The sequence below is a fragment of the Humulus lupulus genome, chromosome X (genome assembly GCF_963169125.1).
Source record: "Humulus lupulus chromosome X, drHumLupu1.1, whole genome shotgun sequence".
Classification (NCBI taxonomy): domain Eukaryota; kingdom Viridiplantae; phylum Streptophyta; class Magnoliopsida; order Rosales; family Cannabaceae; genus Humulus; species Humulus lupulus.
The window spans coordinates 53,049,084-53,121,172 of NC_084802.1; the positions used below are offsets into that span (position 1 = coordinate 53,049,084).

General features: G+C 39.2%; 3 protein-coding genes across 3 annotated transcripts; all 3 read right to left on the minus strand.

Annotated features, from left to right (window-relative positions):
• Positions 1–2,746: 2,746 nt before the first annotated feature.
• Positions 2,747–3,961, minus strand: LOC133805305 (uncharacterized). Its single transcript, XM_062243444.1, has 2 exons — positions 3,310–3,961; positions 2,747–2,992 (listed from the first exon to the last, which is right to left on the minus strand). The coding sequence occupies exons 1-2, from the start codon at positions 3,959–3,961 to the stop codon at positions 2,958–2,960; spliced, it is 687 nt and encodes a 228-aa protein (XP_062099428.1). The 3' UTR covers positions 2,747–2,957.
• A 4,642-nt stretch (positions 3,962–8,603) lies between these two features.
• Positions 8,604–18,619, minus strand: LOC133805306 (MICOS complex subunit MIC10). Its single transcript, XM_062243445.1, has 3 exons — positions 18,259–18,619; positions 9,420–9,562; positions 8,604–8,939 (listed from the first exon to the last, which is right to left on the minus strand). The coding sequence occupies exons 1-3, from the start codon at positions 18,389–18,391 to the stop codon at positions 8,925–8,927; spliced, it is 291 nt and encodes a 96-aa protein (XP_062099429.1). The 5' UTR covers positions 18,392–18,619; the 3' UTR covers positions 8,604–8,924.
• A 6,051-nt stretch (positions 18,620–24,670) lies between these two features.
• LOC133805824 (uncharacterized) lies at positions 24,671–25,102 on the minus strand. The gene has a single exon (XM_062243976.1). It carries the CDS (start codon positions 25,100–25,102, stop codon positions 24,671–24,673), a length of 432 nt encoding a protein of 143 aa, XP_062099960.1.
• Positions 25,103–72,089: the final 46,987 nt, after the last annotated feature.

Here is a 72,089-nt window from a genome sequence, read left to right on the forward strand (position 1 = left end):
GCACAATGATGTTTCATAACTCAAATTTATTAAATTAGTGGTTATAAATTTATACCCAAGCGCTGGGATTGTTATATGAGTTGAATGGTGATCGTTGGAGCTTGAAACGAGCCTCCACTCACTCTGAATGGCGATGGCCGAGACCCCACGACGGAGCTTCGGCGACAACCCACCACTCAACAGTGGCGGTTGAGAAAACAAACTACTAGGCTTCAAAGCCCAAGTCACAAGGAATGTCGTGGTGGTAGTGGTTTAGTTCGGAATGGCCTAGAATGGTCGGAAAATGCCCAGAAAGCTTCTGAATCTCCATGGAATCTGGCAAACACCCACGGTGGTTTTTGGGCCCGATCCTCAAGTGAATTTTTCTCCCCATGGTGTGCTGAGTACGATGGTGGTGGTGGATCGGCTCAGAGAGGCTTGAGGTGGCCGTATTTTTCTTGGAAAGCTCATGGTGGCGGTGACTTCAAGCGATCCGTTGACTGGGCTAGGCGACGCATAAGGGTGGCTGCTCGTAGGGGTGGGGGTTTCGGCGACCTGCGGAGCTGCCTGTGCAGCGCATGTCGTCAGCGGAGCAAGGGGCGGCGGCCATCAAGCCTGGCAGAGAGAAAATGCGAGGGAGAGAGAGAGCTAAGGGGAGGGAGAAAAGAGAGAGGAGTGAGAAAGAGGGAATCTGATTTTTTTTGGGGGGGAGGGGGGCCGAAAGTTCTGGGCTTTTAAAAAAACCCTACATTTCTTTATTTACTCATTTATCTAATTATTTACTCATTTAGTTTTTAATTATTTTATCAATTAATCACTTAATTTCTAAAAAGAAATCCTTTCAAATGTATACTTTTAATCACTTAATTTCCTATTACAATTTAAATCATATTTTCGTCTAATTAAAATGACTAAGACTATTTATTTCATTAATTTCCCCCAACTATTATAAATTTAACTTTATAATATAATTATGTCATAATTTCTTTTACTCTCAAAATTTAAAAAATATGAAATAATTAATCTGAAATTTGTAATCTACACCTAAAAGCATACCCAAAATAAAATTCAAGACAGTTAATATACATAATTTAAAAATAACATTTAAATATAAAATAAATATAAATAATTTTTTTTAATACTCTTTTAGGAAACTCAAGGTGTGCCCTTAAAATTCTTCACTAACTTGTGTACACGGAAGAATTTTTAAACCAAACCAAACCATAAATAAACGGTTTGGTGCGGTTTGGTTTAGTTTTAACCATATAACTAAATTATTAAATTTTAAAAAATTTTTTATTATAAAATAATTGTATTTAAATAATAATAATTTTAGCTTTACGCCATAAAAGTCTACAAGAAGCTTATTGTCTTTATTGTTGTAAGTTTAAGTATTTTGAATCATTTTATAGAAGTGAGAAAAAGAAATGTTTACTTTCTAAACAATGTGGGACTTTACATTTCTTTTTTTTTTTAGTTTTAAAAACTTGTGCATGTATTAAATACTACCAAAAACATATCATAAACAATTAAATTGTTTGGCTTGGATGGTTTGGTAGACTTTATATTAACTTAAGTGTAGGGGTTCAAACCTTTGAACCATCATTTCTAAAAATTATTTTTTTAGAAAAAATCATGGTCCAGTCCGATTTAATTTATTTTAAAAAATTAGAAACCGTGACCAACCCATTAAAGTTTAGCAATCCGGTTAAACTGAACCATCGAAAAATAGTTTCATTGGTTACGGTTTTTGGCGGTTTGGTGCGGTGCGGTTTGGTTCCAAACCGCTTTTTGCGGTTTACATGAACACCCATAGCTTTTAGGGTTTGCATCTAGGTGAGTGCACTAAAAAATTATCATAAAAAGGCGTTTTTGTAGTGGTGCATGTAGAGTCTCAGTAGCTAAAGGGATTATATCATCACCATCAACAGCCTGCAATGAAGAGTTAGAAGTAGAAACAGTAGGTTCAGTAGGCAAATAGTTAGCTACTGGTGTGTGAGATATTAGTGGAGAAGACAAAACTAACTGCTTGAAAGGATCAGATTCCAAATTGGAAGCATTTAATTTTTGAAAAGGAAAAATATGCTCATGAAAGATCACATTCGTAGAGACAAAAAATTGTTTAGAATTAAGGTCATATAAACGATACCCTTTAATATCTTGAGGATAACCCATGAACACACAAGTACGAGCTCTTGATTCAAACTTTGTTCTGTGAGCTGTCAAAGTAGATGCAAAAATCAAGCATCCAAAAGTTCGAAAATGCTCATACTCAGGTAATTTATCATACAATAGTTCATATGGTGTCTTGTGTTTTAGGTTAGGTGTAGGAATCCTATTAGTAATATAAGCAGCAGTGATGATACAATCTGTCCAAAAAATGATTGGAAGATTGGCTTGAAAATAGAGAGTACGTGCTACATTTAATAAATGTTGGTGCTTTCTCTTTGCAATAGCATTTTTCTAAGTGTTTCTACACAAGTAAATTGATGTAGAATACCTTTTTGAGAGAAAAGCTCTTTAAAAACCAATTCCGGTGCATTATCAGATCTAAAACACTTGAAAACGCAATTAAATTGTGTCTGAATAAGATTTAAAAATTGAGGAATAATAGTCAAAACGTCAGATTTTTGTTTTAGGAGATAAATCCAAGTGAACCTAGAACATCATCAACCAAATTGAGAAAATATCTAAAATTAGAATGAGATGGAATATGATAAGGGCCCCAAAGATCAAAAATACGATCAGCAAAGTGGTTATTATTTGAAAAAAGCAATTTCTTTTGTTTGGCCATAGGACAGATATAACATGGAGACGTCTTATGTAAGAGAGAAGTGTTACAGTGTAAATTTATTTTGAGAAAATTCAAATACTTAGTGGATAAATGTCCTAATCGTGAGTGCCAAGTTTCTGCTGAAGCAGCAAGAACATGAGAGTGACAAGATGCAGTGTCCAGTAGGTACGATCCATTCTTGGAGCTACCGCTGCCAATCATCTTCTTGTTGGCATTGTTCTGGATGTAAAAATAGTTAGAATGGAAATTAATTGAGATTCCAAGTGCTGTTAAAGAGCTATCCGAGATGATGTTGTATTTAAAAGAAGGAACATATAGAACATCTCTAAGTATTAAAGATTGTGTGACAGCAATTGAACCACTGTGATGTACCAGTAAAGTGTCATGATTTGGCAATATAAGTTTAGTTGGCATAGGACAGTGGAATTGGAATAATTTGACATTGGAGCATATATGTCTTGTTGCTCCAGAGTCTAATATCCATGACTCAACTAGACTAGGAGTGGAATTAGTAAATAAGATAATACTTGTGTTACCTGTGGAAGAACTAGGATCCGAAGTAGGCATACCAGATTGTTGATTAGCCAAAAGATTGAGCAGCTGCTGATATTGAGTGTTTGTCAACTGAGGAAGAAGTGTGTTGTTGTCATTTTCTTGTTTTGGAGTATCAACATTGGTCTGGAATTGATTTGCAGCAGCTTCTTTGGGTTGTTTTGGTTTGTTGTATCCGGGTGGATAACCATGGAGTTTATAGCATTTCTCAATTGTATGTCCAAGGACAGTACAATGAGTACAAAATGGCCTATTTTTGCGAGGAGGATAAGTCTTGGATGAGGTAGAATCTAATCTTTGAGAAGAGGATTTGTCTCCTTGAAGGGAAAAGGCCATTGGCGGTGTAGGATAAGCAGCAGTGGAAAGACCTCTCTGATTTTCTTCTTGAGTCACAAGATGAAAAACTATACTGAGTTCTACTAAGGGGTCCATAAGCAATATGTTGCCACGTACTTGTGAGTAGGTATCTTTGAGCCCCATAAGAAATGACATGATATATTCCATGTAATAGTGTTCTTGGAGCTTTTTTAACCCCTCCACATGTACAGTCGTTGCAGGTACATGTTGATCTATAATTGGAAAGTTCTTCCCAAATTGTCTTGAGCCGTGTATAGTACATGCTGACAGTTTGAACATCTTGCCTGAGATTCATCAATTCTTTCCTCAGATTGAAGATATGGGGTCCATTTTTTTGATGAATCTGACCCTAAGGTCATTCCAAATCTCTGCAGCTGACTCATCATACAACTTGCTTGCAGAGATTTCTTTAGAAACAGAGTTAAGGATCCAAGATATAACAATATTATTGTTACAGATCCAAGCATTGTACAAAATTGAGTCTGAAGAAGAGGGTTTAGAAATCGAACCATCAAGGAATCCCAGTTTGTTCTTTACTGAGATTGAAAGTTTCATAGCCCTGCTCCGAGAGGCATAGTTGTCTTGGCCAGTTAAAGGCTGAGAGACTAAAACGTTACCTAGGTTATCAGCATGATGAAGGTAATAGGGGTCAGACGGGTCTTCAATATGGGTTCTTGAATGTAAAGACTGAGAAATGTTATTGTTCTGAGATTTCAGATTGTTAGAGATGACTGGAACTTGAGAGTCAGCTTGTGGAGATGAATCATTGTCATTGTCTTGAGATGCCGCCGGAGTTCTTGAACCAGTAGACATGGCAAGAATATTGGCACTCGGACAGAATAGTAGCAAAAAAACAAATGGAAAATAGAAGAATAAGGAAAAAGAATAAGAACAAAATGTTCAAGAAAAAGAGTAGATGAACGAAAATTGCAGAAGCAAACGGAACAGAATGCGCTGCTTCGCCGGAGAAGAAGACACGGCTGAGCTGGTGGTTGATCGGAGGATCGATGGAAAGCTTAACTTTCCTGCTCTGGTACCATAATGCGAAAGAGAAAGTGAAAAAGAAATTATATTGAGAATGAAAGATGTGTGTATACAATGGAGGAGAACTTACAATATATACCTGATTAATTACCCAAGGCACTAAGCTAAGAGAATGATTAAGTCAACTAACTAACTAAACAAACAAATATTGCAAAAGGAAATAAAGATACAGAAATAAACTAAGAATCGTAATAAACCTAATAAAGTGTCATTTATTAATTTTTTGTGCTAAATTTAGCACTATTTTTACATCTTTCATTGGAGATGTTCTAAGGCCTTACAATTCTAACAAACTTGAATTCAAATCTACACCTTGCATTTTTCTGGGGTATATCATAAAACATAAAGGATACCTATGTCTAGATCAATCTCAGAATAGAACTTATATCACTAAACATGTCCTATTTTATGAGACTAGCTTTCCCTACTCTCCCCACACTCCAACAACTCTGTCTCATCAACGTCAACATAATTCCACAACCATTCTATTCACAAAACCGTCCACATAACTTCCATCAACACACACGGAGAACCATCTAACTTTTTCTTCAACTCCTAGCACTAACACTCCCTCCAACATTAATATACTAATACCAGAAAACTTGTCTTTCAATATGCAGGTTCCAACTATAGCTAGTACCTCACTATTATTTATATCTCAAGAGTCAAGACCCAGTAGATGTACCACCACAAACCAACACTCACCTGATGATGACCAGATCGAAGTGGGGCATATTCAAGCCAAAAACATACATGGCAAATGCCTCCTAAACAATCAAAATTCCCTCCACATACAAACAGGCAATTAAGATAACAACTGGACAGAAGCCATGTTACAAGAACTCAATGCTCTTCACAAAAATAAAACATGGGACCTAGTTATTTTACCACAAGGAGCTTCGCTCATAGGCTGCACATGGTTATTTCACCTTATGTAAAATCCATATGGGTCAGCTGAATGCTAGAAAGCCAGACTTACTCGTGGTTTTACTCAGACTCAAAGAATTGATTATTTTAAGACCTTCAGTCCAGTAGTCAAAACTGGAACTGTTCAAGCCAGTCTTACATTAGCCTTATCAAGAAGATGGTCCATCCGGCAACTAGACATTCAGAATGCTTTCCTCAATGAATAGCTTACAAAGGATGTTTTTATGCAGCAACCTCTCGGTTTTGTGGACTCCTTTCACCCATCCATCATATGTGTGCAAACTAAACAAAGCTTTTTATGAGTTAAAACATGCACCAAGGGCCTGGTTTCATAAACTTGATGCTGCTCCATTTAAATGGGGATTTACATGTTCTAAACTGAGGAAAGTAGGGGGAACAAATCAGACATTAGAGTAAGGTAGTGTTAGTGTTTAGAGAAACTAGGACAATGGCTTTGTTAAGGATAGTTTAGATACTAGTTAGTTATTACTGTTACTACCTACATGTCAGGTAAGTTAGTTATATTATTTACATGTTCTTGATTCTTGCTTCTTGTTTACTGTAACAAACTCTATCCTTTTGTATCGTTAAACTCTTCTATAAATAACGATCTGCTCTGAAATACAAGTGTATGCTGTGCTTTTTTTCACTACTGTTTCATTTTACACTTTTAGGCTTGGACGATGATTCTTCGCAAGTTACAAGAATTATGGGGAAGGAAGATCAAAGTTAGCATTCTTTATGATAGTTGAGCTATCCTATGGTGTGACAGAGAAAGAGGAAAGACATTACTTCAAAGCTTGGGGCAAAGTTCAGACTGATAGGTGTCACGGTGTAATTATCACCTTGGAGCATGAAAAATAGCTTCCGAAAAGAAAAGTCTTGTATTTCATGTTTTACTAATTTTACCAAATTGCTAAAAGAATAGCTAATTGGAAGAAGTATACCCGCCAGCATTAGTCCATATATTCATTGCTTTCATTTCATTCTCTCCATGATGGATTCTACTTTTGCAAAAAAAGACAATGATTTAGTATGATATTGGTTAAATTATATTAGTTAAATGTGTAGTTACTGCTGAGGTTTTTTTTTTGGTAACCAGTTACTATGATAATGTAAGTTTAACAGTATACACTAATTTATTCAAAACAGTTGCAATTAGGTAATCAGCTATCACAATTAAGTGGTCATGGACAAAACCTAGTAGTACTACAATTCTCCTCACAAAGAAGAGGTCCTAAGTTTGAATCCCCTTCCCCAATGTCAAAAAAACTACCACAATTAAAACGAAAAAAAATAAAGAATAACAGTTACTAAGTTGTATTTCTTATATTACAGATATTTTTCTTTTCCATCATCACTTTATAGTTTTTTTTTACCTGTATGTGTTATCTGAAATTAAAGATTGATTATAGTTTATTAGAAATATCAGAATAGTGGATGATATCATCTCTGCAATTCATTCATGGCAGCTACAATGTCAGATAAGTAACCACAATCGAAGATGATTGATAACAGCGTCGTGGTTGGAGTAAATCAAGCTGGAATTGTTGTGTTGTTGAAGAATAGGGATAGAGATTGGCATTGCTGCTGCGGGAAGACGGTGAAATTAAAATTTTGATCGTCACTTCTCTGGAAATCTACGAGTTTGTAAATTTTTTGAATCAATTTATGAAATGTCTGGCTATATAACATGTCAAGAAATCTTGTATAATATTATGACGAAATCTCATGTGTTTCAGAAAAATAACTAATTTCCTCCTCAATATAAAAATTTCTCTTTAGATAATATTGGTTTAGGGCATATGATTAGTCTTGTCTTTTGTTAAATGGGACAACTCCCGGCGCAACCAAAACATAGCAACTGAAAGTATATTGGAAAACTATATTTTGGTAAAATTTAATGAATTTGAGAATAAAATGATAATTTCCAATTCATTGTTTGCTTTTTGTTCTGACTATGATATCACAACTATCGAGTGATGGACACAACTCCTACCCAAAGACTCGAAAAATAGAGGCTCTTATTTTTTTCTCGTTTCCGCCTAAAACGTAAATTTCCATTTTTGCTCTACTACGCAATATCTATTATAGTAGTTTGTCAATATAATATCATTCTTATTCTGACTTCCATTATACATTATAATATCTATTAATGTTCCAGTAGTGCTTAAGAACCTTTTGGAGCATTTCATATGTTTGAATGCGAAGAATATCTTGGAAGAGTAATGATAAAAAATAAAAAATAAAAGAGGGTAGAATAGACCAAATGAATTGTGAAATACTGTGAATCAAAGGGAAGGACTGGAGGCAAAGTAACCCAGAGAGGCAATAATGTGATGACCCAGAATGATAAAGAACTAAAAAAAAAAAGATAATTTGAAACCAGAGTAAAAGATTGCCTTGTATTATACTTGAGATGTTTTACTCAAGCTGGCTACAAATGATGGCCAAGAAAGCTACTTATACTTGAGCATCGTGTACACGAGTAGCATGAGTAGCTAGAGAGTTGCCACTTATCTAAAATGTATATGGAAATATTATTCTATATAGTCTACAAAGGTCTATCTCTCTAAGATAACTAGAAAGTCTAGATACTATTAAACTAAAGTCCATCTTCTAGAAGGTTCCAAAGTCTTCAGGGGGAACTCTACCAAGATGATTCAACAGTGTTCTATAATCTTCTAGACTTCTAGAACTCTCTAAAGTTTTCTAACGAACTTCATGTTCTTAAAACCAAATTTGCACAAATTAAACAGAAAATTGACTGAGACTTGACACTAAGCTCTAAATAGGAGAAACAAGAGAGGTCCAATGGTGACTTCCCTTAATCAAATACAGTTCGCAGCAGAATTGCTCCCTTGTTATTGCTAGGTCCCCAACATTACACCCGTAAAATAATTTGGCAATAGAAAGGGATTAATAATAATGCAATAGAAGGTTAGGAATGTGGAAAACTCAAAGTGACTTGTCACGACCATTTTTTTTTAAATATCATTTCTTTCTCCCAGGAGTCAGTAACTGCAATGACAGCAGACAGAAAATGACAAACAATTATTCCTTTTTTTTCCCCTACTGCTCCTGTGATCTTACAGAGCAAAAAGGTGAATGAACTCTATCAAGTCCATGATAAATAAGGTCAACAATTCATCCATCAAAACAATTTTTCAAGTACATATTCAAAGCCATAGTAGGAGAAGAGCCAACATCAAAATTATGAAAATTTTATGTTTACCCAAGATTCAGTTTAACTTCAATGGCATGTACTCCATTAGTCTTGTCCTTCCTGAAGGAAATAAATAAACGATTACTAATACATCCACAGAGCAACAATAAAAAGACTCAAGTTAACACTATATTAACCAGTATGAGGGTAGTTATCACATTATACGATTGCTAATACATTAAATTACATTCGTTTCTTTTCTTATTTATCCTACTAACAATCTTATTTTACTAAAACTTTTAGCACAATAAGAGAAAAATAATTTGATTTGTTTCAAAAATTTGGGATAAGAACTGGCCCAAAAGAATCATATAATAACATCCAATCCCCAAGTTGGATGATTGAGCAAATTTTTGTTTATAATGAAACAATGGTTGAATGGCATCAAATAAAAATTCCCCAGGCAAACTATTGTTAAAACTAAAAGGGGTAAAAAACTATTGTTTTTAATTCAGGAACAAATAAAACTGTTCACTTAAAAAAATAAATGAATTGTTAATATTCAAATTTATAGTATATTCATTAAAACACTACTTGTACCTGAGAAGCTGGAGTCTCTGCAAACTTGGAAGCAGCCAACTTGGCAGGAGATCCACCAAATAATTGGGAACATTCATTGTATGCAGATCCTATGCCAATCCCAGCACCAAAAGCTACAGATGCCCAACGAGTTACAGGACTCCCTATAGGACAACACAGGACTCAAATTAATTTAAGAATACTAATATAAAATTTTAAAAGCATAAACTCAGTTACATGTAGAAATATATCTCATTATACTCCGGATACAAGATTCCAGGTCTCAGAGATGAACATTGAAAACAGCTAGATCTACATCAGTTTACTAATGAATGCAGGCCTTCCAACTTCAATCGTTAGAAGCCAGGTATGTGAAAGAACAAAATCCTGCTCTGAACAAGAATCAAGTACCAAAGTCACCAACGCAAACCTAAACAGTTAAGTTTATACAGCAATAAATAAGAGTTTACAACTCATACATCATAACTCTATGAATGCTCCAATAGATTTGGCTTTAGTTAGTTACGAAAGCTGCAGATACCAAATGTTAGAGCTACAAACAGGTCTACAATAATAAGATTTTTTAAATTGCATGAAGTGGAGAGGATCCGGATTCGCACAAAGGCGATATAGTTTCAATTCCATGGTAGAATTGGGATATTTAGATGGTAACTGATAATTTAGAGGAATAACTATGCATAGAGAAGTAGGAAGGAACATAATTACAATGACAATTACACATGTCCAATGAGCAATCACACAAGAAAAAGAACCTGAATAATTTGAAAGATATTAAAATCTGAATAAAAATGATTTTGTTGGAGGAAAATAAAATTCGACTATCGGCTACTGACGCATGTCGAATCTCCAAACGAGAGCTACATGGCGTGACTAAGAGAACATAGATATGTCCCGCTGTAGCGCAAGCAGCCACTATGCAGCTGCCTCCAAGAACGGCTCGGCTTCTAAGCCACACAAACGCCTCCATGTCACATTAGTCCATGGAGCTTGCAAAGATGCAAGCTTCTGCATAAGTGACGCGTAATTGATCGTTTCTTGACGCGCCCAATTTCAAACCCCCAATCATTTAGAACACTCCATCTACCAATGCCCCAATGCATTGGTAGGGGATCCTAGATACGATAGCAACCACGCGCCATTTGTCTTCCTTGAGATTGTACTCTTCTGCGGCCGTCATTCTTGGACCACTACCATCGACGTAGATCTTGCCCTAAATAGTTGCGATGACAAATTTCTTCCTTGAGATCTTCATTAGAGACCTCGCAGTGATCGTACCACTCTATGTATTGTAACAGAGAGTCGCACATGGGAGGGGAATCCTTGGTTACCTACAGTTGAAACGACATCGTCAGTGAGAATTGAGACTCTCCAAGGGCTTTCATTGTTGTTATCGTTTTGATTGCAGCGAAGATGGCAGTAGATGGTATGGCAGGGAAGGCCATGATGGCAGTAGAGATCGAAGAAGATAGGGGAGAGGAGGCAAGTCCAGCAGCGATAGATGAGGGAGAGATTGGGAATGGAAGAGGGTGGGAACTGAGAGAGGCAATCGAGGAGGATGTCTTCTGAGAGGGAAGAGATAATGGAAGAGGCGCAGTTGTTGCTATACGACGATAAGGATTTGGGGCCACGACTGACAACAAGGATTTGGGGCCACGACTGAAATGACAGTGGAGTTGTCGTTTGGGTTGGGGAAGCAGGTTTTCATTACCCATGAAAAGTGGCGAGAATTGAAGCTCTCTGACATCACATTGACTGGATTTCAGTTTGGGATGAGAGAGAAAAGGGTATTAAAGAGAGACTGAGGGAGAAATGGTCAATTTACTGGTCAAAGTTGGTCCTGGTTTAGTCATTGGTTACATATGTATCTGCGCCTTAACTGTCCAACCATGTGACACCACAATACAACATGAGAATTGTTTATTAAATAATGATTCTCTTGTTTAGCTAGGTTTATATTAATCTAAAACAACAACACTTCCAAACAATTAGCTGGAACACACCAAGATAACCTGAAATCTATCTGGAGCCTAAACCAAATCTGCAATGAGACTGAACAATGCAGAAAAATGTGATCCACTGATTCATTATCTCTATTACAAAGGTAACACTAACCCAGGGCACGGACATATAGGGTCTTCTTTTCTGCAACACCTCATAAACATTCACCCTACCACCCAAAACATGCCATAAAAACACCTTCACTTTGGGAGGTACAAGAACTTTCCACTGAGAGGAAGCCCACATGGGTTTTTCATCTTCCATGACAATTGAAAGAATATGAAAGGTTGATTTGCAGGAGAAGATCTCTGCACTATTCCCCTCCCAGTAGGCATTTATCCATCTTTGAAGTCTATTAGAAACTTTCCCAAATACGAGCTCCCAAAAACTTTCTTTGAATTATCTCCCAACAGCATCCCCAAATATTTCAAAAGCCAATGACCCACCACACACCCTATATTCTTTGCCTTCAAAAGCAGCCACACACCTCATCCAAATTCATCCCCAATAAATTACTCGTCATATTTATCTAAAAAACTGATGCATTTGAGTGACTCTAGTATAGCTTATTGGGCCTTCTATTTATAGAAAGCCCAATACTTGCTAAACCTAGAAGTTCGAAATACGAATGTATACATATATATATATATATATATGGGTACTCTTTTGCATTAATAATAGTTAGCTGATATCATTCTTTTAATTTGTCTCTGCAAGTTCCTCGAAAAAATCCCAAGTCTCTCGTAGAATGCCATAGTAAAACCATTCGGTCCCGAGGCCATATCTCAATCGCAACCAACAATCGCTTGCCTAATTTCATCTTCCTCAAAGGGTCTCTCACGCCATTCTGACATATATTGGGAGATCCCACTCCAGTCCAAACCATCAAATATCTCAAGAGAACTCTCTAGAACCATACAACATATATTTAAAATAGACCTATCTTCCTTTTCTTTTCTAAAGATAAATTTTTTTGACTTCCTTGCATTTAGCAAACTCTAAATAGCCTAGTGTTGCCATCACTCCTTGGCCCATTGGGACTTTGTTCTAGGTCTTGAAGCTTGTTCCTCTTCATTAACCATTTGATGCCAATCACCCTTCAACTTCTCTCTTTCTTTTTTTAAAAACTGGTACCAATTGCCTCCATACTCCAACCTATCCAACACCTAAATTCTTCTTCCCAAAGCTTGATTGATACACTTCTTACTCCCTATAACTTCTCTTCTCCACGGCCTCAAATGCTCCTTGACATTAGCCAACTTTTGCATAAATCTGAAACCATGTCAGCCGTGAACCCGCACCTCACACCACCATTTAGCAAAATCAGTCTTAAAAAGCTTTTGTTTCAGCCATATATTATCAAACTGAAAAGGAGCAGGCCCCCACTTGGTTTGTCTAGCAAATTGAAATTACTTTTCCCACCAGTTAGAAGAGAGAAATCTATCCAACCTACTACAAATGGCAACTTCTCTAAAATTAGACCAAGTAAATTGTCCTTTATTCAATCTAGGGACATGCAAAAAGAGTTCAACTATCAAAGAACTTCATACATCTAGTGCTTGTATGATTGTAAAACTTTTCTGTAGCATGTCAAACTAAATTGAAATCTTCCCCCAAACACTACTTATTTCCACATATACTACTTAACTCAGCCAACTCATCCGAAAACACATCTCTGCCATGATAGGTACTACATCCAATATACCCTACAAACTAAGTAACCCTTAGGGGTGTTTGGTATGCGGTTAGGTTTAGTGGGAATGAGAATGTCAAATGCAACCCATGCTTGATGAATTTATTTTCAATGGCTTGGGAGTTTGTGTTTCCAGGTGGGCTCTATTTTTTAGCTTGATTTGGTGATAATTTTGGACCCTTCAAACACTAGAATTTCATATTCCCTTAATCTAAACACCCCCTAACTCTACTCCCACCAAACCCAACCCCCAAACGCCCTCTTCCTCTTCTTGAATCCCAAGCTATCAATATAGCTCCTAAGCTTCCTACCAAGGGCAAAACACTCCATTCCTTAAATCTAGATTTCCATATGCTTCCCAAATCTTCCATCCATCTTCTCCATTTTCGTTTCTTGCACAACTAGAATATTAGGACTAATTTAACAGGTAACTTCCTTCACAACTCTTCTCTTTGAGGTTGAGCCACTACCTCTTATATTCCAAGCCAGAATCTTCATTATGCTTCTATCTTCTTTCCTCTATCACCTTTGCATTCTCCATAATTAATGTTTGATTGTAAATTACATAGCTCTCTAGAACCCTCCTCCTTAAAACTCTAGCTGGTCGCGTTGAGACATTCAACTATTCCACCTTTGTTAGATTGAATTTCTAATCCCATTTGAAACAATATGGTTTCAATCTCATCTCAATCCTCATCAATGACTTTCATATCTTGTGTCTCCTATGTGCACGATCTCAATACTACCATGCTCCTCTACCATACCTTTACTATCCCTATTACAATCTTCTTCAGCTTCCATAATAAATTGACCCAATTCTCTTTAAAATCTTCCTCTATATCTGAGGCATCAGTTGAAGTCAAATTCTCATCTGAATAACTGCTCTCTAATTGTAATTTAAACTATCCCATTTGGTGTTCTTCATCAACCTCTTCTTGCATAAAGAGGCCTTTCCCATCTTCAAAATCATCTTATAATCTTCAATTCAACGTCCCAAAACCAAATACCTTCCAGCTATTGGTTCTCTAATACACCTTAATTCCTTTCTCAGCTTTGCAACTAGTTTCCTCGTTTCATCACTTCTGGAAATTGCTCGTTTTTCTCCTTCATTCTCTGTCTTGTTGAATTTCGACTGAGAGAGAATGATACTTTAGGAAATTTCATTCTTTCATTTGGTGAAACCCTACTAGTCTTCCCACATATTCTCTAACGTGAGTTCACCCCTTCCTTATTAGCTCAACCCACCTTGCTTTTTTCCCCTAGATCAAGTCTACACTGTGGTTTCAACCTCTCACGAAAATGGGTCTTCCTTCTATGTAATATTGTGTAATATTGGCGGGCTATTACAAGGTTTAAAGAATTTTTGTTTTGAGACGGGGTTTCCTTCCAAGTCTAATCAGGCCAAAACTCTAAAAAACTTGCCCAATGATCCAAATAGCCACCACCCTCCACCCATATTCCCATTCCATCTGCTTTGCTAGTTGACGTTTATTGAAACTAAAAACCTGTGTTAATATTAAGTTAATATCAAAGGATCTATGAAGATACAAATGTATATTCCCCGTATCAATCGTAATATTAGGTTAATATCAAAGGATCTATGAAGATACAAATGTATATTCCCCGTATCAATCGTAGTCCCATCTCCACTGATGGACAAAAAGTAATGTTTGTCCAAGAGAGCAACCTCAATAGCGTCAGACATGCTATCACCTTGAGCACGTGTTCCATCTTTTTCCACAAAACCTTGAGAGTCCAATCAAACCCGTTCTCGTTTTGGCTAGTGTGCTAGTGTTGATGCCACATGTCCTCACCCCAATATCCCTTGAAGTAAAGTTCTCGTGTTTACACATTGTGGGTATTCTAGTATTGCCTCTGCCATCTCCAACCACTCCCCACCACCATCCTCACTGGATTTTTCGAGCAATTCGACTTCCCTTTACCCCTTTGGGGTGACTCCTCCGAGTATCACTCCACCCTAATCTAAACAATGATCTTTATTTCCTCAGACACAACTGTAAGCTCCTTATTTCCCTACAAATTATTCTTCCTCTACTTTCACACCTTTAGCTTTATTACCTTTGGAACCAATATGTTTCACAAACTCCATGAAATCTATAACTTCAACCATACGATTAAAAAACCTTGGCTATATAAAAGAGCCAATACAGGGGATCTTCACAAATTAAAAAATAAAGCCTCCTTCATCACCCCGAAATTTGAGTTTGGCATGATTCAGGAACTTTAAATCTATCGTGTCTCTATCAACATCGATCAATCCTTCGCAGAACAATCCTATCACTTTAAACACATGAATGTTCCACATGTTTAAAGGAATCCCTTCAACTTTGATCCATATAAAGCTACATTCCAGCTTCTTCTCCTCAAACAGACTTTGGAAACTCCAAGGAAGAATTTTGACCCTAGCTACAGCCAACAACTTGAGATGTCCTAGTTTTCCCATTTCCTCCTTTTCACTTAGACTGAAGCACCATAATATAGCTATGTCATCATACATAGGGCTGATTTCAAATCTTATCTTCATTGTTCTCTAGCCCACTTTGAATATCTTGCCAAAGAATCTGTCCATCTTCTCTTAATAAAACAAGTGCATTGTTCTAGTTTCTATTAGGTTTTTCACCTTTAATTAGATCTGGAAAAGAAATCCCTACCCTGAAGAAAAAAAAAAAAAAGACTTGTTCATCTAGGTAATTCCTTTCCTAATATCTATAGGATTTGAGCTCCTTGCTCAGTTCACCATGCTAGCTAGCCCAAGATTGATTCCATTCAAAACTTCGACTATCTGTGCATAAAATGTTGGTTTAGATTTCTCCTTAAGACTCCCACAATGTTATCTGAGCAATGTGCAAAGCTTTCCCAACCCACACAATTCTTATAGGCAAGCACAATGATGCTCCTTTTTGTCTTGTCGTACAACTTAGACATTTTTGAGAACACACCTCTCTTGCTTTGGAACACTTCTACAAATAAGCTCATAAAAGTATTTCTAAAATGTCTCTAGAAACTTGTCAATTCCCTAGGTTTGGTAAGTTTGATCATTGTCTGGAATGCCCAAAACGCAGCAGAAGCATCAACCGACATAAAGAGCTCATAACTAGACAACTTGGTCCTTTAAGAGATTATAACATAACCACTATCTTAACAATGGTTCAAAACAAACACTTTTTGTTCTATCCTAAAGCTCTAGTACCTTACTTGAACCATAGAAAGAGGAGTCTTGGCTATACTTCAGTCCATAATCAATGTAGCTATGAGTCTTTTCCTTACCATGATAGTGGAGTCGTGTTAGACGCTCTGTCCAATACCACAGCCAACAAGGCCACTGGACAACCATTCACTCACCAGCTAAAATTCAAAAAGAGGAGACAGGAGAGAGAAGAGAGCATATAGATAAAATTGAAGCTTTTCTAAGTGATAGTTTGTCAAACCGTCATGTTAATAGTACTTAAAATTTGGTACAAAATGAAACACATGGAAAAAAAATTAAGCCTAATGGTAAAGAGCTAAAGGAGAACAAGAACCTAGAGGAGTATTCTAAACAGAAAAACAAGCATGTCTAGTCCTACATAGTAAAAACAGAATAAACAAGAGCACATCCGTACTAAAATTGTTAAAAACTACTATTTCTGACCATTCATAGATTCTCAAAAGTTGCTTCAAGAATTTATTCTTCATTAGTGTGCAGAGCTTTTAAAATTGCAGGACAGCATAACTTAAGTAACTTGTTCAACTTTAATTATCACCAACCAAACTGAGATATATTATAAAGAAGTCCCGACTGTATGTAGCAGTACAAACAACAACAAAGCAAGACCACGTCACAAATGCATAATTCAAATAAAAATAACCAATAAAAGCTTCTAAAATCTGAGGCATTTTACACATTATTCAAATAGAACCAATTACATTTTCTAGCATCCAGGGCTTTTTATTCCCCCTGTTTATAAACTTTATAACATAGGAAAGCCACTTCAGCATCTTCTTTCAAGTTCTTACAAACGTGAAATAGATACTTCATTATTCAACAGGTCCTGTACTATACCGCAGTGACTTATTCAAGTTAGGTCCTGTATACTCTACAATTCTAGAACACATTCATGTTTAATTGATGGAAGATTTAGCATCCCTTAACTTATCCCACAGACAGTTATAAATATTTACATGACTTTTAATATACTTGGCATTTTGCACTTATTCAAGCGATTTTGGTAAACACATCTCACTAATTCCTATTGAGAAAGACATTTCAGTGAATTTTCCTATTGAGAAAGACATTTCAGTGAATATGAAGAGCAAATATATACATAGAGAGAGAGAGAGAGAGAGACGTGCATGTACCAAAATGATATTTATAGATCGCTTGGTATCAACACAAATAAATCAATAGAAACATATTCAGTATACGTAAAGTTTTAACTCCATAGAAAAAAAGTAACACAATGAAAATTCATCAAGATTCCAAGACAGGGACAGTAGCTGAAGACTGACGTTCGCAATCCTCAAGTGTATTCTCAACATCAAAAATAAGCAAAATGAAAATTCAAACGTCGTAATATTGCTTTAAACATCATGACCCATTAATTATTTAATGCTCTATAATGGAAACAAACGTGGATTGAAATTTGAAGATCATAGAATCTCTACTTCACTATTGTCCAGCCAAATTGTTGCAAGTGAAAATCAGCACATCTAATTTTTCTTTTAAACTTTTGTGACAGCACAAAAAAAAATCCTTAAGAAGATAACAGTGAAGTAGATGCTCGGAGAGCAATGGTCTTCATGGCCCCGATCAAATCAACTAATTCTCACTTGGTTAAAGAACACAAACAGTACTATTTAATAAATAACTCGGTATCCAAATGCAGAACCTAGCTTAATTCCCTTCAGAGGTCATGAATAAAATCCCCAACCTCAAAAGCAAGATAAAATTGAACTCCTCAATTATGTATGACGCTTAATCCGATTCTGAAACATGGATAAATTCTAATCCAGATTGCGATGGAGGCAGCCACAAAACATATGAAATAAGATTAAGAAATGAAAAATCCCAGCAAATTTTCTAGAGCCAAACAAAGGGATAACCATAAAAAAAAATGAATAAATAAAAAAGAGACAGATATAACTAACTGAAGAGAAGAAGACCGCCAAAGGCTCCACCCAAGGAAGAGTAGACGAAACGGCGAACAGTGAGATCCAAACAGGCATCCCATTTGGCGTTGACGTCGTATTGAGGTGGAATAGTGGTTTTGTTGTCCGCCATTGCACAACCAGAAAGCTCTCTCGAGTGTTTCTTTTTTAATTTATTATTATTTTTGGTATGAAGAACTGTATTTTGAGTTGTCCGTAGAAGACTAAAAAGATTTGCTTTTCCCCAAAGCTTTAGAATTGTCGTGTGTTTTGTGTTCTCCTCTGGAACTTACGTTGCAGACACTAGTTTGGGAAAGAGAACTACCGACTGCGGTGCGGACCCGATCTATCTTGACTCTAGGGCTTACTCTCTACTTGGGCTCCTCAGTTTTATATGAATTGGGCCTAGCCTTTTCCTGTCGTCATAGAAACATGCCCTTTAAGTACTTTAAAAAGAAAAAAATTTACATAAATAAGAAATTTGATGCCAAATATAATAAGTAATCTCAAATGTTACATTTAATAAGTCACTAAATTACTTTTTAGCAAGTAATATGATATATTGCACTTAAGTTATTAAGTTTTTCACAGCAAAAGTCACATTTTGCACTAATTCAGTGGGTCATTAGTCACTCCCGTTAAATCTAACAAATTATTTATTGACTTTTGTCACACTAAATTAGTGTAAAATGTGATTTTTCCAGCTAAAAAATATACTTAGTAGCTTAAGTCAATACTTAAGAGTACTTATTAACATGGGCGGAGCCAGCTCGCGCCCAAAAAAGGCATATACCCCTGAAATTGTTATCATAATTAAAAATATTGTCAAATATAATAAAATTATATATAATGCCCCCCTTTATTTAAAAGCCTGCAAGAAATAATAGAAAATTATTGGTGTAGTTTGAATAATTTGGCTAGATAATTATAAATAACCTAATGATCAACTACGAAAACATGATTTTTCATTAACAAAATTATTGGTATGCAAAAAGCTCATTGTTCACCACAAAAACACTATTTTCCATTCAAGAAAGTTAATCTAGTTTGGTCTTATGAGTATCTTAATTGGTTGACAATGAGATTATAATGAAATAATGAAAATTAGTCGTGGTATCTTATAATAGAATCAAAATTTAATAAAAGAATTTTTTTTTTAATATTATTTAAGCAATTGTTGTGATTCTGACTCGAATTCTAATTGATCCAGTCCAAGAAGCTCACAGTGTGACATTTTGAGGTGAAACTATATTGGAGAAAATTGGGACTGTAATGTTAGCAAAAAGATCTAACCAATAGGCTCGATCTCATTTAGAATGTACAATCACATATTGTAATACTCCCATTTTGTATTATTCATTTTGATTCATAATGAATTTTCTCTTCTCTGGTCATGGTTTTTTCCCGAAAGGGTTTCCACATAAAATTTGTGTGTTCTTTATTTTCTTATTCATTGCACATTCATTTTTTCTACATCTATGATATGTAAGTTTTATTAAAGAAAAAAAAATTATACCATGCCCCCTAAAGTAAAATCTTGGTTATGCCTCTGCTTACTTACTTTCGTTACTAAAAAACTACTTAGTAACTTAAGTGCATCCTTTCAAACTATTTATTGGCTTCCACTTCAAATTTTCTATATAAAACAAAATCAAAATATTCCTCAACTTACAAAAATAAGACTTTGCTTTACAAAAATACAGAGGTGTATGAGTGTATAGAATAGAATGGTGTAAAATCAATTCTTTTTTTTCTTGTCAACAAGTTTATTTTTATAAAAAAAAAAACATTTACAAAAATAATTATATGCCAATGTTTTGTAAATAACATTTACAGAACTAATTTTCAACTAAAAATATATTTTTATAACTCACATTTATAGAATAGTTTCTTAATTAAAAATATATTTTTACAACTAACATTTACGAAACTAAATAATATATTTTTGTAATTAACATTTACAGAATTAATTTGTTAACATAATTAAACATTTTTTATCCTAATGTTTTTGATAACATTGGATTACATAAAATATCTAGATGCTGATCTAGCAACGTGGAACTACGACAAGTTAATGCACTTGAGTGGCTAAGGTTTGCTCTCCTCGACAATTTGAATTCAACTATGCAAAGAACTCATTGTTTCTATGTTTGAGTTGGTTGAAAATGGAGGTCTAAAGTAGTGGCACCACAAGCTTCAACTAGCCTCCCATGGCGGCCAGTGATGAGTGAGACGACAGAACTTGGAGGTTCGGGTTTCGGTGGTCGGTGATCCTTTCTTGGCAATGCATGTCAACATGCAACGATGGTCTAGTAGGGATCAATCATGAAAATGGTTAAAGAAGAAGAAGAAGAAGATGTATTTTATATATATATATTTTTAGGAGAAGTACATTTTATTTTATTTTTATTTTTGGATGATGAGGTGTATTATGTAATTTTTCCTAAAAACAATAAAGTAATTTGTGGCGAAGCTCCCTAAGTAACTATATTTGTAGCACTTAAATGCTCAAGTAAAAAACATGGCGGCAAAACTCTTCATTGCAATTGATTTGGTGCAGTTGTAAGTACTTGGATGTTTAGTTTAACAAAAAACTTATATGGCGGCCACGTGGTCACACTTGATTGGCTCAAATCTTTTTAAATTTATAATATCAAATAAATTAAAAAATAAATCGTTTAAAAACTATAAAACTTAAAAAACTAAAAAATGAGTATAATTTTTTTTAATTAAATTAAATTTAAATTTAAATAAAATCCAAATATTAAATTAAAATTCATTTAAATTATTAAAAATTTCAAACCCACATTGAAACAAAATTAAAATAATTCATATATTATTTTAAGTTAAAGATTTTTGTAATTCAAAAAGTTTAATTTTTAATTTCTTAAATTATGTAAAACAAACTTAAAAGTCTAAATTTGTTGAAGAAAAACTCAAAAATCATGAACACTAGAGCCAAGCATGAATAAGTGGAGGCTAAGGACAACACTCAAAGGCACCTGAAGGTGACAGAGACCCGTCAATAAGGACAAGCTCGCGACTAGAGGAAGATGATTGGATGTGCACCACTAGCGGCAAGGACAAGTTTCCAACTGAGGAAAGATGATTGGATATGCACCACCAGCAATAGGGATGAGCTCACAATACGACTAGCGATGGACTCGTGAAATGGACAAACGATGAATTGGGCACTCTTGTGACGGCCAACGATGAATTGGGCAATGGGTTTGCAACGATGGCTAATGATGAGTGGGTGACTTGAGATGGGTGTACAGATTGTGTTTTCCTTATGATTTATGTGATCTAGATTATGAACAAAGAGCAAACAACTTGTCTACTTTGTTATTAAATAGTAAACTGTACGCCCTAAATATCCACGGGCTATTAGCGAGCTGAGAAAGGGCATAATTATATCAGCCACGTGGATGACACATCCCCGGAGCTGCTGTTACCAGGTCCTACCTCTCTAGCTCGAGGAAACCAAAGGCTTAATGAGAGTACTAAGGAGTCGGGTCAGAAGTATGGACACGACGGGCGGAGGGTACATCAAGCTCGAGGTACGAGCTTGAGTTGGCACCTCTGACCCCTTATAAAGTCAACCACGCAATGTAAACGTGCATATATCAGACATCACGTGTCTGATACATCCCTGAATTCTCGAACACGCAGCATAAACATGCGTGTTCAGGCACCCACGATTGGGTTGGGCCGTGCGGTCCATTATCCCCCTTACCTATTGATTAGACCACACTTCATTGTCAGGTTTTAGGAATTAATCATGAATGTCACAGAAGTGACATGATGGACAAGAAGGTCACGGGATGACCTCCCTTGCCAACCCACAGGTGCCCTCTCCCTATAAATATGGAGACCCTGGGAGTTGCAAGGGGTTGGATTCTATTTTGTAAAGAAATACCTTGTAAAGAATATCATAAAGATAGCAATAATATTGGCTGGTGGACTAGAAGGATTTTAACCTTTGAACCACCTAAAAAAGTATTCGTATCACCATTTTACTTTGAGATCATTCATCTATTACGGTTCATTATTTAGCACTAATCCCACTCTTTATTCTATTAATTATCTGTTGCCGAAGAACCGCGTCAATAGTTTGGTGCTTTCATTGAGAGCCTGTTAGATTGGTGTTATCGCAAATACCCAGCCATGGTAATCACTCGCTCAAGACATGGTAACGAGGCGGACCAACGTGATGGGCAGGAGGCCCATCATGCCGCCATTTTCGATGATCAGAACCCTGAGGTTCAGCAGCGGCCGGGCAAGCAGCCAATAGGCCAAGATGACACTGGAAGTTCGGCTCCCCAGCCATCCAATCCGAACCCAAATTTTTATACGATGGTGGAAATGGAAAATGCACAGCTGAGGAGTCAGCTGGCGAAAGCTAACCAGCAGATTCAAGAGGTTTTGGCCCGATTACCCCCTCTTACAACCGACGCTAACGTCTGAAAGAGGCAAGGCGAGACTCATAAGTCCTGCCGGGGTAATCGGTCCAGGCCCAGTCAGTCGGCCAGACCCCAGCATCAAATTCCACTCCCACGTAGCACCACCGGGAGACCACTTTTGAAGAACTACCTAGGGCCGAGCAACAGTACAGCCGATTGGTCCGGACCTCAACTCCCAGCTCACTTCCGTCCTCGAGCGCACCCAGGAGAGCTCGAGGGGATTCGCGAAGGAGATCCAGGGAGGGCTCACAGCGACAGCCCGCCCCGGCCAGCCGTCCTGCACCCCGCTCAGACCGCCGAGCACAAGACCCGGAGGATGGTAGAGCGGAGCGGCCGCGGCCTAACCTGATCCGCCCTGACGGGACTAGGATCGCATCTCCGGTCAAGCATCCTCCTTCACCGATAAGGTACCCGTCTCCTCCCCAGCCAGTCCGAGACATTCCGGCTCATGAGAGCAGTAGGAGAAATCCTCCTTCCGTCGGGCCTTCCCATCGTAGTCGGGCGCCCAAAGAAGTCTCGGATCCTCATCCCCAGAGGCGGGCTCCAAGCTTCTCAAATGGGAGCTATTGGACCGGAAGCCATCGAAGCGACCTCTCCGGTGGAGACCTGCGCCAACGCTCGAGCTCGGCACAAAGTCCTCAGGCCACCCCGAGGGGCGACCTCCAAGATCGTCTAAACTCTCAAAGGGGAGACCATGTGGGAAACGGCAGCTGCGCTCGCCAAAGGGAAGACCTGTCTGAAGTACGCGACAGCGGGAACATCCCATATAACCTATCTCAAGATAGGAGGGACAATAACCCGCCAAACGCGTACAATGGATCCAGAGTTGTTGAACAGCTCCGGAACAACCAAGGAAATCAGGACAAAACCCTTGAGCGTCTGGCTCAGATGGAGGAGCTGATGAAGAAGCTCCTATCAGAAAAAGAAAAAGATGAATATGATTCAGTGGACGAACTTGAGCTCTTCGCCCCCAGCATAGCAGCAACGGCGTATCCACCCGGTTTCCGTATGCCTCACTTGTCTAAGTTCAACAGAGACGGGGATTCGTCAGATCATCTAGGTATGTTCAATACCTTGATGATGGCCCACAACATTGGTCCCGAGTTGAGGTGTCTAATATTTCCTTCCACCTTATGGTCGGTGGGATTTGTCTCAATGAACACTTTGGTCATTTTATCCCCACTATGTGCACATATATGTTATATGGGTGTTTTCATGAAAAAAGAAAAAACAAAAGGTAACGATTGGGATGAAAAATGAAATGTTCTCGGTAAAGATAGGTAGATTACAAAGGTGCTTATGGTAGTATTGCATCTATTGAGCCTTTTGGGATAACCTTCTTAATCCTTAACTATTTAACCTGACATTGCATACTTAGACAAAGTAATGACATTCTTGCCTTAGATATGGAGGTCTTGCTGATAATATTTTTTTAGGTGCTCTGTGTTCCATGCTCTGGGCACCATGGTATCATCCAAACATGCTAGATTGTAGGTGTTAGGGGGCACCACCTGGGCAACTTGGTAGGGTCCCTCTCAGTTCACCCCTAGTACACCTGCCCCCGAGTCGTGAGTGTTTGGCAGGACTTTCCTTAACATGAGGTCTTCGACCCTGAATGTCCTCTCTCAGACCCTTGAGTTATAGTACCTTGCGGCCCACTGTTGGTTCGTTTCCAACCTCAGCTGTGCATTTTCTCTTCTCGCCTCCAACAGGTCCAAATTTTCAACAAACATTGCGTGGTTAGCCTAGTCATCGTATGCTTGTACACAGAAAGAGTTGAATTTCATTTCTATAGGAATAACAACCTAACACCCATAGGCTAAGGTGAAAGGTGTTTCTCTAGTAGTAGAACAGGGAGTGGTCCTATAGGCCCAAAGCACATTAGGCAGTTCTTCGACCCAGGCTCCCTTCAACTTCTCCAATTTTGTTTTCAGGTTATTTTTTAGGTTCTAGTTGATGGCCTCCACTTGTCCATTGGCTTGTGGGTGTACTAAAGTGGAAAAAGTCCTCCTGATCCCCATTTCTCTACAATATTCATCGAACAACCCTCTTTCAAATTGGGTTCCGTTGTCGGAGATTATCTTGTAGGTCACTCCATACTTGCAGACGATAAACTTGTTGACAAAGGTGGTGATTTTCTTAGCTGTTATATTGACTAGAGGCTCTACTTCAACCCATTTAGTAAAGTAAGCTAATGCTACAACCGCATACTTTGCTCCTCCTCTTCTTGTTGGTAACGCGCCAATCAAGTCGATTCCCCACATAGCAAAGGGCCATGGACTGGTCATGCTCACTAGCTCATTTGGTGATTGTCTAGGGTAGTTCGCATGCCGTTGGAACTTGTTGCATCTTCTTGCGAAGTCGCTCGCATCCTTTTCCATGGTAGGCCAATAATACCCCTGTCACATGGCTTTTTTTGTCGTGGATTGCCCTTAGCATGATTTCCACATTCTCCTTCGTGTATCTCTTGTAGGACCTTCGAAGCCTCCTCTTGGAGAAGCCTCTTTTATACAAGACTCCATCTAGCGGGGTGTATTGGGTGGCTTTGTAAACCAGCTTACGGGAATCCTTTTTGTCCAAAGGCAATGTTCCATCACTTAAGTACCTCGAGATGGGTGTGGAACATGAATCCCCGGGATCATTAACCATGTGAACTTCCCCCTCTGCTATACTTGGTCTAGACAGGTATTCCACGGGGATGGACTTAAGCATATCTTCATCTCGAGTGGAGGCGAGCTTTGCGAGAGCATCGACATTCGTGTTTTACTCTCTTGGGATTTTTTTTATGGTATGCTATTCCATCTGGTCCAAATACCCTTTCACCTTGGCCATGTATGCAGCCATCTTTGGGCCTCTTGCTTGATATTCACCTTTCACCTGAAATACCACTAATTGTGAGTCACTAAAGACATGCAAATGTATTACCTTCAGCTCCTTGGCTAGTCGCAGGCCAGTCAGGAGTGCTTCGTATTCTGCTTCATTGTTGGAAGCTTCAAATCTGAATCTTATTGTGCAATACATCTTATGCCCCCCAGGTCCTGTCATTACTATGTCAGCTCCTGCCTCCCCCCCCCCCCCCCCTTTGTTGGATGCTCCGTCTACATGGAGGCTACCTTCTTCAGGTTGCTTTTCTCCTCCATAAGTATGTTCATTTTCTTTTATTTCTCCCTCTTCATGAGGTCAGTAGGAAAACTCGACTATAAAGTCTGCAAGTACCTGCCCATTGATTGAGATTCTTAGGGTATAAGTGATGTCAAACTAACTTAATTCAATCGACCATTTTAGCAACCTTCTTGAAGTCTTTAGTTTATGCAAGACTTGATGCAAAGGGGTTTTGGTGAGCACTTCAATAGCATAAGCGTGAAAATAGGGCCTTAGCTTTCGCAAGGCCACTATCAAAGTGTATGTTAATTTTTCTATTTTTGGGTATTTGTTTTCTGCATCTACCAACCGCTTGCTGACATAGTGTACGAGTTCTTGGTGCATATTTTCCCCTTTGACTAGGGTGGCGCTAATGGCATGCTCTGACATTGCTAAGTATAGGTACAACCTTTCCCTTTTTTCTGGCTTAGCCAGAAGGGGCAGTTTTTTGAGGTGCTCTTTTAACTTAGTAAAGACTTCCTGAAAATCTTCATCCCAAGAGAAATTTGTGTTCCCTTTTAGGATGTTGAAGAAGGGGAGACACTTTTCGGTGGATCTGGAAATGAACTTGTTGAGTGCTGCTACTCTCCCTGTCAAGCATTGCACCTCTTTTTTGTTTCTTGATGGACTCATTTCCAATAAATGCTCTGATTTTATCAGGATTGACCTCGATACCCCGAGAATTTACCATAAAACCGAGGAACTTCCCCGACGAAACTCCAAAGGTGCACTTGAGCGGGTTCAATTTCATCCTAAATCTTTGGAGGGTGTCAAAAATTTCTCTGAGGTCATTTGTGAGCTCTTCTACCTTCTTTGTCTTTACCAACATATCATCTACATATACTTCCATATTTCTTCCTATCTGATTTGCAAACATTCTGTTTACCAACCTTTGATAAGTAACGCTCGCATTCTTTAACCCAAAATGCATTACCGTATAGCAATAGAGCCCCTTGTCTATTATAAATGAAGTATGCTCTTCATCGGATGGGTTTGTGGGTATTTGGTTGTACTCAGAATAGGCGTTCATGAAGCTAAGTAGTTGGTGCTCAGTCATGGCATCTACTAACTAATCTATCCTAGGAAGCGGGAAGTTGTCCTTGGGGCAGGATTTATTGAGGTTAGTAAAATCCACGCAAGTCCTCCACTTCCCTTTAGGCTTTGGAACTATAACTGGGTTGGATACCCATACTGGATAGAATGCTTCTTGGATAAATCCATTTGCCTTCAACTTGTCAACTTCTTCTTTCAAGGCAGTGTATCTCACCGGATCTAGCGCCCTCCTTTTCTGCCACACAGGTCTTGCCTTTGGGTCGATGTTCAAGTGATGGCACATGACTGATGAATCTATCCCCACCATGTCCTCGTGACTCCAGGCGAACACATCAAGGTTATCTTTCATAAATTCTACAAACTTTTCTTTCACGATATCCTGAAGGTTTCTCCCTACTTTCAACTTCCTCAACGGCTCATTCATAACTGTTGTAACGTCCCAAATTTTCTAATAAGGCTTAGGGCCTCGATTAGGGGGCTAGGATGGAAAATTATGGAATTATGTGACAATATGATATTTATGTGTATTATTATGTGATTATGTAAGTAATATTATAATATGACTTGTTATGCATGTTTAGGTGTATTAAATATGCATGTGGGCCCATTTCTGTTTAATTGGGCAATTTTCATAATTTGGCCCGTTAGGGGTATATTTGGCATATATGTGGTATGTTACTATATTGTTATGTTTGGGTTACTCGGCACGAGACGATCTTAGGGAGCAAGCTAGTGGGAAAGTCACAACGAGACCAAAACTTGACTTGGAGTGAGTCAAGGGGTATATTGGGTATTTAGCACATTACTGGGATAACGGGTAATGGGAATGATTATTTGATGATATATTGGGAGTTAGTGAGATCAGGAGGGAATTATGGGAATTTTGACTATTTTACCCTGGGGGTGATTTTGGGACCCCGAGCATTAGGATTTGCTTGAGGTTACTTAAGCTCGAAGTAAACTGTCAGAAATAAAAAGAACGTTCTCTCTCTCTCTCTCTCTCCCGTTCCCTTTTTGACACCGTTCACATTTTCGAAGGAAACTCGAGTTTTAGGACTCAGATTCAAGCAAGGATCGAGGCATAGAGATTCTAGGGAAGATTAGAAGCTTATTAGCTGGAGGATTTAGTTGGGAAATGACTCAATCAGAGGTAATATAAGTTTTAAGTTTTGAGTTTTCGAGTTTCTTAGCTTTGATTGGATTTTATGTTTTGATGAGTTTTTGGATGGTTTGAGATTTGGGTTTTGATGGTTTTAGATCATTGGGATGTTTGAGAACTTTGATTTTGGGATTTGGAGATGTTTTGATAGGTTTTTGGAATATTTTTAAATGAAGAAAACGAAGGTTTTGGCTGGGTTCGTGGTTGGGTCGCGACCCTGTTTTTGGGCGCCACAACCGAGGCTTGATGAAGGATGAGACCTATTGTTTGGGCATTTAGGGCCATGACGCAGGGTAGGCATGCCGCGGCACGAGGCACAGGTAGAGAGGGGGCTTGGCCTCTATCTGCAGGTGGGCCGCGACGCTTAAAGGCAGTTTTGGCCAAAGTGGGTTTTTAGTCGTCGGAACTTAACTCTAAGGGCTTGGGATCGATATTACTACCAAGTTTGGTAGGTTTCGACGTCCCGAAGGCTAGGACTTTGTCTGGAAGTATTTATTTACTCGGTTTTTATGGGATTTTATATTATGGTTGTGACTAGGTTGTCGCTAGGGGCTTGGAAACAGGATTGTACTTAGGGTTGTTTATTGGTAACCTGTGCTTGGACCAAAGGTAAAAATACTACAGCCAGTATGTGATACATATGGTTATGCCATGGCATGAATGTTGAATATGGAATTGATCAGAGCTTGAGTCTCTGTAATTGTGCATGATTATGATTATGCTTGTTATTATTGATTAAGCATGATGAATGCGTTATATCTGGATATTTGACATATGATATATGCCTATTTGCATTACCTCATTGAGGAAGGACTGACTTATTTGTTAAGAAACGACAATGGTGTTTAGTACGGGTCGTGGAGCTTTGACTTATCAGTCATGATCGGCAATAGTACTAAGCGCTGGTCGTATGGAATTGACTTATGAGTTAAGGGCAACATTAGCATATTGAACGCATGCCGAAATGATTAGATCTAATCAACAAGAGCATTAAATGCTTGACCGACCTATTGGTCAAAGAAAATTATAGCGCTTGGTTAGTCTAAGGCTAGTTACTCAGAGCCAGGGTTGAAAGGCTCAGGTGACTGGAACGTCACATGGCTTAGGGCGCAGGACCCCAGAGAGACTTATTAGTCATCTATTCAGGGTGCAAGACCCCAGAGAGACTTATTAGTCATCCATTCAGGGCGCAGGACCCCAGATTGACTTAACTGTAATCTATTCAGGGTGCAGGACCCCAGAGAGACTTATTAGTCATCTATTCAGGGCGCAGGACCCCAAAGAGACTTATTAGTCATCTATTTAGGGTGCAGGACCCCAGAGAGACTTATTAGTCATCTATTTAGGGTGCAGGGCCCCAGAGAGACTTATTATCATCTATTTAGGGCGCAGGACCACAGAGAGACTTAACAGTCATCTATTCAGAGTATGCAGGACCCCAGATTGACTTAATAGTCATCCATTCAGAGCTTAGGGCCTCAGGTTGACTTAATATTCATCCATTCAGGGTGCAGGACCCGACTTAACAGTCATCCACTCAGGGTACAGGACTTTATAATCATTTATTTTTACCTGTCTACATGCATGAATAGGGTTATTACTGTTAGGCATGCTTATTATGATTTGGTGACACATTATTATCTGCTTATGAGTATATGTTTGAGTTTTCTTGCTGAGCCTCGGCTCACAGGTGCTATGTGGTGCAGGTAAAGGTAAAAGAAAGCTGGACAATCCTTGAGTTGGAGAGCTTAGGTGATGATGTGTACATATGCGAGTGCTCGACCACCATGGCCGAGGGTTTAAAGAGGAACTTAGGTTAAACCCTATTTTGCCGCTTAGGTCGACTGGTTGTAACTCTTTTATTGTAATTTACCTTTAAAATGTATTTTGGGATCCCAATGTATACAGTAAATGTTTTAGTGAAACGTTGTATCTTTGACTAAAAATTTTAACCCTAAACCGTTCATCACACTTAGTTACACGATTATGGCCAAATGACTCGTTTTTCGAGTTTAGAACTATTTAAAATACATAGTGTAACGGTCCGTGGGTAGTAGGGTGTTACAACTTGGTATTAGAGCGAGCCAAGGTTAAGGGTTCCTGTAGACAAGCTGGGCATGTTCGCTAGTCACTAAAGACAAGCTTTAATCAGGGTATGGTAACTATTTATGTGGTTATGTGCTTAACTGCTTAAATAGAATGTAAATGCTTTACCTGCATACGTTATTAGGAAGCATGAGGTTTTGTTAGGGCTTAGCTCTTGAATATTGATATGATTATATGATTACATGCTCAGTGAATATATGAACGTGTTATTTGCATGTTGGAGTTGAGAGCATGGTATGTATGTTGGAAGAGCAGGGGTTATGATTGATGCATGAATGTTGTGGGCATGTATTTTGGAACTGCAGTGGTATACGAATGTGGTGTTTTGTGATTGTTTTCATTGGAGAAGGTTTTTGAATGTGCTCATCATGTTTAATGGGTCTATTTGTTGACTGTAGATTCAATCAGAGGTTATGTACCCAAGGCAGTTAATGAGACTTGGTGGTAGTTATACTGAGGCTGGGAATTACAGCCAGGGCCTGAATTCTTCACCTGCCCCTCAGAATTTGTAGCAAGTGTTTACATATATGCAATTACGATTGTAGAGGCAAGAGGAAAAGATCAGGTGTTTAAAATAGTGGCAGGTTTTGTCAGGGAACACCTCTTCCTTTGCTATGCTAAGAGTCACACCAGTATTGGCTTAGCCTATGGTTGAGAACAGGTGGGAATTTCTTTGTGGAAGATTTCAAGAATATTACCCTCCAGTTTTTGAGGGAGGCCTAGATCCATTAAGAGCTGAGCAATGGATGGGCGTGATCAGTTCCATCCCCGACAGTATGGGGGTGGTAGGTCACGATAGGGTGATCTGTGCTACATATGTATTGTAGGAAGATGCCTAGATGTGGTGAGAAGTGGTATCCCAGACACGAGAAACAGTTGCGATGAACTGGAAAGAATTTAGGCAGCTGTTTAATGAAAGATATTACTGTGATGTAGTCAAGACTGCTAAGACAAATGAGTTTCTGAACCTGGTTCAGGGAAATGAAACAGTAACAGTAACCTGGCTAAGTTTGCTTTTGATATGATACCCACAGATGTAGCTCGGAAAGAGCGATTTATCCAGGGATTAAATCCTAGGATAGTTGAGGGCATTAGAATCGCCCCAGTACATGAAATCTCTACCTACGCTCAGGTGGTAGGGAAGGCTTTTGTTGTTGAGAGCACGTGAAATGAGATTGAGAAGGAGAGTGCCGGAGAGCAGAGCTCAGACAGTGATACCTCCATTTATTGGACCGGGCAAGGACAAGGATTGGAAACCCTACTCGACATGCACTCGGTGTAAGAGGCACCATCTAGGAGAATGTCGAGCAAGGGCATGTTTCTTATGTGGGATGTTTAGGCACTGTAAGAGGGATTGCCCAAGGTGAAGGAATTATGAGCAAAAGGGGGTGGACAACTCGACTCCAGCTCGAGTGTTCGCTCTGTCGCAATCAGAGTTAGAGACTGAGATTGAGAGTGAGGCTCTTTCCTGAGTGGTGGCAGATCAGCTTTTTAATTTTGATTTTTGTATTATGTTAATTTGTTTGGGTGCCATGTTTTTCTTTGCTTTGTTGCATCTAGAGAGGCCTAGACTTGATATGCAGATTACATGGTTATGTTGTGATGAGAAAGTGGCACTCTATTGGTAATTTTAAGAGATGATTTAGGTTATTGTGGGAAGGATTCATCAGTTGATTTGATAGGGTTGATTATGACTGACTTCAATATGATGCTGGATATGGATTGGTTAGCCAAGTTTGGGGCAATGATAAATTGCAAGGAAAGGATGGTAACTCTTGGGCTTGAGGGTGAGAAACCCTTGTATTTGTTGGCACTGTGCATGGGCCCCATATGCTTATGACATCTGTACTTAGAGCTAGAGACCTATTGTAGGAGGATGCATATGACCCTTAGCTAGTGTAGTGGATACCACTCAAGTCGTGCCAGTAGGACCAGGACAGACTGGATTAGTATGTGAGTTTCTGGATATGTTCCAGAGGATTTGCCAAGGCTACCTTTACACAAAGAGATAGAGTGGTGATTATGTTGATGCCAGGGACAGAACCAAGCCCAGGACACTGTATTGAACAGCTTCAGCAGAGCTGTAAGAACTAAAGGCTCAGTTATTAAGTAAGACAATATTCCTTAAAGTGGATCTTCGATCTAGTTACTACCAACTGAAGATCAGGAGGAAGGATAAGCAGAAGACTGCCTTTTATATCAGATATGGGCACTAGGAGTGCTGGATTATGTTTTGTGGATTTGATTAATTCTGAGTTGTTTTAATGGATCAGATGAACAAGGTATTCTAAGATTATCTTAATTGGGTTTGTGATTGTCTTGATCGATGATATTGTGGTATACTCCCAATCAGAAATTGGCCAAGGCCAAGGAATGCCTCAGAGGTCAGGAGTTTCCTTGGACGGGCAGGATATTACATGTGCTTTGGGGAAGAGTTCTGAGTCTTCCTACAGATCATAACTAGTTTATAGATTATTATGATATCTCATTGATAGAAAAGGTGATTGCCTAAGCAACATTTTCGTTGAAGGATATGACCAGAACTAGAGCAGAGTTACTGGTGGGCTAGTTGGCCAATATTACGTTTCAGTTTACTCTTTTAGAAAGGTTCAAAGGAAAAACAGTTAAGTGAACCACATATGGAAAGGAGTAGGAGGAATGTCTTAGCTGGGTTAGCTAAGGATCATACAGTGTCAGGTATGAGTTTATTGTAGTATAAGAATCAGACTGGAGATCCGATGGACATTGAGATTAATTGGGAGGTTCTGGATGAATCTCATATCACCCCTTATTCTCTTCATCTAAGCACCATGAAGATGTACCAGGATGTGAAAGTTTTATATTGATGGCCTGAGATGGAGAGGGATGTAATTGAATACGTGGCAAAGATAGAGTGTCAGAAACTAGTAAAGCCATTGCAGCCTTTGTGTATTCCATAATGGAAGGACATCATGATGGATTTCGTGGTGGGGTTGCCCAGGGTAGTGGGCAAGTGTGATTTCAATTCGGGTCATTATGGACAAGTATACAATGTTAGCTCATTTTTATCAGTAAGAACAAGCAATACAGTTGATCAGTATGCACTTCTCTATGTGAGAGAGATAGTACACCTTCATGGAATTCAAGGTCCATCTTAATAGACGAAGACAGTATATTTACTTCCAAGTTTTGGGGAAGGATGCAGAAGGCGATGAGTATACAGTTGGAGTTTAGTACAACTTATTGTCCTCAGTTGGGTTAGGGCCTTGATTAGGGGGCCAAGATGGCAAATTATGGAATTATGTGACTATGTGATATTTATGTGTATTATTATGTGATTATGTGAGTAATATTATAATATGACTTGATATGCATTTTTAGATGTATTAAATATGCATGTGGGCCCATTTCTGTTTAATTGGGCAATTTTCATAATTTGGCATATATGTGGTATGTTACTATATGTTTATGTTTGGGTTACTCGGCACGAGATGATCCTAGGGAGCTGGCTAGTGGGAAAGTCACAACGAGACCCATACTTGACTCGGAGTGAGTCAGGGGTATATTGGGTATTTAGCACATTACCGGGATAATGGGTAATGGGAATGATTATTCAATGATATATTGGGAGTTAGTGAGATCAGGAGGGAATTCTGGAAATTTGAACTATTTTACCCTGGGAACATTTTTGGGACCCCGAGCATTAGGATTTGCTCGAGGTTACTTAAGCTCGAAGTAACCAGTGAAAAATAACAAGAACGTTCAGAACGTTCTCTCTCTCTCGTTCCCTTTTTGACTCTATTCGTATTTTCGAAGGGAACTCGAGTTTTAGGACTCAGATTCAAGCAAGGATCGAGGTATAGCGATTATAGGCATAGTGAGGCGTAGCTTATTAGCCAGAGGATTTAGTTGGGAAACAAATCAATCAGAGGTAATCCAAGTTTTAAGTTTTGAGTTTTCGAGTTTCTAAGCTTTGATTGGATTTTATGTTTTGATGAGTTTTTGGATGGTTTGAGATTTGGGTTTTGATGGTTTTGGATCATTGGGATGCTTGGGAACTTTGATTTTGGGATTTTGGAGATGTTTGGATAGGTTTTTGGAAGATTTTTAAATGAAGAAAATGAAGGTTTTGGCTGGGTTCGTGGTTGGGCTGCGACCCTGTTCTTGGGCGCCGCGTCCTAGGCTTGATGAAGGAGGAGGCCTGCTGTTTGGGCATTTAGGGCTGCGGTGCGAGGCACAGGCAGAAAGGGGGCTTGGCCTCTATCTGGAGGCGAGCCGCGGCTCAGGGCTGGGGGGCCGCGATGCTTATGGGAAATTTTTGCCAAAGTGGGTTTTTAGTCATGGGAACTTAACTCTATGGGCTCGGGATCGATCCTACTACCCGGTTTGGTAGGTTTCGACGTCCTGGAGGCTAATACTTGGTCCGGAAGTATTTATTTACTCGTTTTTTATGGGATCCTATATTATGGTTGTGACTAGGTTGTCGCTAGAGGCTTGGAAACAGGATCATACTTGAGGGTCATTTAATGGTAACCTGTGCTTGGACCAAAGGTAAGAAATCTGCACCCAGTATGTGATGCATGTGATACATGTGGTTATGGCATGGCATGAATTTTGAATAAGGAATTGATCAGAGGTTGAGTCTCTATAATTGTGCATGATTATGATTATGCTTGTGATTATTGATTAATCATGTTGAATGCCTTATATCTGGATATTTGACATATTATATATGCATATTTGCATTACCTCATTAAGGAAGCACTGACTTATTAGTTAAGAAACGACAATGGTGCTTAGTACGGATCGTGAAGCTCTGACTTATCAATCATGATCGGCAATAGTACTGAGCGTTGGTCGTATGGAATTGACTTATGAGTCAAGGGCGGAATTAGCATATTGAACGCAGGTCGAAATGATTAGATCTAATCAACAAGAGCATTAAATGCTTGATCGACCTATTTGTTGAAGAAAACTAAAGCTCTTGGCTAGTCTAAGGCTAGTTACTCAGAGTTAGGGCTAAAAGGCTCAGGCGACTGGAACGTCACATGGCTTAGGCCGCAGAACCCCAGAGAGACTTATTAGTCTTCTATTCAGGGCGCAAGAGCCCAGAGAGACTTATTATTCATCCATTCAGGGTGAAGGACCCCAGATTGACTTAAAAGTCATCTATTCAGGGCGCAGGACCCCAGAGAGACTTATTAGTCATTTATTCAGGACGCAGGACCCCAGAGAGAGTTATTAGTCATCTATTCAGGGCGCAGGACCCCAAAGAGACTTATTAGTCATCTATTTTGGGCGCAGGATCTTAGAGAGACTTAACAGTCATCTATTGAGGGCGCAAGACCCCAAATTGACTTAATAGTCATCCATTCAAGGCGTAGGACCCCTGATTGACTTAATAGCCATCTACTCAGGGTGCAAGACTCTATAATCATTTATTTGTACTTGCCTGCATTCATGAATAGGATTATTACTGCTAGGCATGCTTATTATGATTTGGTGACACATTATTATCTGCTTATGAGCATATGTTTGAGTTTTCTTACTGAGCCTCGGCTCACGGGTGCTATGTGGTGCATGTAAAGGTAAAAGAAAATTAGACCATCCTTGAGTTGGAGAGCTTAGGTGACGATGTGTACATATGCAGCTGCTCGACCACCATGGCCAAGGGTTTAAAGAGGAACTAGGGTTAAACCCTATTTTGCCGCTTAGGTCGACTGGTTGTAACTCTTTTATTGTAATTAACCTTTAAAATGTATTTTGGGATCCCAATGTTTACAGTAAATGTTTTAGTGAAACGTTGTATCTTTGACCAAATTTTTTAACCCTAAACCGTTAATCATACTTAGTTACACGATTATGGCCAAATGACTCGTTTAGCGAGTGTAGCACTATTTAAAATACATAGTGTAACGGTCCCTGGGTAGTAAGGCGTTACAACTGTGACCTCTTTCTACTCCTCTACTGCCACGACCTTGAGTTCCTATACGAACCGTGGGTCTAATTCGTGTGGATTTGCGCTTCCATGTACTACCATCGCCATAGGCACTGATGGTTTCATGGCTGTGCGAAAGGACGTGTTATAACATTCCCTCGCTTTTTTCTGCTCCCCTTTCGCGCTCGCTATCCCTCCAGGGGTTGGGAATTTTATGGCCAAGTGATATACTGAGGTTATTAGCTTCAATTCTCTTAGGGAGGGTCTCCCTAATACTGCATTGAAGGCCAAGGCACAGTCTATCACGACAAAGTTTGCTATTACGGTGGTTTTTCAGGGTTGTTCTCCCATGGTGAAGGCTAACTCAATTGTGCCTATGGGATGTATCGAGTCTCCTATAAACCCATATAGGGAGCTATTGCAAGGCTTTAGGTTCCTGATGCTCAGTCCCATCTTTTCTAAAGCTTGGTGATATAGGATGTCTACGGAGCTCCCGTTGTCCACCAGGACCCGATGCACCCTCTTGTTAGCAAGTTGTACAGTCAGCACCAAGGGATCGTTGTCAGGAAAATGCACACCCCATGCATCTTCTTCGGTGAAGGTTATTGAGTCGTTCTCCCCATTAAAACTCTTTGGGGATCGTTGCTCCAAATTGTAAGATGCATGGAGGTGGACTTTTCCTAGCTTCCCTGGCATATCTATCTCGCCCCTTTCCCGATCCACCTCCGAATCCTAGATCTCCGAAGATGGTCCTAATCTCTCCTTGCACCTCTAGGGCTACATCTCGTGCCCGTGGTGAGGGTAGTTCTTCTTCTGGTCTTTGATTTTCTCCGCGGACGTATCTACCCAAGTGTCCTCTGCGTATAAGCTCTTCGATTTCTCCCTTCAAATGAGTGCATTTTGTGGTGTTGTGGCCAATGTCTTTATGATACTGACAATACTTACTAGGGTCTCTTTTTTATCGATCTTTCTTCATTGGCAGGGGTCTCCTGAAGAGGACCTTATTCTCATTCGTGACGAAGATATGCTCCCTAGCATGCGTTGGGTCAGTATAAAAGGTGTATGGGGTCTGTCTGTGTTCACTAACGTGTTGGGGCTTTCGAGGACGATCATCTCTCGACCCTTTGTAGACCTTCTTCTTCTTTGCGCTATTTAGGCCTTCGCGAATTAAGGGTTTTAAGGATGACTCGCCCTTCCCAGCCTTAAGACTCTCGTGACCATCCTCAACACGGATGTATTTCTGTGCCCGTTCGTAGAAATCGTCTAAGTCAATGACCTCCCTCTTTGGCATGTTATCCCACAGCTTACTACCCGGGCACACTCCGGCTGTAATGGCCATTTTTAACTCCCCCCGGGTTAGGCTTCCTACTTTGGCTGCCTCCATATTGAACATATGGATATAGCTCTTCAGACTCTCTTCTTCTCCTTGTTTTACGTTAGTGAGGCTGGTGCCTGGCATGCTGTAATCACGTACTATGTGATGTTGCTGGAGGAATTCATCAAAAAATTGTTGCAAGACCTGATGGACCCTAGCTGGAGTCTCTTAAACCACTTGTACGCAGGACCCTTTAACGTGACAACAAAGCAGTGGCATCTGGCTCTGTTATTAATTCCCCTTAGCTTCATTAGGTCATTGAATGCATCAAGATGGTATTTTGGATTTGTATTGCCCTCATAAGGGGTCATGTGAGGCTCTTTGAAGTTGGCTGGGAGTCGCATGGCTTGGATTTCCCTAATGAAGGGTGATTCATAATCAAACTCATCATTGACAGCGTGCCCCCCAGATGCCAGTGATTATCTTGCTCCATAGGCTCCTCATCTTGGTGTCTAAGTCTTGCCTCCTTTTGTTCAAGGAGTCTCTTTAGTTGGATGGGTTAGCTTTTCCTTTCCTTTTCTCTTCTAGGGGAGCCACAAGAGGTGTAGTCCTCTAATTCGTCCTTTTCCTGTTGAGTTCTTCCCTCAAGTCTGGGGGAGATTCCCTTGAAGTGACCTCAACTTTGTTTTGAGGGTTAGCGATGCTCCTCCGCTCTAGCCCCTTAGGCTGTTTCGCCTGTCCGGGACGTTCTTGCTGATTTGGCCGAGGGATATTGCTAGTGGAGAGTCAAGTCCTCCCGTCATCTATAGGGATTGTGGTTTCTCCACCTTCATGGCCTTTCTCTTAGGGTAAGGCATGCTTGACTTTCCATGTAACAGGCCATTCAACACCTCTTGCATATTCTCTAAGGTGGCTTCTAGCCTTTGATTCTTTTGGTGTCACTTGTGTATCTCCTTTTCGTAGAATCGAGTCCTAGAGCTCCAGTTTATGGAATGTACTCAGGGACTCTTGTCGGGCCTGCGCGTCGAAGGCCCCGGATCTTGTCGGTCAAAGTTCGGCACCTGCGGTGGCCTTGGGGGAGGAAACGCTCCTGCGCCGCCTATAGGGGTAGCTGCTGGTCTTGGATGGTTTTCACCAGGCTGAATAGCTGGGGACGAATCCTCCCTTTCATCTTCGGGAGCCCTGGGCTTCTTTGGCGCATCCACATTTTTGGGTGGTGGAGGATTCCTCATGGAGGCTTTCAGCTGATCTCTGTCCAGGTGGACCTCAACCTCTTGTTGTTGTCTCAGACACTTAAAATGTCTTGGCATCTTTCCTTTCCAGAATCAATAGAAGAGCAATGGCTAAACACTTATCCTTCCCACAGACGGTGCCAAACTGTTGACGATGAGAACTCGTCAACTAAGTTAGACCAAGAACTTTGTGAGTTGTAAAAGAATTGAACTTAAATTGACTGAACTTCAAGCAAACCTTCTTATGATTTCAAGAACACAGAACGTAAATGCTAGAATTTCATAATGAAAAATAGAGAGAAAGTAGAATGTGTGTTTTCATTAGCAATGACTAGTTACAAAACTCTCAAATTTCGACCCCCTTCTAAGGTGAAGGGAGGTCATATTTATAGTAGGACACTATTGGCTCACTGTACATGGTGGTTCATGGGCAACATGACCCTGCATATGCAGTCTACGAATGGTAGTGGTGCTAGGAGTGTGATGGTCGGCTCCAGTTCACGCCAGGGGCCTGCGGGAGCACCTCAATCTTGGTACCTGGTTGTACCTCCACAACCTGTTTAGTACGAATGTCAGAGGCTGGCTGGGAAGGACCACATCAGGTACCTTGTGCATACGACCACCACTTGTCTGGCGTGGAGATTAAGGTCAGACATGTAGGGTTTCCAGGGCTGTACCCCCGTACGTATTTCGTACCTGGGGTGGACAAGGTTCACTACTTGTCTGCGCATTCTACACATGTACGTGCTCTTTGGGTCATGTGTGGGTTTTCATCCCCGCAAGGCACCCTATTCTTATGAACTTCAAGTATTGAAGTCCCCATACGTCGTCAAGGGGGCATGGTCCCAAGATGCCTGGGAGGCAAGGCCCTCGCTAGACGTTGCTTGCGAGGCGCAGCACGTGCCTGGGGTACGAGACAGTGTGTGCGAGGTCCATGCGAGACGTTGCGTGTGAGGCGCAAGGCACTTGGGGCGCAAGACTGTGTGTGTGAGGGTCACACGAGATGCTGTGTGCGAGACACAGCATACGCTTGGGGCGAGAGACAGTGTGTGCGAGGACCATGCGAGAAGCTGTGTGTGAGGTGCAGCAGGCACCTGGGGCATGAGACGGTGTGTGTGAGGGCCATGCGAGGCGCAGCAGGCGTCTGGGGTGTGAGACGGGGTCCGTGGCCATGCGAGACACTTTGTTCGAGGCACAACAGGTGCCTGGGGTGCAAGACGGGGTCTGTGGCGCGAGGCCATGCCTCTCTTGGTGCCATCGTGGGGCCTTTAGCGCAAGGGGTAGGGTCTGGCTTGGTCGTTTCCATCTCAGGCCTACATTTTGGAGGGCACAAGGCAGGGGCCTCATGCAGCTGGAATTTTGAAATCCAACGGTACTAATCCTAGTTTATGCCATTTCTGTATATGGGGTTGTCCTGCACACATGCTTAAAGGAAAGACTGGGAAGTTTGAATCACGCACTGAAGTGTGCATGTTTGTAGGATATTCCAAAGAAATAAAAGGTGGTATATTTTATAGTCCTAAAGATAACAAAACTTTTGTATCTACGAATGCTACCTTTCTGGAGCATGACTATATAAATAACCACAAACCTCAAAGTAAAGTCGTACCTGAGGAAATGGTCTTAAGTAAGCAAGACCAATCACCAGCAATGGTAAGAGAAAAATGACCAGAGGATATCGCTAGTTCTAGTCAGAACAATAGGGAGCTTCGTCATTTATTCCGAGAGATAGTCAACCAAGGAGATGTCGTTGTCTTGAAGATTGCATCCGAAGATAATCTTGCAGATCCGTTCACAAAGACTTTATCTATTAAATCTTTTCAGGGTCATGTAAGAAGCATGGGGTTAAGGGAAATGCCTCATTTACTTTAGGGAAAGTGGGAGATTGTTGAGAATTGTGCTCTTAAAGCAATTGTAGTAGACAATGGTTTTAATGAAAAAAATAAATGAATTGAATTATTGTATATATGTAGCTAATGCACTATATTATTGTTAATAATATTAAGTAAATATTAGAAAATTCTCAAGTTCATCTATGTGGTCTCAATCTCATATTGGTATGAGAGGATCGAGATTGAGATAATGAACTTAAATAGTTTGCAGTAAAATAAAGTTATGGAATCTTTAGATTAATTACTGCTAGTACGGTCCACTAGTATTATGAATACATGTGACCTAGATCCGGGTTACTAGTGTAGTTAGTGGAAGTACTTTGCATGCTGAGAGTATGTAGAACTAGACAAAATGTGATTTAATAATACTTGTTTAAATACTGTTTCGTAGTATTATAAAACACATCAACTGATGATCATATACAAACTGATCTTAATCTTGAAGTTACTATAAACTCCTATATATGTCACTTGATCCTTTGATTCATGCGCTACGGTTTGTCAGAATGATCAGGCTAAGAACTATTATTTTGGGGACTCGTATATGGCTGGGGACATAGCTTAAAATATATGGAATCTATACCTTCTTATAGATTGAATGATGATTCCCTATTGGGTTGGCTTTTGGAACTGAAAAGGTTATTGACGTCAAATTCATAATCAGATTATGAATTAACCTTCACTAGTAAAGTTAATGGTACATTAGTAATCAAGATATAATTAAACGGGTAAAATGTTAATTTTATTCCCACTTAATTATGAATCATCAATAGAGGATTAATTTATATGTAATAATTATATCAATGGATACTTTATAGTTACAATAAAGTACTCTGTAAATATATGTCTTTAATTCTCAAGAGTTTAGTCTCATATTTATAGTGGAATAATCATGAGATTAATAAATATTATTATTGAATTAAAGAATTTTGGTTAATAATATTTTGTTTATTGGAGCTTGGAATTATTGGTCCTAGGTCCCTAGGGCGGCTTTATCAACACTAATCAAGGTAAGAGTTGATACAATGGTTAAACCGTAAATGAGCTATTTGAGATAATATTTATTCTTTAAGATAAATGTGCAAATATATGATAATTGAAGTTGCACAATTTATTATTGCATTAGTGCAATTTTTGAAATTGTGTAGAAATACAATAAATTGATTTTAATCAATTATTTTATTTAAATGTGAATAAATAAGTATGGATAGTCAAAATTAGTTTTGATTATTATATTTATTTGATTAATAATAAGATGATAATGTAAATTCAAATTTTGAATTTTGAAATTTAAGTTGTTATTAATTAATTAATTAATTAAAATAAAGACACATGAAAAAAAATCAAAATCCCATTTTTCAGGGATAGGCCACACGCATAGGGCTTGGACTGCTCTATGTGTGTGGCACTTCTGATGTTATCAGAAGTTGGTTTTTTATTTTTTATTAATTAATAAAATATTTTAAAAGGAGTTTTAAAATGGAATGTTATACTTTGTCTTTTATTATTATTATTATAAAAAGATGATTGATTTTTCTTTATTATTATTATTATTATTATTATGTCTATATATTATATATGATAGAAAAAGGAAACAACAAGTCCATTACAAGTTTTTACAGAGAATAAAAACTATCATCTTTTTCACAAAGCAAAAACCTTTTCTCTTTAGCCTCTAATCAAAAGTCACATGTGTTGAGAGTACTTTTGATTCACAAAACTGATCATTGTTCTCTATGTGCCCACCCACATCTTGAGGTGTAGAGAACGTCTTGGAAGATCTAGGTGTGAGTACTCCAACAAGGACTCATGAAAATGAAGAGTTAAAATAGGAAAAAGAAGCTGATCTGTCTCGTTATGAAGAGATCTACTTCAACTGCTTCTATCAGATATAAAAGCTAAACAAACCTCTCAACCTCGACTTTGTTTCTGAAGAGGCAATGGCGGAAGAGCTTGCCAAATGTGAAGCCAAGGCCGTCAAGGAGGCAGCCATTCCAACTGGTGTTGTGCCTGCTTCTCCTGCTCTATCCTTCCGACCAGAGGAGGTTCCAGACGTTGACGATGGTGTTAACCAGCCGAAAACTAGTTTACCCGACCAGTAAACATGCCTTAGCCGACCAGAGAACCTCCTATCCGACCAGTAGAAACTTTGTACCTGACCAGTAATTTACTTATTTTTCTTATACTTTTGTTGAGATAATTACTGATTATCAACTTTGATAGTTTGCTCGTATGGCCAAGTTACTTGAATTTAACTTTTTGTTGCCAACCTGAAATATTCTAAGTCTTTGTAGACTTAAAACATTATGATTTTTTAGAATATTAAATTCATTTTGATATATGCTTTATATTTTTGCATGAAGAATTAGTTTTCTAACTTAGAAATTCTAGACATTTCGTAAGTTCCTGCCAAGTATACTTTTTCAAACTCTTATTGCTCTATATTTTATGAGCATAATATTTATTTTTACATGAATATTTGCTTTTAGCTTAGAATTTTGAAAGATGCCAAGTTACATGAGCTTTGATAAACAAGTTAGCTCAATGGCCCTTTTCGACTTCGAAAATTTACAAGTCGGCCTAAAAACAAATATTTTAACTCATGCTCTCATTGCTTGTGTTGGATTATTTGCCAGTATACCCCATGTGCCCTCCAAGTGATTGAGGGTTTAAAGATCCTTGGTCACTTGCTACTTGACCGAATCTGTTCAAGAAATTACTACTCATGAAACATATTGAATATAAAGAAACTATTCGAGCAGTTGAACACTGCTTGAACGCACCGAGTAGTTGAACAATGTCCGATTTTACCGATCAGTTGAACACTGTTCGAAAAATTAACACATATGCATATTTGTAGCAAGAGTCAAACACACTACGCGTAATCTCTTTTATTACTCATAAATTAAAAAAGGACAAAATGTGTCTAATAACGAGTTTCAAACAAACCAAAATTGTTCAAAAATAAATGATTGGTCAGCAAATAACCAACTCATAACATACTTAAATAACAAGTAAAACACTTGAATCTAAGCTACCACTCTGCAAGCGGTATTTATTGATAATATTTCCTCAAGTGCTTGCCATTCTAGTAGTTTCTGATCAGCTCACCGTTCAGCCTAGAAAGTTTGTAAGTGTCGGGTGGTATGACTTGCTCAATCTTATACGGTCCTTCCCAATTTGGTCCTAGCACTCCAGCTCCTGGGTCTTTGATGAACACTCTCCTGAGAACCAAATCTCCAACCTGGAACTTTCGATCTTTCACTCTGGAATTAAAATAGTGGGCCACCTTTTGTTGATGGGCCGCAACTCTCAAGCTCGCCTTTTCTCATTTTTCTTCAATAAAATCCAAAGATTCAGCCAGATATTGATTGTTCTCTTTTTGGTCATAAGTGCTTCTTCGATGGGACAGGGGGTCGATCTCAACTGGTATCATGGCTTCATAACCATATGCCAAGGAAAAAAGAGTATGACCAGTTGCTGTCCAAGTAGTGGTTCTGTACAACCAGAGAACTTCTGGTGATTCTTCCACCCAAGATCCTTTAGCTTGTTCAAGCCGCTTCTTCAGGGTGTCTTTCAACATTTTTTTTTTACTGCTTCCACTTGCCCAATCGCCTGTGGGTGATTCACCGAGGAGAAACTCTTTGTAATGCCATGCCTTGCACAAAAATCAGTAAATAGATCGCTATCAAACTGGGTACCATTACCAAACACTATCTTTTTTGGCAGGCCATAGCGACATATGATATTTTTCACTACAAATTCTAACACTTTCTTTGAGGTGATCATGGCTAATGGTTCAGCTTCAGTCCACTTAGTGAAATAATCCACAGCAACTACCACGAACTGCACTCCTCCTTTTCCTTTGGGTAGTCTCCCGATCAGATCAATTCCCCATACTGCAAAAGGCCAGGGACTTTGCATTTGTTTTAAAATATTTGGAGGTGCTCTGGGTATCTTAGAAAATCTCTAACACTTATTACATTTCTTCACATATTCCATGGAGTCCTTGTTCATTGTAGGCTAGAAAAATCCTTGTCGCAAAATCTTTTTAGAGAGACTTTGCCCCCCAGCATGAACTCCGCAAAATCCCTCGTGTACTTTGGCTAACAAGATTTTCGACTGGTCGGGCGTCACACATCTAAGTAGCAGCATATAGTACCCTCTTCTATATAACACCCCCTCCATCATGACATACCAAGCAGCCTGTCTCATTTTCCTCTTGGCATCATTGCGGTTATCTGGTATGGTGCCTTGTTTGAGATATGTGATGATGGGTGTCATCCAAGTGTTAGTTACAGTAATTGGCATTGCTTCCTGCTCAGTGATACTTGGGTTTGCTAAGTATTCAATTGGTACTATGTTCAGAGTGTCAGCATCCTTTACACTGGTTAATTTTTCCAAGGCGTCTGCGTTGGAGTTCTGCTCTCGTGGCACCAACTTGATTGTGTACTCTTCAAACTGTGCCAGTAAGTCATTAGCTTTATTTAAGTATGCCACCATATGCAAACCTCTCGCCTGATATTCCCCTAAAATTTGGTAGACCACCAGCTGAGAATCACTATTTACTTCGACTGACCGGGCATGTACATCTCTGGCCAGTCATAATCCTGCTAAAAGGGCTTCATATTCTGCCTCATTATTGGAGGCATTTAAACCGAACCTAAATGCATAGTGGATTCGATGTTGCTTAGGGGTTATTAATATAAGTCCTGCTCCCGCATGATGTTCATTCGAGGATCCGTCCACATAAAGTTGCCAAGTAGGAAATTTTTTTCTCTGCTTCAGCTACATTGTCTGTCTAGTCGGGAATATCAGGAATTCTGGTGCATTCAGCAATGAAGTTCGCCAGAGCTTTTCCTTTGACGGCTGATCGGGGTTGATACTTGATCTTGAATTGGCCTAATTCAACAGCCCATTTAAGTAGCTGACCAGAAGTTTCTGGTTTTTGTAAAACTTGTCGTAATGGCTGGTCGGTGAGCACTTTGATGGGATGTGCTTGAAAATATGGCCGCAGTTTGCGAGATGCTAGTACTAAACAATACTCAAGCTTTTCAATCAGTGGGTATCTTAATTCTGCTCCTATCAACCGCTTGCTGACGTAGTAGACCGGATGCTGCACTTTATTTTCTCCCTGTATTAGAGCAGCGCTGATAGCATGCTTTGTGATTGCTAAATAAATGAAGAGGTTCTCTCCATCTATCGGCTTTGATAAAACTAGAGGTTGAGCCAAATGTTTCTTTATGGCTTGGAATGCCTGCTCGCATTCCTCCGCCCAGTCAAATTTCTTGCTTCCTCTCAGTAAGTTAAAAAACGGAACACACTTGTCCATTGATTTAGAAATAAACCTACTTAGAGCACCAATCCGCACAGTCAAAATCTACACATCCTCAGTTCTGGTCGGGGATTTCATTTCTATGAGTGCCTTAATCTTCTCAGGATTGGCCTCTATTCCACGCGAGTTAACAATAAATCCGAGAAACTTTCCAGAACTTACTCCAAATGAGCATTTGAGGGGGTTCAGCTTCATGCGATACTTTCTAAGTATTGCAAAGCACTCCCCCAGATCTTGTACATGCCCCCCAACTTCCTTTGAATTGACCAGCATGTCATCGATGTACACCTCCATGTTTTTTCCATTCAAGTTGCGGAACATGCCATTCACTAAACGCTGGTAGGTGGCACCTGCGTTCTTCAAGCCGAATGGCATAACCTTATAACAGTTTAATCCTATGTCTGTCTGAAAACTGGTATGCTCCTAGTCAGGAGGGTGCATACTTATTTAATTATACCCAAAGTAAGCATCCATGAAGGACAAAGTTTAATGACCAGAAGTTGCATCAACCAAATGGTCTATCCTGGGCAGGGGAAAACAGTCCTTGGGACATGCTTTATTCAAATTGGTGAAATCCACGAAGGTCCTCCACTTCCCATTGGACTTGGGCACTAACACTGGGTTAGAAACCCATGCCGGGTAGTAAGCCTCCCTGATGAACCCATTTTCCTTCAGTCGCTCAACTTCTTCCTTTAGAGTTCTTGCTCATTCCCTGTCAAGCAACCTTCTCTTTTGCTGCACTGTTGGGTAGTTTTCATCCATGTTGAGCACGTGGTTGATCAAAATTGGTGAGATACCCACCATATCCTTGTGAGACTAGGCGAAGACGTCTTGATTCCTTCGCAAAAATTCTACCAGCTGTGCTCTCACTTCCACCTTTAAAATCTTTCCAACTTTGACCACTCTGGTCAGTTCGTTCTCATCTATCGGGACCTCCTCTAAGTCTTCCATAGTTCCTACTTCACTCTCCAAATCCCCAAAGCGGGGATCAATGTCCATTTCCTCACTTTGGGCAACGCCCTATTTGGTGACTTCATCACTTTGTTGGTCATTAACACCAGGAGAACTTTCCTGGTTGGTAACCTTTAAAACTTTATCTTGGTCAGCTAAATTCACAATGTTATATTGGTTGACGTCCATCTCGTCTACTACTTCTTCTCTCTCTCTGCACACAATCATGTTATTCTCCTTGGTTCCCCTTCGTTCCTTAACCACTAAAGCATTGCAGCATTCCCTGGCCTCTCTCTGGTCTCTCTGGACATAGCCTATGACTGCACTATTCAGAAATTTCATAGAAAGGTGCCATATAGACACCGTTGCATGTAGAGCCGTGAGTAGTGGTTGACCAATCACCACATTGTACGCCAACGAACAATCTACTATAAAAAATCTGTCATGACCGTCTTGTGCCTAGGAACGTCTCCTGCTGTGACCAGTAACTTGATTGTTCTGGCCAGTGATAATCCTTCTCCAGTGAACCCATAAATAACATGAGAGCATGGTTTCAAGTCATTGACGGACAACCTCATCTTTTCAAAAGATGACTTGTAGATAATGTCCATAGAGCTTCCCATATCAACTAGGCATCTCTTTACTTTCATGTTTGCAATTTGGACTGTAATGACGAGCGGGTCATTATGAGGATACCTTACATGTCTAGCATCATCCTCTGTAAAAGTAAGAGACTCACTTATGTACCGAAGATTCTTTGGAGGTCGCTCTTCTACAGTCATGACTTCTGATGTTACATCCAACTCATGTCGAAGTGTCCGGGCATATCTTTCCCTTGCCTTATTACTATCCCCAGCCAAGTGTGGACCTCCACATATAGTGTCTAATGTAAAGTCTATAGGCTTAGGTTGCAAGGATGGAGATCGTTGTCGTTTGAACCCAGGATTGTTGTTGCTTCCTTCTCCTTGGGGTTTCTCTGCCCGGTACTTTTTCAACTTTCCCAACCGGAGAAGAAATTCTATCTCGTCCTTTAGATGATTACATTCATTCATATCGTGACCATAATCTCCATGGAAACGACAGAACATATTCATGTCTCTTTTACTCATCTCTTTCCTGATGGGTGGGGGTTTCCGGTTGGGAACCTCTTGATGACTAGCAAGATATATTTCGCTTGGCTGGCCGAGAGAGTGGTGTAATTAGTGAACTAAGGCTCATAGTTTGTTGGATTATCGCTTGGACCCAATTTGGCCTTCTTTTATTCATGGCAATCAGACCCGTTATTTCCATGTTTCTTTCCACCGTACTTAGGAGGGTCAGCTGATCCGCCCGGATTATTTATGCCCTTCTCCTCTTTCTCGATCGCATCATCCAATTTCATATACTTGTCCACTCGGTCAAGAAATTGTTGAAGTGTTGAAATTGGATTTCTATGTATAATATCCCACAAAGGGCTTCGATAAGTGATTCCAGAGGATATGGCAACCATCTTCCCCTCATCTCCAACAACATTTTCTTGGTTGACTTCTCTCATGAACCTCTGTATATAATTTTTTAGAGACTCATCCTTTCCTTGTTTGATATCTGCCAAGTGGCTGACATAAACTGGTGGAGTCCATGAAGCACTGAATTATCTACAAAACTCCTTCCAAAATGTTTCCCAAGAGGTAATGGAATTTGGCTTAAACTTCCAATACCATTCTTGGGCAGTATCTGAAAATGTAGTCGGGAAAACTCTACACCGATAATTGTCACTTACCCCAAGCAGTTCACTCTAGTCCTCGAATTTCCCAACAAGTCTGATGGGATTTGGTTTTTCTATATATACCGGCAGCACTGGTGCTTTATATTTTGCTGGCGGCTGATGTAACGACCCAAAATTACTAATAAGGCTTAAGGGCCTTGATTAGTGTGCCGGGAGGGCACAATTGGAAGTTATGTGAATTAATGGTGAAAATGCATGATTATGTGATAAGCATGCTTATATGATTATTTGGATATATGTGATGCATGTAGGCCCTGATTAGGTTATAAAGGCATATTTGCAATTTTGGCCCGTTGAGCGCATAAATGTAAATATTTGTGATAAATTGTTGAGACCACATTATTATGTGGATATATCTGCAGCTTGTGACTCAAGGCGATCCTAGTGAGCGGTCTAGCGGAAAAGTCACGACGGGGATTTATACCCAGCTCGGGGTGAGTCTGGGGGTATTTATGGGAATTTAGAGAATATATTGGAGATTATTTGTTATTGAGGAAAATAATTGGTAATTAGGTAGGGGTCGGGAGGTAAGTGGTAATTATTACACTCGAGGAATTAGCGGGAATTGGGAGTAATGACCAAAATGCCCTTAGAATGATTTAAAGGTTTAGTTATTATTGGGAGGGCAATGTGGTCATTTGGCTTAAAATCAGAGATAAGTATTTAGTCTGCTTTATGACTTAGTGGAAAGTTTAGAATCAAAGGGAAACTGAAAGAAAGGAATAGAAGGAAGAAAGAAGGAAAAACTGAACACCTAAAAGCTTATCCTTTTTCTCTCTCTCGATTTACCATTTTCTCATCCTTTCTTCTGGAGTTTGAGGCTGAAAATTCATAGGAACTTTAGGCTAAGGCTTCACACTTGGGACCTTGATTAAGCTTGAGGATTCAGCAGGAATTAGTCATCCAATTGAGGTAAGTTTCAAGGTTCTTTTCTTGAGTTTCTGGTTTTAGCTTAAATGGTTTTCTAAACTTGAGTTTTGGATGGAATCAAGGGGGATAGGCTTGAGGAAGTGAAGGGATCGAGGCTGAAAGGATGCTAGAGATAACCTAGGTCGAAATTCTCCATTGAAGGTATGAAATTCTAGCTTTAAAGTACTGAAGTTTCTGTTGTTTTCTGTTGAGTTTTTGAGCTTCAAGCTCAATCATGGTGGTTTCTTTATTTTGGGGTGCATGTGCTTAAGTTTCATATGGTTGGATCATATGGGGTGAGTTATAGATGATGGTAGGCTTGTTTTGGTGTTTGGTTGAGGTTTTGAAGGATTTTAGAGAGTTTTGGCTCGAGGAAGTTCGAAGGGGAAAATCAGGGTATTGTCTGGCTGTGACTAGTGCTGTAGCACTAGCCTTAGGGGGCTACAGCGCTAGGCCTTATGGTCAGAGAGCTTTTTGGCTCTGTTTGTAGTGCTATAGCGACTTCTTTATGGCGCTGTAGCGCTACCCTATTTCCAGAAGGGGATTTTTGAGTTATTTCCTAGGGTTTTTGCCCAGGGGCTCAGGGTTTGATTCCACCACCCCGTTTGGTGGAATTAGGGCTTCCCGAGGGCTCGGGATTGGTCCCGAGGCTAGGTTTTGGAATTGAAGTTTGGTGATGATTCTGATCTATGGCTGTGACTAGGTGTATGCTAGGGCTCGGATGAGATCATGCTTGAGAGTTGATTTCATTGAACAAAGCTAGCAGAATCAAAGGTAAGAAACTGCACCCGGTTATGTGTTATTGATGGGACTAAGAGCTCCCTATATCTGTATGATGTCATAGATGGTATTATGCCATGGGACATGTGATAAATAGCCTAAGAGTTCCGGAATCAATATTTGCACAAGGGCGCGGCTGGGCCACTGGTAGCTGAGGACAACTTAATATTCACTGAGCTCAGTTTAAGCGGGCCGAAGTCAGTGGGATAAATAGGGGGTGCGACCTAAGGGCGTCAACCCTGATTAATATGTGAATTGATTATTAATGTTAATTGATGAGCTTGGTATGCGGAATGCCTGATTGTGTGAATATTATGGATTGTTGAGTATATAGCTATGCTTTATGGGTTGTTTAGCTGTTGAATTGTAAATTGATTGCTTAATGGCTATGCTCTGTTATCTGGTTTCTTGCTGGGCCTTGGCTCACGGATGCTACGTGGTGCAGGCAAAGGCAAGGGCAATGTGGAACAATCTTGAGTTGGAGAGCTTTGGGGATGAATGTACATAGTCAGCTGATCGGCTACCACGGCCGAGGAGTGGTATAGGAGGGGAAAAGCCCAAATGTATGTTTTGCCCTTAGAGTGGCTAGTAGCTATACTTATATCTTCTTAATTTTTTAAACTGTCCTTTTAAATGTTATTACTTTTGGGATCCCATGTTCAAAATGTTTAATTATATGGAATGTAACTTTTGTGACCAAAACCTTTTAACCCTAGTTCAATTATAGTTTCAGTAACACGTTTCTAATTAAATGACTTGATTAGCAAGTCTTGCACCTTTATAAACACACAATGTAACGGTCTTGGCTATCCAGGTTGTTACAGCTGGGCTGCTCTGATCCGGGTACAAAATGGAATGCCACTCATGTGGTCTACCGCATCCATTCCGGAAGGTCATTTTGATAAAACTTGAACTGCAGCTATTAGCGCGTCAAGCTGGGCTTGGATGGCTGGGGCAACTGACGAGGCTCCAAGGTTTTGACCTCCTGGTCGGGTATTTCCATCCGCTGCACAGTCATCAAGTATTTCTACTTGACCGGCAGGGCAATTAAGATCTTGCCCTCCGACTGGGACGATCTTCCTCTTGTTGTTGATAACGTCCCTTAGATCCTTCCGGGAAGCATATCCTCCTAACTGATCAAACACCGTGCTCTTAGATTTTTCAGAGGGCTTACTGCGCGGGACCTGCTCTCTCCCACTACGCTGTTGGTCAGGATGTAGTGGCGGCTTCTCAGCACGACCTGGGTAGTCCTTTCCTCGTTGTTGGTCGTTGCCTTCTTTCTCCTTTGACCGATCGGTGTGATGACTATCAGCCTCATCCCGACCATATACGTCTTTAAACTGTGAAGCTTTCTTATCTCGAGGAGCCCTAGTCTGGTTATGCCTGGGTGGAGTCTTCTTACTGCTTGACCGACGACTCCCTGATCTAGAAGTTTCTGATCGGTGGCTCCTGGAAAGGGTTCTAGAATTTTACCTTTGCATCGAAGCAGTCTCAGAGCGGACCCCATCATCTCCCTGACCAGTGGGATTACTTCTACTTCTGTCTGGCCCCCGAGAATCGGCTCTGCCAGCGGACCTCTAACCAGCATTGTTTTTCTTGCTCCCTGGGTGGCTTCTCGTGCTGCGGCTTGGGCATTGGCTTGGGTCAACTGAGTAGTCGCTTCCAAAGCAAGTGCTACCTTGCGATGTCTCCGGTCGGCCTCCTCCTACCGTCGCCCGATCTCTTCGCTTCTAGATTCCATTTCCTATTTTTGCTGCTCAAATGCAGCCTTTTGCCTGGCCATTTCCTTAGCGAAAGACTCCTGCCGATTTTTGAATTGAATCTCCTCCTCTTGGAAAGCCCCCATGGCTTCCAGGAGTTGTTCGACCTCTGGATTTGTCTCCTCGAGAAAAATCCTGGGCTCAGTTTCAGGGTTCTCAGGTGCAGGACCTTCTGATCTAACAGGTTCTTTTGATGTACCGGGCTTTCTGGGCGCCATATTGGTAGGATAGTAGTGTGTTTCTTCTATTCAGGTTCTCAATGAAAGCACCAAAAATGTTGATCACGATTTTGCCCAACGGCGAGTAGACGCAAAAACGACAGTAAACCTTGAATAGAAAATAAATGACACAAATAATTTTATAGTGGTTCAGCCCCAATTTGTTGGTAATAGCCTAATCCACTTGGATTTGTGATATATGTAGCCTACACTTAAGATTAGATGAACGTAAATCAACTGAGTTTCTCAAGTGTAAGTAGAAAAGTACAATGTTTCTCTCTCTAAACTTTCAAAAAAATGCTCCTAGAATGCCCCAAGTAACGTTCCCAAAGCCTCAAAACTAGAGAGTTTTTCCCAGTCTCAGAAAGATCCCTCCCAATGATGCCATGAGCTCTTTATTTATAGACTCATAGATCGTACATGAAAAATATCCCATTTTTACAGGGTTCTTGGTTGTTTTAACCAACTTTAATTAATAAAGTAATAAACAAATTTATATTACAATAATATAGCTATTACTTCGGGATATTTGAGAGATTCACGCGGTAGTTACGAGCGATATGGGTTGAAGTTGTTACTGAGATTCTATAAAGAAATCACTGGGCAGTTAACTCTTGAAATTTTGACACATTCGGTTGGCTACATCCTCAATCTGACATATCTGGTTGGACGAAACCCATTTCTGAGGTGACTGGTCGGGTGAACTGCGTGTCTGGTCGGGTGAGTCCCTTTCTGACCAGATAAAAATATTCTCCGGTCGGGTAGATCATTTCCTGACCAGGCAGAACCATCCTTTTTCACCAATATCCTTCCCTTGGTTAACATACTTACAAACCATTAATGATCAACTAGGTACCCACGAGTTGCCACCTGTCACCTCTGATTGCCATGTCATTAAAATGAAATTTTAGGGATAACAACATGCATATCACATACTCATATAATCATATTAATCATGCATGCCACATAATTATGTATTTAACCAATTAAACATACATATAAACTAATTATGCCCCCCTGCACACTAATCAAGGCCCTAAGCCCTAATAGCAATTTTGGGTCGTTACACCCAAATACTATAATGGCGTAAACTAGGTTCACGACCATTCCAGTGTTCTAAAGGTGTTTTCGGGATTGATTTAGACGGCATGATATTGAGAATGTGGTTCGCAGTTTCAATTGCATGTCTCCAGAACGAAGTTGGTAGAGTTGAGTAACTAAGCATGCATCTAACCATTTCTAATAAAGTTCTATTTCAGCGTTTCGCTACACCATTTTGTTGCAGAGTACCCGGGCCAGTAAGTTGTGATAAAATCCCAAGTTCAGTTAAATGATCTTGGAACTGCATATCCAAATATTCTCCACCCCTATCAGATCGCAAGATCTTTAAAGTTTTACCTAATTGGTTCTGAGCCATAGCTAAGAATTCCTGAAACTTTGAAAATGTTTTTGATTTCCTATGCATTAGGTAAAAACATGAGTATCTAGAGTAATCATCAATGAAAATGATGAAATACTCAATACCACCTCTGGCTTGTACATTCAAAGGTCCACAAACATCTGAATGAACAATTCCAAGTGGTTCTTTGGCCCTATCACCATTTGTTGAGAATGGACGCTTGGTCAGTTTGCCTTCTAGACAAGATTCACAGACAGGTAATTCACCTAAGGTGAGTTCCCTCAAAGGCCTGCCCTTTGTAAGTCTTTGAATCCTATCATGGCCAATGTGACCTAGTCTAAAATTCTATAAATACGTCATGTTATCGTTATCGGTCTTTTGACATTTATTGGTCCTGGGTTTAGCTACTTTGAATAAATCATTGTTAAGAGAGAGGGGTTTGTTAGGTCGCAGAATATAAAGCCCATTTTCCACACATGCAATACACAATTGTGATCCATTGAAAGAAATATAAAAATTAGAACTTGTAAAAGTCATAACAAATTGTTCTAATTGCAACATAGAAACTGAAATTAAATTTCTACTAAAATCCGTAACAAAAAATACATTATTTAAAATTAAAAATTTATTTTCGAACTTCAGACGAGCTCTTCCTCTAGCTTGGAACGCAATGAACGCTCCATTCCCAACTCTAAGCTTTAAGTCGCCTTCGTCCACTTCCTCCCACGATTCAAGAAGCTTTTTTTTCGCTGCTAGAAACTTGGGACAATCTTGTTTCCATTTCCCTTTCTCTTTGCAGTGAAAACACTTACCTTTACCTTTCTTGTTTTTCTTGTTCTTCCCCTTAGGCGTTTGTGCATTAGGTTGTGCACTCATCTTTGCATCCTTTGCAGGCTTGGGGTTGTTGTTTTTTCCACCTTTCCTCTGGTTTCCAGCTTTCGAAGACGAAGCTTGGTTAGCTTCAGCCTTAGCTGGAGCAGTAGCAGTAGTAGTAGTTGTCTTCTTTTCTCCTCCCTTACTTGGTCCACCTATGATAGACTCAAAAGTCTAAAGCTTGTTCATGAGCTGTGTCAGACCATAGTTGAGTTTATTCAACACATGGTTGGTGGTGAACGGCAGGAAAGCTGGAGAGAGAATTTTGACGATTAAGCCGATTTGAGTTTCCTCATTTATTGTTGCTCCATGCAGTTCAGCTTCCTGAAAGTGGTTTGTCATCTTGATCAGGTGATCATGAACATGTTGAGACGGTGACATCCGAGCATTGGCATATTTCTTGGTGGCCTTAAAACGAGTCTGCGCTGACTTGGCACCAAACATGTCTTGGAGCTGATCCATGATTTCGTAGGCCATCTCAACATTCTCCATCTTTGTCTTGAGAGTGTTGACCATACTAGTCAACATGTGGTACCGCACCTTATTGTTAGCCGCCTGCCAACTCTCATACTTATCCCTCACAAACTTGGTAGCTCCTTCAGCTGGAACTTCCGGGGATTCCTCAGTCATGATGAACTTGGAGTTGTCACCATTCAACACAATGTTGATATTTTACTTCCATTTAAGGAAGTTTTCTCCAGTGAGTTTCTCCATAGAAAGTTGAGAAAGGATGGGAGTAGACACAACCATACTTAAAACTACCAATTATCAATAAAATAAAAATCAATCACTTTTGCTCAATAAAACTTCTATTCGCTCTAATACAACATATATCATAAATATGTAAGATATGAGAAAAAATACCAAAAACAATCATATCTCTATTTCTTTAGGTTTTTAACTAATCTATGATATCCTTGTCCTGGTTGGCGGGAGTAAAAAATATCACTAGTTAAATAAAGTTGTAAACTTATTTAATAATGGACATCATTATTAACAACCTACTATTCGATCAAAATAAGAAAACAAAATCTCTTATTTTATGAGCTAGACCCACGGTTTCGATAATCAATAGATTTAGTCCTAGTAATCACTGTATGGGTGAGTCTAGTAGAATTTGACCTATAATTATCTATCTTTCAAAATCTAACATTGTCAAAATAACTAATGAACACCTTCCGTAGGAGGACGAATCAAAGTGTCTCAAGGCCCCATTAAGCTATTGACCTTATTAAACCAACGATGGAGATCGAATATTATTCTTATAAAATAAGCTCATTATAAAATAGTATTTTTATTATTAATTTTTGAAAATTAATGACTATGGTTCTCCAAAAAATTTAAAAGATTAAATTTTTAAAACCAAAGTACTATAATTTCCTATTAATTCTAAAGTGTCACATTGAAACAAATTTAATTAATTTAAAATTAATTTGTTGCTAATCAATATTTAGGTTTAACTAATATAATGAACCTATACATTTAAGTCCAATTCAGGTAAATGGGCCTTGACAATTGAGCTTGTATGGAGGAGGGTTGGGTCGAGTATGTCGTTCCCACTACTAAGGTCCCCTTACTTCCATACAAGGTCCAAAAGACGGGAATATAAACATTTGTTTTATTAATTCTTATTAATTGATTAGGCCCACTATAGTCATGTAAAGCAGACGGGCCTTCACAAGTGGAATCACCCACAAGAGAGGAATTTAAACTTTATATTTTCTAACGAACCCAAATAAATCTATCATTTTATGAATATTTTATTTGGAAAAAATCCATATATCTAACAAACATATGTGCCACTATATACATCTAAGTCCAATTGGAAAAATACCACATATAGTGCAAACAAACATGTTATAATTGGATGGGCCTAATCATGTTACTATATGAGCAAGTCTATGAATTTATGCAAAAATACCAAAATTTATTTCATTTGCAAAAATAACACAATTAATTATCTAGAACTTAACAAAAAAATCGAATTCATTAATTTTTTTTAAAAAACAAGTCAATTTAAATGAAATTTATTTACAATTAACAAAAGTTAATTTAAATTTCATTTATCAACAATCAACTTGGTTTATGTTAATTTGAAAAATATTAATTTAATTTAAATAGGAATTATCAACAATTAACCAAAGTTAATTTAAATCCCATTTCTTAAAAAATATTTTATTAATTGGTTTGAAAATGTGATATTTTTAAAAATCTATCCAGTTATAAATTTTTAAAACAAATATCATCTGCTGTTTTTGAAAAAAATATCTTAAACAGTTAAACAAATTCAAATATCTATAAAAATATCTAGTTAACAAATTTTCAAATTTCAAATAATTTAAATATTAAAATCTATAGAATAATCAGATATTATTATTTTCAAATATTAGATTTAAAAAAATATCAAGTATTAAAAAAATATCTTAAATATCTGATAACTTAATTATAATATATTAAAATATTTAAAACTCATTAGTTAACCTATTTTTAAATTTAAATTTCAATATTTGTAGAAAATATCTATTTTTAAAAGATCAAACAACAAAAATATCATATTTCAAAAATAATATTTTTAAATAATAGAAAATATCCGATATTTTTGTATTAACCTATTAAAAATATAATCAAAAATAAAATTTTAGGAAAGAAAAAAATAACGCATGCTGCGGCTAGTGAAAGTGTGTGGTTGCGGCCACAGGACGATTTTGGGCATTTTTTGTGAACTGGCCGCGCCCAAAGGTTTATGGTGGTCGCGACCACTAGCTGCTGTTACTTAGGCCGTGGCCACTGCCTGAGAAATTTTTTTTTTTGATAAAATTTGTGCAATTTTTCAAGCCAAAAAGGTTTTCTAAATAATTTTTATCATGATTTACATCAAATAAAGCATTTATATATAAAAAAATATTTGCAAAGAAAACACAACAAAATAACCCAAATATGCTAATAATCACGTAAATTTCAATATGCTTCATAAAAATATGATATTCACCTAATTACTCAACACATCAAATAATTCAGTTTTACCCTGTTCATGCGTAAAAATAAAGATTACCAAAGGCTCTGAGGCCAGTTGCTAGTAAACTTATACAAGATATTAATTTATTTTCATGTAGATCTAATATTAAATAAGTTAATATAAGACAACCTATAACATGTTTCTAAAATTGAATTCAAAGATAAATAATGATAAGAACACTTACATTATACACAACGGAATGAATGAGTCATTCCTTCAGTTTCTCTAACCATTGTATCCTTTCTATCGGAAAGTAATACCAAGAAACTGAACCGTTCTTCAATTTTCTTCACAACCTTCCAAAGTATCCTTAGAATCACCTAGACTAGGCTGGGAAATTCTCAACGCATGAGATAGATACAGAGAGAAGAAGAGAAAAGAGTAATGAGGCTTAGAAAATGACTTATGCAGTAGAGAGAATCTAAAACCTATCAGAAACTTGTGATTCCACTTATGTTTTCAACTCTCTCTTAGAATTTCTTTTATAGACTCAATTAGGTCATTTATTCAATTAAAAAAATTAATAAAATAATAGCCAATTAACAGCCGTAGGTCGAAATTATCATGGGCTTTAAGCACGTGAAATTTCTCATTTAATTATAAGCCCTCTGGACTTAAAATCAATGTCTGTATTATTTTCTATTGATTTAATTAATTAAATAATTATTCAAATCCTTTATCAAATTAATTGTTTATAAGTTGAACCTTGATTTAAACGTATATATTAAGTTAGATACCAATTCATCTTAATTAATAAATATGCCATAATTTCTCTTTTCTTCTCTAAATTGTATAACTATGTGAAACTATCCAAAATTGACCTGGTCAACTTTGATAATTCTAATTGATAATTAAATCAATTAATTGAGACTATCTAGATGATTTTATCCAAAGTACAGTGGGGATCATGGGCCTATGAAATCAAGCTCCAGTAAGTTATCATAAATCTAATAAATAAATTTACTAACTTATTAATTCCTCGTGACTCCACCAAAGACTCAGAATTGCACTCTTGAATTCATAGAACGCTTTGTAAGCAATATAGATACGTTGTTAATTATCCATTGTTACAACCATAATTGTCACTCAATCCTCTATAGACGGTCTACAATGAGATGAGACTAAAATACCGTTTTGCCCCTCATTGTATTCTATCCTTAAAACACTTAGTTCCTTATAAATGATATTTCAGTAAACTAATATTAATTACTGAAATGGGATCTCTATCATTTAGCACCTTGAACCAAACTAAAAGGAAACCATCGTTTCACTTCTTCATTAGAAACTATAGATGTTCATATCTATGATTAACACTCTCACTCAATTACACTACCGAGTTCCCAAGATATAAGTATGGGCTAGTCCGTAGGGTAAGCTAGTAACGAACAAGTAAAAGAACTCAAATAATACAATTAGTTAGAATACTAACCACTCATAATTGAGATTGAATTGACCTATGGTCAACTATATGATATGACTAGAATAGATAATAGCACTATGTTTACTTATCATATCTACTGTCAATATCAATCCAGTCTGATGTAACAAATACATCTAATCTTATATACTTTCCTAATGTTCTGGAAAGAACATAACATTGCGATGTGTAAGTAGATCATATCGTAGATTGACAGGTCAGTGTAAATCCTGTGCACTGACTAATCTTAGGACTAACTTATTTTGAACATATAATCTGTTGACGCAGTTTTTCGCCAACGGTGTATTAAGAAATAATAAGGCAGATTAGTGCTTTATAGTAAACCGTAATGAAAAATAATCATAATTCACTCAATAGCACAGAACTTTTACGTGGTTCAGTGGTTAAAATCCACCTAGTCCACAAGTCAATATTATTGTTGTTTCTCTCTCTATTTTGGCAGAGTTTCGGTATTACCGAATAATCCTTCCTTTCTTGTCCAATATTCCTAATATTTATAGGGGAATTCCATAGACAAGTTTGGGTAACTGCGTGAGTCAATCACGCATTTACATAATTTCTACATTCAATACAAATAATTCCTATTTATATTGGGATATGATTTGATCACAAAGTAAATATGTTCTGCTATCTTGGATAATAAATATGACAGCTTGGTCATGAATAAGCGTATAAGAAAATCTCGAATCTTTGGGAATCCTTTAGTATGCAGTATGTGTTATATCTAAATCACCGGAACTGCATATCTTCCACGGGCTTGTATTCTGACAGCTATCCGACCCCGAGCTAGTGCTTTGATGACTTATCTTATTCGTATTTCGTGGTAAAGTCAGGACGCCTAACACCAGGTCTGACCATTACGAACCTTGAGCTGTCCGTATAGATAATAATCATATATTCTACTTGATTACTTTTCCACGTATTTATCTTCCAGTTGTACCCAAGCTAAGTGAATGAACTCGTGCTAAGATTAGGGTACAACATTTGCCCCCAAGCTCTTGCTCGTGTATGATGTCATCATTTTTTGACCTACACAGTAGGGACTTTTAAACTTATGCTACATAAAACCATGCCTACCTACTACTCGAGTACTAGACACGTGGTCTTCTGCAATTGGCGTCTGTTCGGATTTTGAGGACTGCAATAATTGTACTTTTTGCCTCCATGTGGTCTATTTAACCCTGGTCCTTGGATCTCGAATTAACCCCAATGGATGGTCTAGATAAATTTCCATGGTTTACGTATAAATAGGATGATCAGTCTAAGACCTCACCACCTTTACATTCAAAAAATACCCTTTTCACACTTTTCAAACTTCCTTCTTCTTCCCCAGAATTCCCAAAACTATTCGCTGTGCTTAGATTACTCAGAACCGTTACAGAAGTTTTTCGTGATCAAACTCTATATCCCCCAGTCGTCGAACACATTTCCTGTAAGTATCTCTATCTTTCATGACCCAAAGAGACTTCTTTTTCATCTTTTTTTTTTTTAGCAATATTCATCTTTCATTATTGTTAGGCTTCTATGAATGCCAATAGGGAATAGGTTTCAACTTTTAGGCTCCATAAGTGAAACCGAATATGTTTTTACAAAAGAAGTGTTCATAAAACTGGGTAACTTTCTGGGTTAATCTGGGGTAGTTCTAATGTCAAATAGGTTTAGAAAATACATGTTTGGAGCATAAAAATTGTAAGGTCTCTAGGTTTAATACCAGGTAACTTAAGGGTTACGATTCCTTAGGCAGTTTTGCACAAAACCGCTTTTCAGAGGAAAGTAGTGGCCTGACGTTTCTGACACACGGATCCCTAAATATCAAGGGACTGTTGAGAAACCGAGGCGCATAGCCTAGGATATCATGTGGCATCACGCAATAGGGCTGAGGCTAACTTTAGCTTGTATAACAAAAATAACCCATTTCGTCGATACCCTCGCGACATAGTTATAGATCATCTTAGGTCACTTACTAACTAGGCCGCTTTGTCGTCAGGTGATCTGATGGCCCCCCTAAAGAAGAAATCTGTGAGCTCATTTACCCAACACAAAGACAAAGGGAAGCAGGTCGTCCCTAACTCTCCCATTTTGCACTTTGGTCCGATAGTGGAGAAATAAATTCCCATCGACCCCAATGCGTTATTTGAGGCTGAGCACATCATCTCAAAAATCACGACTCAAGGGAAGGTGAATAATATTATGTTGAGCCACAAGATAGAGATCGGAGCTGGGCATTCTCCTCGCCCGACCTGCGTTCGGAAGGGAAAGGAGTTATGCCCCTTTCCAAGATGACTACGCAGCCTGGAGCGATGAGCATTTGAAGGCTGGTGCCTTCCTTCCCTTGGACCAGTACTTCATAGATTTCCTAAACTACGTAAAACTGGCTCCTTTCCAACTCCCCACAAACTCCTACAAGTTTATGGCGGGGCTAAAGTATTTATTTATGAAGCACGAATGGGAGGTCTCCACCCCAGCAGACATATTATACTTCTTCTGCCTCAAAGCTAGCCCTGATCAGAGAGGACGAGGGGATGGGTTTTATTACCTCACGCGATTTCCAAACTCCACCCCCGTCATTGAGCTTCCCAGTCATCCAAACGACTACAAAGATCTATTCTTTATGTCGGATGGCTTCGGGAATTGCAAACACTGATACTTCAACCGACCTCGTAAGTCTCCTATCTTTGTAAATTCAACTCATGAATTTTTGTTCCTTTAAAATATTTCTTTTTTTTTGTACATTTCTTAATTGAGTTTGTTTCTCGTGTAGCCATATTTGTGAGGACGAACAAATTTGTGACCCTCGGGGGTCAATACGAGAAATTATCTAGTCTTTCCCCTGGTGAAAAGGATTATCGCCAGGTCTTGAACGATGCCACCATGTTGGCATGTAAGCTGATCGGTGAACGTCAGACACTAGCTCTGAGGACCCCGAGTTCCCATTTCGATGATTCCCGAGCTTCCCTCCTCATAAGAGGCTATGCCAACCATTGAGGACACCGATGAGGAAGAGGCCGAGGTACCTCTCATTCGGAAAAGAAGGGCTCCCGAAGCTGACCAAGGATCTGATCCGAACTGGGCTGCTTCTGGGGCAGCAGCCGACCCCTCCGGCCAAGGTAACCCATACCTTTTTAGGGACATAGATAGGGTTGTTGCCGACTTTAAGTTAGGGAAATTTTTTTTACTACGTTCTTAATCTTATATTTTTTACTTGTTTTGTTATTTTGTAGTCCATCATGGCCCAATACCGCAGCATAACCCGTGCTAGGACCAGAAATGAAGAGCTCCGGGTCGAGCTGGATGCTTCCAAAGTCGCCTTGAATGATGCTAAGGAAGGTGAGCAGGCCGCCAAAGCTGCCTTGACAGCTGCTCATAAGAATGAGCAAGATGCCAAGGCTGCCCTCACCTCTTCCCAAGAAAAAGAGCAGGCCGCAAAGATTGCATTATCCACCTCCCAAGCTTAGACCGCAGAAGCAAACCATCATGTTGAACAACTTCAGGTCAAGATTGGTGAGCTCAAAGTGAAACTACTTGAGGCCGAACTTAAAGCCAAGGAGGAAAAGGCAGCATCATCATCAGCCATGGAGGAGATGCTATACCATTGCTGGGCTTTCAACTACGACATGAACTTCTCTTTTATGGAACCCGGGTTGTGGGATTCGTACCATGCTAAATTCAAGGCTCGGTTCTTGCAAGAACCCTCAGAGACTGGTGAGGCATCCAGAACGGCAGAGGGAGATGGCGAGGAGGTCACTTCTGCGGGGCGAGATGACGGGGTCCAATGATATGATTTTCTTTGTAATTGTCTAAGTCTTTTTATATTAAACAATTGCTTTCAGGCTTAGTTCGAGGTTTTTTCTCCTCGATGTGAAAATATATTTATTTGTCTTATTTTAATATATATCTAACTTTTGATCCATTCGTCTTTCCTTTATTAACTTCTCATGCTTATGAATCCTTAGACTCTTGTACATTCGAGATTTAAGGAATCGACTTTTAGATCGAGATAGATCTTATCGAACTTGGTTATATCCAAGTTTTTGTTTGCTTATTTGTATCATACTTGTTAAGAATCAGGCCTCAATCCTGGTTATATCTAGGGTTTTTAATGATTTAAACTTAGTTCGAGCTTTAAAAAGCCCTTGAATAATCAATTTTCCCAAATTTCTAAGTTTTTGACTTAGTTATATCCAGGGTTTTTGATGATTTAAACTTAGTTCGCGCTAGGTTTATTGAAAACTCGAGCTTTAAAAAGTCGTTGAATAATCAATTTTTCCAAACTTCTAAGTTTCGGACCTAGTTACGTCTAGGGTTTTAAATGATTTAAACTTAGTTTGCACTAGGTTTATTGAAAACTCGAGCTTTAAAAAGCCGTTGAATAATCAATTTTTCCAAGCTTCTAAGTTTTTTTATCTTGTCAGAGCAGGCTTAATTTTCCAGCTTCAGTTATGTGCCCCCCAAGTAACCAGAATGTATAAACTTTCTTGGTTGCTTTTACAAATACGAGAACACAAGCTTGCAATAACAACACTAAGAAATAGTTATTTAACAATCCATCTATTATTTAATAAAAACGACTTTTATAAATAAGCCTTACATTGATGGTGGTACTATTGATAATGCTTTTTCAAATGCAGAGCATTCCAGGTCCGTGGGACTACTTCCCCATTCAGTCGAGCTATCTTGAAAGTTCCATCACACAAAACTTCTATGACCTGGTATGGTCCCTCCCAGTTTGGGCCCAATACACCATCCTTGGGGTCTTTATTTGCCAAAAAGACCCTTCGGAGAACTAGGTTGCCCAATCCAAGTCTGCGCCTCTTAACTTTAGAATTAAAATAGGTGAGCTGTAACTACGACTCCTTTCATTTTTCTTCAATCAGATCGAGAGATGCGTTAAGTAGTCCATCATTCTATTCTTGATTAAATGCCCCTTTGCCTGTCAGTAGCTACCATGGCTTCAATTGGAAGTATGATCTCACTTCCAAAAGTTAAGGAAAAAGGAGTATGCCCCGTGGAGGTCCTTTAAGAAGTCCAGTAGGCCCAAAGTACTTGTAGGAGCTGTTTGGGCCATAATCCTTTGGCTTTGTCTAACCTCTTCTTCAGGCTTGCCTTAAGGGTTTTGTTTACAGCGTCGACCTGCCCGTTGGCTTGCGGATATGCTACTAACGAGAAACTCTTCGTGATGCCATATTTTTCACAGAAGTCAGTGAAGAGATCGCTGTCGAACTGTGTCCCGTTGTCTGACACGATCTTTTAGGAAGCCTAAACCAACATATAATATTCTTTACCACGAAGTCCAAGACTCTTTTCGAAGTGATGGTTTCCAGAGGCTTGGCTTCTTCCCACTTCGTGAAGTAGTCGATCGCCACCACCGCGTAATGAACTCCCCCATTTCCCATAGGTAGGGAGCCTATTAGGTCGATTCCCCATACTGCAAATGGCCATGGGGATGAAATCATCGTTAGCTTGACCGGAGCAGCTCGGGAAACCATGGAGAAACGCTAGCATTTGTCGCACTTCTAAACATACGAGAGCGATTCTTTTGTTAAAGTGGGCCAAAATTAGCCCTGCCTCAGTATCTTTAGTGCTAGGTATTGCCCCCCAGCATGATCTCCACAAAAACTTTCGTGTATTTCTTGTAAAATGGTTTTGGCTTCCTCAGGTAGAACACATCGTGGGAGAGGCAACGAATGACCATGCCGATATAAGGTTCCATCTACTATTACGTACCGTGGAGCTTGATAAAGTATTTTTCTCACGTCTTTTCTGTCTTCGGGTAACTTTCCAGTTGCGAGGTATTCCATTATGGGAGTCATCCAGGTCGATCGTATGTCGATCATTCTGACCTCTATCACTTTGCCTGTCACGCTCAGGCTCTCCAAGAACTCCACTGGCACCACATTCAATATCTTAACCTCTTTTGTGGTAGCAAGTCGTGCCAAAGCATCAACATTAGAATTCTGCTCGCACGGTATATGTTCAATAGAGCTGTACTCAAATTCTGATAGTTCTCCCTTTAACTTAGCTAGGTAGGCTTCCATCTTGGTACCTCGGGCTTGATACTCTCCCAATACCTAATTGACCACGAGTTGGGAATTGGTATAGCATTGGATGGCTTTCGCCTTGAGTTCTCTTGCTACCCTCAGTCCTGCTAGTAAGGCCTCATATTCGACTTCATTGTTGGATGCCTCAAATCCGAACCTCAGAGTTGTATGCAATCAATGCCCTTCTGATGAGATTAAGATTATCCCAGCTCCTGATCCGTTCTCATTTGACGATCCACCAACGAAGATTTTCCATAATTATTGCACCGGCTCCCTCAAGAGCTCCTCTTGATACTGGTGCATTCAGCCATAAAATCAACAAGGGCCTGACTTTTAATTGAGGTCAGTGGCACGTACAATATCTTGAACTGGCTAAGTTTGATGGCCCATTTTAAAAGACATCCGGACGTTTCAGGTTTTACAAAACCTGCCTTAAAGGTTAGTCGATCAAGACATTGATTGAATGGAACTGGAAATATGGCCGGAGCTTTCTGGAAGCCAATATGAAACAAAATGCTAGCTTCTCTATCAGTGGATATCGTGACTCGTCTTTGAGAAGTCTCTTGCTTACATAATAAACTGATTTCTAAGGACGGTCTTCTTCTCGAACTAACACGGCGCTGACTGCATTCTCTGTCACGGCCAAATAAAGGAACAGAGATCCACTCAAATTTTTTGTTTCCTCTGAGCAAGTTATAGAATGGCAGACACTTGTTAGTGGATTTTGAAATGAAACGATTCAAAGCCGCCACCCTTCCAGTTAGACTTTGAACTTCTTTACGCGACCTGGGCGAGGGAATTTCTAACAACGATCCGATTTTCTCAGGATTCGCCTCGATGCCCCTCGTGTTGACTATGAACCTCAGGAATTTTCCAGATGCCACTCTGAAAGTGCATTTATGGGGATTCAGCTTCATGTCATACCTCCTTAATATTCCAAAACACTCTTCTAGATTGAACACAAGGTTGTTGGCAGTTTTTGATTTGACAAGCATGTCATCGACATACACTTCCATACTTCTCCCGATCTGACTAGCAAACATCTTGTTGACCAAGCGTTGATACGTAGCCCCGACATTCTTCAGCCCGAAGGGCATAACTTTATAATAGTATACGTTATGTTCGGTCATGAAGCTAGTATGTTCCTGGTCTGCAGGTGCAACGCCCTAATCTCCAGGGACTGTTACGGTGTGCATTTTAAATAGTGCTACACTCGCTAATCGAGTCATTTGGCCATAATCGTGTAACTAAGTATGATTAGCGGTTTAAGATTAAAATTTTTGGTTAAGATACAACGTTTCACTAAAATGTTTACTATATACATTGGGATCCCGAAAATATAATTTAAAGGTTAATTACAACAAAATATTTACAACCAGCCGACCTAAGCGGCAAAATAGGGTTTAATCCATAGTTCCTTTTTCAACCCTCGGCCATGGCGGTCGAGCAGCCGTATATGTACACATAGTCACCTAAGCTCTCCAACTCAAGGATGGTCCAGCTTTCTTTTGCCTTTACCTGCACCACATAGCACCCGTGAGCCGAAGCTCAGCAAGAAAACTCAATATGCTCATGAACAGTAATAACATGTTACCAAATCATAACGGGCATGCCTAGCAATAGTAGCCCTATTCATGCATGCAAATAAGTCCAAATAATAATGGTTTAGGCCATGCCCTCCTGTATGGATGACTATCAAGTCAACCCTAAACAGATGAGTGATTAACACTAGAGGTTCTGATAACCATGCTAGGGCTTATAACCCTAATCAGATGAGTGATTTAACACTTGAGGTTCCAATAACTATGCTGGGGCCTGTAGCCCTAATCAAATGAGTGACTGAGGAGTAAGTCACTAACATGGGTTCTGCACCCTTAGATGAGTGAGTCACTAATGTAAACCAAATGAGTGACCATGGAGTCACTAGTGTGGGTTTCGTACCCTTAGCCATGTGACGATGCAGTCACCTGGGCCTTCTGGCCCTGGCTCTGAGTGACTAGTCATGAGACTAGATAAGCACTTTTAGTTTTCATCGAACTTGAGGTCGGTCAAGCATTAATGATCATGATGAGTCATCTAATGCTTATGTCGATTAGATCTAATCTTTTTTTCGGCTTGCATTAAACACGTTAAAATTGTTCTTGACTCTTAAGCCAAGCACATATGACCAGTGCTCAATACTACTGTCGAACTTAACTAGTAAGTCACAGCTTCACAGTTAATACTGACACCATTGCCAATTCTGACTATGGAGTCAATTCCACTCACAAGTAAGAAATACAGCCAAGCATATATCATATGTCAAATATCCAAATATAGGGCATTCAACATGCTTACTTAACAATCACTAGAATAATTATGATCATGAACAATTACAGAGACTCAAGCTCTGATCAATCTCATATTCAATATTCATGTCATGCCCTAATCACATGTTTCTCATGCATCACATTCTGGGTGCAGTTTTCTTACCTTTGGTCCAAGCACAGGATACCAATAAATGAGCCACAAGCACGATCCTATTTCCAAGCCCCTAGGGATAACCTAATCACAACCAAACATAAACTCCCATCAATAAAATGAGTAATAAAAGATTCCTGGACCAAGACCTAGCCTCCGAGACGTTGAATCCTACTAAACCTGGTAGTAGGAACGATCCTGAGGCCTAAGGTTTGAGTTCCCACGATCAAAACACCACTTTGGCCACAAATTCCCTCAAGCACTGCGACCCCACCTTACTTAGCCACGGCCCCCAGCCTAGACAGAGGCGCCAGCTTCAAGCACTTGCACCAAGCACCGCGGCCCCAAGGCCCTTCAGTACCACCCCTCATCTACACTAAGCTCGAGTTGCGGCGCCCAAGAACAGGGTCGCAACCCCCACCTCGAAACCCAGCCAAAACCTCATTTTTCCTCTTTTAAAACCTTCCAAAAACCTATCCAAACATCTCCAAATCCAAAAATCAAAGTTCCCAAACATCCTAATCATCCAAAACCATTAAAACCCAAGTCTCAAATCATCCAAAATCTCATCAAAACATAAAATCCAATTCAAGCTTAAAAACTTAAAACTTGGATTACCTCCGATTATGTCGTTTCCCAACTAAATCCTCCGACTAATAAGCTTCTAATTTCCCTAGAATCACTATGCATCGATCCTCACTTGAATCCGAGTCCTAGAACTCAAGTTTCCTTCGAAATTGCAATCGGGTGTCAAAAATGGAACTTTGAGGGAGAGAGAACATTCTGAAGGTTCTTTTTATTTCTTAACAGGTTACTTCAAGCTTAAGTAGCCTCAAGCAAATCCTAATGCTTGGGGTCCTAAAAACGCCCCCGGGGGTATAATAGTCAAAACTCCCATAATTTCCCCTTGATCTCACTAACTCTCAATTTATCATCAAATATTTATTCCCATTACCCAATATATCGGTAATGTACTAAATACCCCTTGACTCACTCCGAGTCAAGTATAAATCTTGTTGTGACTTTCCGACTAGCTTACCTCCTAGGATCATCTCGTGCTGAGTAACCCTAGCATAACCAAATAATACTAAAGCACCACACACATGCCACGTATATGCCATATATGCCCACAATGGCCAAAATATGAAAATTGCCCAATTAAACAGAAATGGGCTCACATGCATATTTAATACACCTAAACATGCATATAATCATTTAATAGCATAGTAAATCAATTATGGTCCTCTCGGCCTCCTAATCAAGGTCCTAAACCTGATTAGGAAATTTGTGTTATTACATTAGGATTCATTGCGATCTGGTTATATCCAGAATACGCGTCCATGAAGGACATGAGCTCGTGACCTACCGTGGTATCTACCAACTGATCAATCATTGGCAGTGGGAAACAATCCTTGGGACAAGCTTTATTTAGATCGGAGAAGTCAATACAGGTCCTCCACTTCCTGTTTGGCTTCGGGACCAGCACGGGATTGGCGACCCATATCGGGTATTTTGCCTCCCGGATAAACCCGCATTTTAATAATCGAGCTACTTCTTCCTCAAGGGCTTCAGCTTGGATCGTTCCCAATTGTCTTCGTTTTTTAGATTTTGCAGGCACATTCTTGTCCAAATTTAAGGTGTGCATGATTACATTCGGACTTATTCCCACAATATCTTCGTGTGATCAAGCGAAAACGTTTAGGTTTTCCTGTAAGAAATCAACCAGCCCCTTCTTCCTTTTATCATCAAGATTCTTCCCAATCTTTACGACTCTTGAAGCATCTTTGGGGTCGATGTTTACTTCCTCGAGCTCTTCTATGGGTTAGAGTTTTGATCTGTCTTCACCTACCCGTGGGTCAATGTCATCGCATTGGGCGACGTCACCATCCTCTTTTTGCTGAGGTTCTTCCATCCTGCGAGTAACTTCTACTTCCTGGGACTCCTCACCTCCATCATTCATGACCATTGCTTGTTGCCAAGGTTGTGATTTTCCCTTCATAGAAATGGAATAGCATTCCCTGACAGCGAGTTGATCACCTTTGACGGTGCATATTCCTATGGCTGAGGGGAATTTCATTGCTAGGTGGCGGATAGAGGTTATGGCTTCAAATGCCATCAACGCAGGTCGGCCCAAAATCGCATTGTATGCAGCTGGACAATCAATTACCACGAACTCGAGTAACTTGGAAATAGTTCACGAGTCTTCTCCCAATGTCACCACCAATCTGATCGTCCCGATGACTGCCGACCCTTCACCAGAAAACTCGTACAGAGTCATTGAGGTCGCCTTCAAATCAGTTACAGATAACCCCATTTTTTCTAGGGTGGACCTGAAAAGTAGATTCACAAAACTTCCGTTCCACTAGTGTTCTTCGGACCCTCCTGTTGGTGAGTTGAATGGTTATGGCCAACGGATCGTTATGTGGGAATTGGATGTGGCTAGCATCCTCTTCTATGAAAATGATTGGTTGCTTTTCCAATCGCTGCTATTTCGATTACCGTTGTTCCAGGATGAACTCCACCCCGTTATAGGACTTCAGTTCGTTAATGTACCTCTTTGTGGCCCCGCTGCTCATGCCTGCCAAATGAGGTCCTCCCGAAATGGTGGTTATATCTCCCCCTACTATCGGGGGAGGGTTGACCTGATTTGCTTGAGCTCCATGTTGGTTATTCGGAGCTTTTGAAACAGGCAGCAGGGTTTGACCAACGGGCTGACTCAGATTCACCCGATTTCGGGCGTACTGGGCCAAAGGTAACGCCCTAATGAGGGTTTCAATCTCATCCTTCAGCTGTTGACAATCATTAGTGTTATGACCGATGTCATTATGAAATCGACAGAACTTGGACGCATCTCTCTTCGCCCTCTGGTTCTTTAACGGTTTTGGCTTCTTCCATAGAAGGCGATTAGAATTTGCCAGGAAGATGTCCTCCTTAGTGTCTGTTAGGTCAGTATAAGTAGCGTAAACAGGTTTGAACTTCTCCACATAATTATTTTTCTTCGTCCCACTCTGGTTGCCCTCGCCATTTCCCTTCCTTTTGTTATTCCCCCTTGGTTATTCTGGGTAACGGTTTGAGCCGTAGCTGCAACGTCTGTTATTGCTCCAACGGGCTGAATAGGGGTCTGGTTGGTTCCCGCAACAGAAGCTCATGCCTCCTCTAGGTTAATCCATTCTTGAGCTTGGGCCACAGGTCGCCCCTGATGAGGATCCCTGTCCTCATTGCCATTAGCTTAGAGCTGTCATCAGCATCCCTAGCTTGTGTAGCGACATTGGCAAATCTACTTAGATATGCTTTCAACGTCTCGCCAGGTTGTTGCTTTACGTTGGCCAATGAATCAGTATCAACCCGAGCTGCCTGTGAAGCTTGGAATGCTTTTTTGAAATCAGAAGAAAACTTCTTCCACCCTCTTGTATTGCTTAAACCATTGCCTGGTTGTCTCGACCAGAGTTGCGGAGAATAAAATGTTAGGAGTATGTCCTAAAATCATGTAAAAGACATTTGTTATTTCTATGAATAAATAAATACAATGGTTTATTATTGTTATATTTGGATTATTAAATTATAGTTTGAATAATTTTGTAAATATCACAAAAATTCCATATTCATTATTGCGGATGTGATCTTGTATTAGTATGAGAGAATTAAGATCACATGAATGAATAAAAACAGTCAACAACAACAAATTAAAGTTATAGAATTCTTTAATTGGGGTTGTAAGTACGTTTTGCTGAGTATCATGTTGATACAAATAATCTAGATTCGGATTATTGATGTGGAAAGACATCTCGGTAAATGTGCTTTATATAATATGATTATATATGACATGGACCGATATGAATAAAAGTCTTTATCCAAAAACCATTTAACAATAAAGACTTGTAATTCATATCATAACTGATGATCATTTATAGATCAACCTAAATCCTGAGTGTTCATGAACTCCTGTTCATGTTTATTAAATCTTTTGATTCATTCGTTAAGGTCTCTTCATAGAATGAGGCTAATGACTTTTGTTTTGGAGATTTAATATCATGGATGGCAGGGAACATGTATCAACAATACAGAATCTAATCTTTCCTAACGGGTCGTATATTAATTCCCTTAAGGGTTAGTTCTGGAACTGAATGATTTTGGGCTCAAATCTATAATTAGATTATAGATTAATTATTCACTAGTGAATTAATTGTACTTAAGGAATAAGAAGTAAATTAGAAAGGTAAAATGATAATTCTTCCATTCTAATTTATGAACTAATTAATTAGAGGGTTGAACTATTGTAAAATGGTTATATCAATAGACAGCTTAGAATAAGATTTCTGTAAAAGTATATCTATAACAAAAAGTGCAATTTTGAATTTATAGTGCAGAAATATCAGAATTAATAAATTAACTATTATAATTAAAGAGTTTAATTATTTAGTTACAATTGATTGGAACTTAATGTTATAGGTCCATGGTCCCCGAAATGGCTCAAACAAACACTAACAAAGGTAAATACAAAAATGGGCAAAATGACTTATTTGATAAGTAAAATATTTTTCTATGCACCAAACATAATTATTCTATAATAATGTGTAATTAATTAATTGAGAATTAATTAATTATCTGATT

What these genes read in the sequence shown, in the direction of transcription:
- LOC133805306 (XM_062243445.1), bottom strand. Translation starts at nt 18,391, where the DNA reads ATGGCGGACAACAAAACCACTATTCCACCTCAATACGACGTCAACGCC. An exon ending in TGGCGGTCTTCTTCTCTTCA is followed by an intron (nt 9,563 to 18,258) that starts GTTAGTTATATC and finishes GTTGTCCTATAG; the next exon opens with GGAGTCCTGTAACTCGTTGG.
- LOC133805305 (XM_062243444.1), bottom strand. Translation starts at nt 3,961, where the DNA reads ATGTTCAAACTGTCAGCATGTACTATACACGGCTCAAGACAATTTGGG. An exon ending in GGATCCTAGTTCTTCCACAG is followed by an intron (nt 2,993 to 3,309) that starts GTAACACAAGTA and finishes TTTTACATCCAG; the next exon opens with AACAATGCCAACAAGAAGAT.
- LOC133805824 (XM_062243976.1), bottom strand. Translation starts at nt 25,102, where the DNA reads ATGGAAAAGGATGCGAGCGACTTCGCAAGAAGATGCAACAAGTTCCAA.